At 39.8% G+C, this 72,089-nt stretch overlaps 3 protein-coding genes across 6 annotated transcripts in view; all 3 read left to right on the top strand.

The window, feature by feature from the left end:
• Positions 1-623, top strand: part of LOC128519559 (nuclear factor 7, brain-like) — a 2,623-nt gene extending 2,000 nt beyond the window's left edge. For both annotated transcript variants that reach the window (XM_053493337.1, XM_053493332.1), the window contains exon 6: positions 1-623. This exon is cut by the window's left edge and continues 43 nt beyond it. In XM_053493337.1, coding sequence (XP_053349312.1) covers positions 1-502 — 502 coding nt within the window. In that variant the 3' untranslated portion in view covers positions 503-623.
• Positions 624-23,630: 23,007 nt separating this feature from the next.
• On the top strand, positions 23,631-34,479 carry LOC128519498 (nuclear factor 7, brain-like). Of its 3 annotated transcripts, none has more exons than XM_053493260.1 (6): positions 23,631-24,233; positions 24,327-24,422; positions 24,540-24,773; positions 24,869-25,016; positions 25,199-25,225; positions 25,327-26,219. In XM_053493260.1, the coding sequence occupies exons 1-6, from the start codon at positions 23,652-23,654 to the stop codon at positions 25,869-25,871; spliced, it is 1,632 nt and encodes a 543-aa protein (XP_053349235.1). In that variant the 5' UTR covers positions 23,631-23,651; the 3' UTR covers positions 25,872-26,219. The 3 variants fall into 3 exon arrangements, with proteins under 3 accessions (XP_053349235.1, XP_053349222.1, XP_053349230.1); XM_053493247.1 differs by lacking the exon at positions 25,327-26,219 and adding an exon at positions 33,677-34,479 and having other exon boundaries at positions 23,652-24,233; positions 24,606-24,773; XM_053493255.1 differs by having other exon boundaries at positions 23,652-24,233; positions 24,666-24,773.
• An 11,636-nt stretch (positions 34,480-46,115) lies between these two features.
• Positions 46,116-50,871, top strand: LOC128519516 (zinc finger protein RFP-like). Its single transcript, XM_053493273.1, has 6 exons — positions 46,116-46,712; positions 46,808-46,903; positions 48,601-48,834; positions 48,930-49,077; positions 49,153-49,179; positions 49,281-50,871. Exons 1-6 carry the CDS (start codon positions 46,131-46,133, stop codon positions 49,823-49,825), a joined length of 1,632 nt encoding a protein of 543 aa, XP_053349248.1. The 5' UTR covers positions 46,116-46,130; the 3' UTR covers positions 49,826-50,871.
• The last annotated feature ends 21,218 nt before the right edge of the window (positions 50,872-72,089 follow it).

A 72,089-nucleotide genomic window follows, 5' to 3' on the forward strand; every position in this document is an offset into this window, starting at 1 on the left:
CCTGTCTGATGATGGGAAACAAGTTACACATGGAGACAAGAGACAGAATCTCCCTGATAATCCAGAGAGGTTTAATCGTTGTGTCTGTGTGTTGGGAAAGAAGGGATTCTCCTCAGGGAGATTTTACTATGAGGTGCAGGTCAGAGGGAAGACTAAGTGGGGTTTAGGAGTGGTCAGAGAGTCCATTAACAGGAAAGGGAAGATTACAGTCAGTCCTGAAGATGAAGTCTGGTGTGTGTGGCTGAGAAATGATACTGAATATGTGTCTCTGGACTCTCCTCGTGTCTCCCTCTCCTTAAAACAGGCTCCTCAGAAGGTGGGGGTGTTTGTGGATTATGAGGAGGGTCTGATCTCCTTCTATGATGTTGATGCAAAGTCTCATATCTACTCTTTCACTGGTCAGACTTTCACTGAGAAACTTTATCCAGACTTCAGCCCCTGTTCTAATGATGAAGGTAAAAATTCCGCACCACTGATTATCTGTCCTGTTAGTCAAATATAATATTAATTTTTATTTGAATTTCATTTTCTTTAAATCATTTCAGCATTGTGTAAAGTTGGTTCAGGCTTTAAAGCACGTTTAACCTCAACTGATTCATTGTTTTAATAAATATATACATTTTGCATTATATTGTTTTGAGCATGGTGATTGTCATAAATTGCTAAATTTATTATTTGTTTGTATTGCATTTATAATTTTGTGATAATCTATTGTACATTATCTAGTCCTGTTTATACTGTAGTGAAACAATCACAGAAACAACACAGATAAAAATATATCATAATTATATACACACTGCACAGAACAGTTAGATTAGATTGATGCACAACTCACAGCGTGTATCATCTGTGAGAGAAATCTTAACACTTACATCTTTTTTTATTGAGATTATCAAGCAGCATGTCACAACCAATGGGAGCATGAACCACAGTGTATCAGTGACAAAACCTGGAACATCACTTTACTGTTTAAGGGAAACTGTCTCAAAGTCATCGCCATATCAAATATATACAAACAGCATCAGCAAACAGGAGACACAATCATAAGTCAAAGGTCACAGACAGGGACAGACAGACACTTTTCACTTTACATCAAAGCCTTGGATTGCAAGTAACCTGATCGGAGTGTTTTGCAAGACGAGCAAACATTTTAAATAAATTTTAACTCTGTAAACTAATGAGGTGTTCAAATACGAGCAGTATTGTGGATAATCGTCTCTCATGCTCGGTCTCAATGCGTGTGCGTCACTCATATAGTCATATAGTGTGTGTGCGCCCAAGCTTATGTGAGTGAGAGTTAAGATTCAAGAAAAGCGCTTTATTGGCATGACAAATATAAAATATAAAGCATCAATCACTGTCGGCAAACTGGTATGTGTGTGTGTGTGTTTGTGTGTGTGTGTGTGTGTGTGTGTATGTGGCTAACATGATTGTACTTAAACCATTTGAGGCAAATGCTTTAACTAATTGACAGAAGAAAAATACATTTTTTAAATAGAGTCAACTTAAATTTAAAAAAGTAAAAATGCTATATTTAAACTCATACACTCATTATTTAACTCATTATTTAATTGTGTTAAATAATCAAGAAAAGATTTTTTTTTCTTTAGCTAAGTAGAGTCAACTTAAATGCAAAATACTCAGATATTAATTAATTTACTTCAAATACACTTAATACCATATATGTAATAAAATAATTGGGATAGGAAAATTCCAGATCAGTTTGCATTTTATTTTGTCAATGAACACACAATGCAGTTCTTATTTTCATTTTATTGAAACACAGTGGCGGCCGGTCAATAATGGGCGCAGGGGCGCTGCCCCCTTAAAGTTAATAGCTCACTTCGATCCAAGTTTATCAATACCTGCTGAATGAAGATAAAAGTGTTTATCATGGACTTTGGGTACTTCAAGTGGATTGCATAGGTAAAGTCAAACAAGAGACACATAGCTTGAGGCAGGTTGGTGGGTGAATCCATTACAAGGCTGCCCTCTAGGATGATCCTCACTCTTGTGGGCTTCAGTTGTGGTGATGTAGGGCTTGTGGCTCTGTTGTTCTCATAGCAGAGAATTCCCACTGGAATGTCCAAGGATTCTCCATCGTTAAGATTCTTCATTGTGTGAGAGACAAGACAATAAAGAAGAAGGTCAGGTGAAAACAGATTAGGTAAATTTAGGTAAAACAGGCCCTTTTAATTTTTCCATAATTTATGCAGTAATGTATTACCTCTTGATAACAGAAAAGGCACATTATGTAATGTATGTAAGGGACCGCCCCTAGAGGGCACTGTGTGCATCTTTTACTTTGTTTGTAGTTCTGTTAAAAGACTCAGTTTCCCAGAAGGCACCTCGGTCAGTTGATGATGGAGCCAACCTGAGCCGAGACAGCTAATTAGAGATCATATAAAAAGCTGGTAGCTCTGGGAAACTGGGTCGAGCATTAATACTGTCTAGTAGACATTAGTTTAGTTTTGTTTAAATTTAGATTTGTGTTGAGCTGGCTCTGAAGGCTTGCTTTCTATGTCAAATGTAGTTAAGTGTATCTTTAGTTTACATGTGTTTATGTGAGTATTGTGGAATGTTGTTATAGTCTTCTTGTTCCCAGTCACTCCTGGTTTGTTTCATCCTTATGTCTAGTGTCTTTTTAAGTCGCGAGTTTCTTCCTTGTCTCTAGTGTCTCTCCCTGTGTCTAGTGTCTCTCCCTGTGTCTTGTGTCTCCCCCTGTTTCTAGTGTCTCTCTTTGCCTTTAATCTAAGCTTAAAGCCTGTGTATGCTCTACGCGTGTGAGTGTGCGTGCGTCGCTCGTACAGTAGGAGCGCGCGTGCGTCTCACTATTGCTTTGAATGGGAATCTGTCGCTGACAGACAATGATCACTAGATGGCGCTTCGATGTAAAATGTACACAGTGTACTAAGCTGTTTATAAAGTAGACACAGTTTTATTTTTTTTCATTTTGTAATCTTTTTCGTGTTTACCTTGTACTGTACAATAAATATTATTTTTTTATGAATTACTGTAAAAACCTACATATGCAGTTGATTTACCAGAAAGGACTTTTCAGTTTTTTGTGTGCTAAACTAAACTTCAGGGTCAAGTAATAGCGATGTATAATAATAATAATAATTAGTTTCAGCCAAATCATTAAAACTAACAATAGACTATGGCACTCTCTTGAGAGGGGATTGGAATGTGTTATTCATTTATTTATTCTCTACAAGGGCACTAACCAGGGGCGGACTGGGACCAAAAAGTGGCCCTGGACTTTCTGGTCCATCTCTCATTAATGTAGAGATTAATTTTTTAACACCAGTTACAAGTATAAAAATATAACACAATACAGAAATCAATGCTTTTAAATATATTATTTGAAGTATCACTGAACATATATTGGGTCATATTAGTGAAACAAAGGAAAGAACATCAAGACAAACTAAATATAAATCTATAAAGACAATATTTTTAAAAGAATGGCAATAAAACTGAACAGGTAAGCTGAAATAAAATCAGTATCAGCATTGCCAGGTCATAGTGCAACCTTTCGGGTGGATCCCGCACTTAAATCCAACTAAAAACTACTGAAAAGAAAACAAAACTCAGGCTCTATATCCCAGTTCACATCTCGCGTTCGCGTTCACACACACCAGACCTCATTACCCACAAAAGACTACACTCCCGTAAACAGCTGTCGTAAATTAACCTCTCTCTCCAGCAAGAACACGCCGCACTCATTCATATGAGTAGGACAGAGATGCAATACTATGGTTTCTGTCATTTTATATATATATATATATATATATATTCCCACCAGGAAAACTCCCAGTACTCCAGATGGCCAGTCCACCACTGGCGCTAACTGCACAGACCAAACTGTCATCTTCTTGTTCTGCTATAAAAATTCTAAATATAACCAAACAAAATACAGTTTTTTTACTCAGAGGTAGATCTGATTCATTCAAACCCAATAATAAAGCTTTATATCCCCAGGAGGGGTCATTACATTGTTGCATAGATCTGCTCCATCTAAAGCACTGTCACACTCAAAACGTTATAAAATTAAGTAGAGCTAAATCCCTAAATCTCCTTATAAAATATCGCTGATTATAAATGTGGGAATGTTTGGCGAATTGTCGATATTTCACGGAAGTTTATATATATATATAGCAATCGATTCGGCGTATGCTCCCCGCAACTGTTTTAAACCACTAGCGCCAAAATGCCAGATCAGCAGCCGAGCGCTCTCTCATCGTCTCAGGTACTGTACGTTTTTTGTTTTTTTTCACAGATTCGAAAATGTTTAAGAGAAGTAAAATTTCAGAGATGTTTTAACTATAGTAGCTAAGATTTTAGGAGTTTAAAACGGTGGCGGGACGCATGCGCCGAATCGATTCCTCTTCCCTCGGATAGTAATGCCTGTGCATGTGGCCTTGATGATGTATTTTTGACAGTGGTTTAACACACAGCATTCGTGGGCATAATTTTGCAATCCGTCCGTGTGACAGAGGAGTTGTAAAAACGAGTTTTGTGTCTGTCAACGGTCAGAGTCGTATATTTCAGAGTTGTATTGTAACAAACACACAAAATCTCGTATCTGTAAGCTGTCGTGGCCGTAGATTTTGAAATCCAACTCAGACAAAACAGAGAATTACACACAAATCTTTTTTTTTACACACGAATATTTTTGACAGTAATCTTATTCCATAGTTTTCAAGTGCGACAGAAATTCAGTGCCTCTTCTTGGTTTCATACGGATTACATAAACTGAGAATATTAGTTTTCAATGTGACTTGCATCATTTAAAAGTAGACCCTTTAAGCTTTCTATAGATATATTTCTCAACATATTCAAGTTTTTCAACTTTACTGTCAACTTTGACGCATTTAAAGAAGGGGGGGGGGCAGCGGATTGTGTTTAACAAAAAAACAACATGAGTTGGTTATCTTTAACTTCTCTTTCAACAGTATTCTGGACATGTTTTACATGAGAAAAAAAAAATTTTGTGACCCACAAAAATAGAAGAAAAAATGCACAACCTTGTCCTTAAGGTCAATAATACCAACTAAACATTAGTTAATTTATCATATTAACATACAATTAACATAATTTACCCTATTTTTTGCTATCAAAAACAAACAGCCCCCCTTCCCAAGTTTCTGCAAAGCCTAAATATATTGCATCCAAAACAAAACAAAACATCCAAACATTTTCAATAAGTGCAAAAAAGGCCTTCATGTGGAACTCAACAAACTCAAGTGCTCGATGTTGGTTTACTCATAAAGTTTGTTTTTAAGCATCTGTACCTTTGGTGAAAGTCTGGTAGCATCCAGCTGGGGGAAGATCTTCTGCAGCACCTCAAAGAATGTTTTCAGTTCCTGAGGTTCACTGCATATATTACACCCATTAAGAGCGCACATGCAGTAGCGGTGTCTCCCAAATCCTGAAGCACTTCCACAACTGGAGTAGTCGTGGCATCACCTCCCTCAACATTGATGCTGTAGATGCCAAATACAACATGTTCAAGATCCCTCTCTGCAGCACGGCCATATGTATCCTATTGTTACAGAAAAAAAAGTAAAAATGAAATTACTAGACTAATGCAGTATTCCAAAGAGCCTGTTTGCATTTTCCTTGTAAATGTTGTTTAGTATTTAATCACTAACTTGTGGTCCACACTGATTTCTCACAAACTTAAAAACACTTTCCTAAGTACACCTGTGATCTAATGCCATCTAAGAGCAGCTTTAACTTGTAATTTTTGAAGGCTAAATATTTTGTGGTATTCTGAAGAGCCCAACGATACCGTTACTTCTCCAGTCAATGTAGCTCCAGTCAAAAGAAAAATTATTAGAGATAAAAAACTTGCTCCCTGGTATAACGATCACACGCGCACTTTAAAACAGACCGCTCGGAAATTAGAACGTAAATGGCGTCAAACTAAATTACTAGTATTTCAAATAGCATGGAAGGAGAGCATCCTGAACTATAGAAAAGCTCTTAGTGTAGCTAGATCAACATATCTCTCCACTCTTATAGAAAATAACAAAAATAATCCTAGATTCTTATTTAATGCTGTAGCCAAATTAACCAGAAATAAGACCACTGCAGAAATCTCCACAACAACATCATGCAATAGTGAGGACTTCATGAACTTTTTTAATAATAAAATTGTAAATATTAGGCATAAAATTGAGGTTTTGAAACCGAACAATGTAATTGATGCAGATGTTAATCTAGCCATGTCAGATCAGAACCTAGAATACTTTACTCCCCTTGAAGAGAATGAACTAATTTCACTCATCTCTTCTTCAAATTCATCAACCTGTATATTAGATCCTGTACCGACACATTTTCTTAAACAGATAGTACCAGCAATAATAGAACCCCTGTTGAGAATAATTAATTCTTCACTCAGCATTGGATATGTTCCAAAATCTTTTAAATTAGCAGTTATCAAACCAATAATTAAGAAACCTGATCTCGACCCCTGTCAGCTGTCCAGTTACAGACCAATATCAAACCTCCCCTTTATCTCTAAGATCCTGGAAAAGATAGTAGCGGAGCAGCTATGCTCATATATACATAGAAATGGCATACATGAACTGTATCAGTCAGGATTTAGGCCTCATCACAGTACAGAGACAGCACTCGTTAAAGTAGTAAATGACATTCTATTGGCCTCTGATCAGGGTTGTGTAACTATGCTTGTATTACTTGACCTCAGTGCAGCTTTTGACACCGTTGATCACGCTATTCTTCTTCACAGATTAGAAAATGTAGTGGGAATTAAGGGTACAGCCCTCTCCTGGCTCAGATCCTATCTGACCCATCGTTATCAGTATGTAGACTTAAATGGTAATTATTCTGCATGTTCTCTAGTGGAGTTTGGCGTTCCGCAGGGTTCAGTTTTAGGTCCACTGCTTTTTTCCCTTTACATGCTTCCTCTGGGCAACATAATCCGTAAGCATGGTATTAGTTTTCATTGTTATGCTGACGATACACAGTTATATGTCTCAGCAAAACCTAATGAGATAAACCAGCTTACTAAAGTTGAGCAATGTGTGCAGGACATAAGAAATTGGATGCTAATTAACTTCCTTCTGCTAAATCCGGATAAGACAGAAGTTCTAGTCATAGGACCGCATACAGCTAGGAGTAAAATTTTAGATCACACCGTAACTTTAGATGGCCTTTCTGTTCCATCAAATGCAACAGTGAAAGACCTTGGTGTGATTATTGATTCCAGCCTTTTATTTGAAGCACATGTAGATAATATTACCAGGATAGCATTCTTTCACCTCAGAAATATTGCCAGAATAAGAAATTTATTGTCGCTAAACGACGCAGAAAAACTAGTTCATGCTTTTATCACCTCTAGGTTGGACTATTGTAATGCCTTACTGTCTGGTTGTTCAGCTAGATGCATAAATAAGCTTCAGCTAGTCCAGAATGCAGCAGCGAGAGTCCTCACCAGAACCAGAAGATATGAGCACATCACCCCTATCTTATCTTCACTCCATTGGCTCCCTGTGAAATTTCGCATTGATTTTAAAATACTACTCTTGACATATAAAGCATTAAATGGTCTTGCGCCGCAGTACCTGAGCGAACTGCTAGTGTCTTACGATCCGCCACGCCTACTTCGATCAAAGGATGCAGGCTGCTTGTCAGTACCGCGTATTATAAAAAATACAGCTGGGGGCAGAGCTTTTTCTTACAAAGCCCAAAGTTATGGAATAGTCTTCCAAATAGTGTTCGGGACTCAGACACAGTCTCGGTGTTTAAGTCCAGGCTAAAAACCTATTTATTTAGCCAAGCATTTTTATAAATAGATTTGCCATTGGTAAAGGAGCAGATCTGGGGGACTCATGGACGTAGAGTATTATGGTGAACTGGTATGTTTGGATGCTGTCTTCCTCACTCTCATTGATCACTCAGGTTTGCTGACGGTGAGGTGATTGTTTGCTTTACATGTCAGGAAGCCCTCATGTTTGTGTTTCCTTCTGGCTCTCCCTTTTAGTTATGCTGTCATAGTTAGTCCTGCCGGAGTCTCTGCTTGCACTCTACAGTTAATATACATTCACATTATACATTGTGTGACTGTGACCATACCTAACTGCCATCTCTCCTCTTCTTCTCTTTCCCCCCCTCTTTCTTTTTCCTCTCTTCTCCTGTGCCCCCCTTTCACTCTTTCTCTCTCTCTCTGTCGAGCTCATGTCGTTCCTGAGCTGCCAGTGATCCAGACTCCCTCTGCCCTCCGGACCTGTCTGACCCATCCTGGTGCCCCGCTTCTGGCTGAAGATCTCGTCACATGGATGCCCCGTGTGTCTCTATGGGATGCGTCTGGTGTCTGGGAATGATTCTCTCTACCTAGGAAATGGTTCTGGCCTTGACTGGTGTTGGCAACTGTTTCTCTGGGGACTTGACAGTTCGATAGTTCATGACTGGAACTTCTTTCAAGTCTACCTGGGTCTTCAATAACTACCTGGACTCCATATTAACATCAATTAACATCAGCTATTATAGCTGAACTGCCTCCCACCCTACACACTGTATAAATGCAGATCATTTACTGCTTTCTGTTTCACCCAGATGAGGATGGGTTCCCTGTTGAGTCTGGTTCCTCTCAAGGTTTCTTCCTATTACCATCTCAGGGAGTTTTTCCTTGCCACTGTCGCCCTCGGCTTGCTCACCAGGGACAAACTGACCGTTTTGATTCATACAAATTCACATTTCATACAAACTTAAATAATTCTTTTGACTATGTAAAGCTGCTTTGCGGCAATGAAAATTGCTAAAAGCGCTATACAAATAAAATTGAATTGAATTGAATTGAACTTCTACAGTAATTATTAACATTACCTACCAGGTATTCTTTGAAGAAACTGTCCAGATCTTCATTTAGGTAGACACAAAGATTAATTTAAAGTTAATACTGCAGACATTCAGTTTATTTAAAAAGATATATCTGTATAATTACTGATGTACCACCCAACCCTTTTATCAAGCATCTTATTACAATGTTTTGTTCGAACCACAGATATAAGTAAGGCCTTGTTCACACGGGCGTTAAATTTTTGGATAAACGAACTTGCTCTAAATGTCCTAGACGTTTATGTTGCGTTTTGTAGTGGCGCTTGATTGCGAAAACATGTGAGTCACATGAAACATACTTGATGCAGTAGCCAGACAAATAAACTGGAAATGAGTCAATGGAAAGAAGTGCTTTAAAGAAATGCTCACAAGAAGTTTGTTGATCAGTAAGTATGGAGTAATACCAAAAAGTTACAGTAAGTATTACAATACAGTAGATACCTCTCTTAAACCTATTCACCCTGAATAAAATGTCTGCCCAAGCTATTACTCAAATGCATAGTAAAAATTCTGTCATTAATTTCTCACCCTTGTGTTACATACCCATAAAATATTTTTGATAAAATCCTAAAGCTTTCTGAACCTCTAAAGACAGCACAGGTCCTACCATGATCAAGTCACAGAAACATTGTAAGGACATTGGTTAAACAGTCCATGTCATATCATTGGTGCAACCTGAATTTCATTAAGCTATTAGAATGCGTCATTATTATGGAGCTTATTATTCTGTGGAAGTTAGAGATTTTTTTTTCTTTTTACAGGGGCTGTAAGAAAGAACCAGTCTTCGACCAATGCAGCAGACAATAAGAGAGATTCTTATGCCATCTGTTGGTTCAGTCTTGCCCCTGACTGTGGCGATGGTTGGAAAGAGCGTTAAAGACTCAAAGAGGCATTAACTGGGGTAAATTCAGACACAAGAAGCATAGTGGCAGTTCCTTTCTTTAATTAGCATACCATTGTTAGTCAGCAATAGTGGTTGACTTCATGATAAAAATAAATAAAACTTTTATTTAAGGCAAAAAATGCAAAAAAAACATGAGAATTGAATATAAATTTCAAACATTATTAACGTCAAATAAATAGTCAGTAATAAAGTAACAAATTAGCATTAGTATAAGAACAAAGATGCACGTGAAATAAACAGTTTTTAGGTTTAGGATTCAGGTTCGAATAACTAAACATATTTCTGAAGTATATGAACACACATGGCGTAACAATGTTCAATTCAATTCAATTTTATTTATATAGCGCTTTTAACAATGGTCATTGTCTCAAAGCAGCTTCACAAAGATGAAAGAAATTCACAAAAAAAAATAATAATAATAATAATAATAATAAATTGTGTATGTGTGAGAAAAGTGTCTCTAGATAATAACGAGATGAATGAATGAAATTTCTCTGATGAGCAAGCCAAGGGTGACAGCGACAGTGGCAAGGAAAAACTCCCTGAGATGGTAATAGGAAGAAACCTTGAGAGGAACCAGACTCAACAGGGAACCCATCCTCATTTGGGTGATAACAAATAGAGATGATATAACACCATGTGTGTTATGCAGCTGAGAGTACAATATAAACAGAAATTATTTAAATTAACATGAAGTCCAGTTCAGCATAGGGATGAGTCAGTAGGTGCAGAGGGCAGATGGGGTCTGGATCAGTGGGAGCACAGGAGCAGGATGTGTAGCTCCAATCATAATAAGGCAGAATTCAGCTGGAGCTGGTCCTTCTCTGGATGCCTCAGGATCCTCACAGGGTTGGCCTTTATCTACTGAAGCTGGTACAATCTCCAGATGCCTCGGGATGGGTAGAAAAGTACAAAACAGATGGAGAGAATTAGCGTAGTTGCCATTCAGAATAGATGTACTGGAGTATGAAGTTATGGGATGAGTTACGTGTATGCCAGATTACAGAGATGCGTCTTGAGTCTACTTTTAAACTGGGAAATTGTGTCTGAGCCCCGAACACTGTCTGGAAGGCTATTCCAAAGTTTTGGAGCTAAATATGAAAAAGCCCTACCCCCTTTTGTAGATTTTGAAATTCTGGGAACTACTAGAAGTCCAGAGTTTTGTGATCTTAAGGAGCGTGGCGGATTATAGCCTTTTAGAAGACTGGTTAGGTATGTGGGAGCTAAACCATTTAAAGCCTTGTATGTAAGTAATACTATTTTGTAATTAATTCTAAACTGAACAGGTAGCCAGTGCAGGGATGATAATATTGGGGTTATAAGATCATATTTTCTGGATCTAGTGAGAACCCTGGCGGCTGCATTTTGGACTAACTGTAGCTTGTTTATTGAGATGCAGGACAACCACCTAGTAATGCATTACAATAGTCCAGTCTGGAGGTCATGAATGCATGAACTAGCTTTTCTGCATCAGATACGGATAGGATACTCCTAAGTTTGGCGATATTTCTAAGATGGAAAAAGGCTGTTTTTGTGATATTGGAAATATGATTTTCAAAGGACAAGTTACTGTTTAATATTACGCCCAGGTTTTTTACTGTTGAGCTAGTAGTAACAGTACATCCTTCTTGGAAAAAAATACTTTTGTGTGATTTTATTTTTGTTTTCTTAGTTTTATTTATTTGTTTTTATTTTTCTGCATATCACTACCAATGTGTAAGAAATCGCCACTAGAGTTTGTTGTAGTTTTTGTTTGCAGACTCAGTTTCCCAGAAGACACTTTGGTCAGGTGATGCGGGTGTGTGGAGCTGGTTCGGTTTCGTGAAGTCTTGTGTTTGTCTTAAGGTTATGTAAGTTCTGTTTGCGTCTCTAGTGTTGGTGTAGTCCCTTGCATGTTAGCTCTTGTATGTTTAGCTTCTTCTATGTTTAGGACATTGTATGTTTGGCTATTGGTAAGCTAATTGCCATATCTTTAGCCCTAGTCTTGTCTCTGGTTTCCGTGTCGCTAGTCTGGTCTCTCCGTGCTTAGTTTGTGGGTAATGTCATGTGTATCGTCATTAAGCTTGTGTCACATCAGAGCTTATGTGTACAACGTCTTAGACCCTGTGTTTCACTATAGAGCCTACGCCTTGTATGGACCGCCGTCTCGCCATAGCACCTGTTTCACAATATGCTTTGTGTGATAGTTTAAGTTTGTTTGTTTTTGGTTTTGTCTTATTGTGCTTGGTTTGTTATTGTTTTATTAAAGACACTTTTTTTTTGTTAAAACCCTCTGCACCTATACCCCTGCCCCTTTCTGTCCACGGCAACACCATCAGCCATAACACCCGTTTCATGACACAATGATGTTAATTTGCAGTTCATCCATTGTCTGTCTCATAACACTGCTTTAGTGGAAAAATAACAGCTTTTTTTTTTTTTTTTTTTGCGGATGACCCATGAAAATTAAATCGTTTGACTGCTCTATCTGATTGGGTGTGTTTACAGTTTGTTTGGATAAATTTGTTATTAGTATTTGCTTTTTTTTCTGAGCACACTGTTTGGACTTAGGGGATCAACTCCAGTAGTTTCCATAGTTAAAAGAATTAATGAAGAAATAAATGAAATGACTTACAATGTTCTTATACTGTTTTTAGATACGTTTTTCTTTCATTAGTATAAAATATACTGGCAATTTACTTTAATTTGAAACAGAAAAACAATACTTAAGCATCAGACCAAGAACTGCTAGTGACCACTGACCCAGGACATTTATTGGATGTTATTCCCTATCCTGTCACTCCCCTACCGTCTTTGTTAGTAAAAGCATAACAACAAAACATGGAGAAATGTTTGAGACTAATTGGTAAATAGTATGTAAGCACAGTAAGTATAAAACTGTTAAGTAGAAAGTAAGGTTAAATCTGCTCTGTGTAATTGTGTTTTGTATATTTACAGTGAAGTAGTGACTGTTGTGTTAGAATTAACATTAGATGATCAGAAGGCATTTTAATACTGTAGTTGTTGATGTGTATAAATCAGTACTTGGTTAGAATTTGACAAAAAAGCAGTATCATAAGACAATAAGATATTTAATCATGTATATTTTAGAAAATAAATGTTTAAATATCTAGACAGACAGCAACATAGTCCACATCTGGCCCACATCTATTTTACAATAGATGGAATCTGGACCAGATCCAGAACAGAGCTTGACCAGAACTGGTCCACATTTGGGCCAAATCATCATAAAAGAATCCGCATCAGGGCCGGAGCCTGATGATCAGACATTTAAATACCACTTTAAAACATTTTACATTTTTTTATATATATATATATTTCCCCCCCATATTCCTATATTTTATTTTTGTGATATTTTTACATGCCCTTATTTGTACAGTTGTTAATTTTACTAGTTACATTTTTTTATATATTTTATTTATATTTATTAAATAAATAATAAATATTATTTTGTATTAATATTTATTTCTTATATATAGTTTTTTTTTTTTTTTCTTTTTAAGGTCACCGGCGGTCGTATAAGCATTTCACTGCATATTGTACTGTGTATGACTGTGTATGTGACAAATAAAAATTTGAATTTGAATTTGAAGCTGCCTCAGTGTTGGTCTGAATAAGTAAAATTTGATCTGTGCCGGTAGTGGCCCATTTTGCCAAAAGACACCAGCCCAAGTCAGTTACACGGATCAGTACCACATGATTTTTGCTATCTGGGTTTTCTTTTTTGTTTTCAAATAAATAAATATTGACACAGTTAAAAAAAAAAAGTTATTTGTTGTTTATTTAAGATTTGCCTAATATTAAGGCACGCTATGATCAGATATTTTTTTATGTTTTTACACAAAAACACATAGGATTAAAAGGGGGGTAAAAACTTTTGCACATGACTTTACAAAGCTTATGCACATTTAGTACAAAGTGGGACCATAACGATTTTAACTCTTAATTAATATAAGTGAGAAATATTGTGTTTCAAAAGTGTTTTGTTTATGATAAAAACAGAGAAATGACTCAGTAAGTGTTTTAGTGAACATTTAAAAAGGCTTATTGTATTAATGTGGACATACAAGATGTGTAATGTTTATCTGTAGTTTCTTTGGAGAATGGCTGCCATCTAGTGGCCAAAATGTGTAACTGAGTAATAAATAAATATTCTGGAATCCGGGGGGCGTGGCCTAATGATGTCACTCTGGTGAAACGAAAGTGAAGTGTGAATCCGTTATCTCATCAGTATTCATCAGGTTTCATCAGGACACAATCTCCAGTTTGAAGCTTCTCAGTCTTTCTTCAAGGAACTAAAATCACAGAAGCTAAACTGTAAGTGAGCAGGAAAAGTCATATATATATATATATATATATATATATATATATGTGTGTGTGTGTGTGTGTGTGTTACGGTGAGATATTCCCTATAATTCAATTCAATTCAATTCAATTCAATTTTATTTATATAGCGCTTTTAACAATGGTCATTGTCCCAAAGCAGCTTCACAAGAAAAAAAAATGAAAGATTTTTTTTTTTTTTTTTTTTTTAAGAAAGAAAAGAAAAGAAAATATTTGGAAGTGTGTATGTGTGAGAAAAATGTGTCTAGATAATAATTAAATGAATGAATGATGAATGAAATGTCTCTGATGAGCAAGCCAAGGGTGACGGCGACAGTGGCAAGGAAAAACTCCCTGAGATGGCAATAGGAAGAAACCTTGAGAGGAACCAGACTCAACAGGAAACCCATCCTCATCTGGGTGATAACAGATAGAAATAACATCAAGTGTGTTGTGCAGGTGAAAGTTCAATATATCAGAAGTTGTGTAGATTCAGTTCAGCAGTAGGTGCAGAGGGCAGATGGGGTCAGATCACTGGAAGCACAGGAGCAGGATGTGTAGCTCCAGCCATCATAAAGCAGAATCTAGCTGGAGCAGGTCCTTCTCAAGATGCTTTAGAAACCTCGCAGGGTTGGCCTTTGTCTACTGAAGCTGGCACAATCTCCAGATGTCTCAGGATGGGTAGAAAAATACAGAAAAGATGGAGAGAATTAGCGTAGTTGCCAATCAGGATAAGTGTAATGGAGTATGAGGTTATGGGTTGAGTTACGCATATGCCAGATTAAAGAGATGCGTCTTGAGTCTACTTTTGAATTGGGAAACCGTGTCTGCTCCCCGAACAGTGTCTGGAAGGCTATTCCAAAGCTTTGGAGCCAAATATGAAAATGCCCTGCCCCCTTTTGTAGATTTTAAAATTCTGGGAATTACCAGAAGTCCGGAGTTTTGTGATCTTAAGGGACGTGGTGGATTATAGCGTATCAGAAGACTGGTTAGGTATGAGGGAGCTAAACCATTTAAAGCCTTGTATGTAAGTAGTACTATTTTGTAATTAATTCTAAACTGAACAGGTAGCCAGTGCAGGGATGATAATATAGGTGTTATATGATCATATTTTCTGGATCTAGTGAGAACCCTGGCGGCTGCATTTTGGACTAACTGTAGCTTGTTTATTGAGGATGCAAGACAACCACCTAGTAATGCATTACAATAGTCCAGTCTGGAGGTCATGAATGCATGAACTAGCTTTTCTGCATCAGATACGGATAGGATACTCCTAAGTTTGGCAATATTCCTAAGATGGAAAAAGGCTGTTTTTGTGATATTGGAAATATGATTTTTAAAAGACAAGTTGCTGTCTAATATCACGCCCAGGTCTTTTACTGTTGAGCTAGTAGTAACAGTACATCCTTCTAAACGCAGGCTGAATTGTGAAAGCTGTTGTGTGCTGGTTTTTGGGCCGATGAGCAATATCTCTGTCTTATTTGAATTTAGTAAAAGAAAGTTATTGGTCATCCAATCTTTTATGTCCTGGACACACTCTGTTAATCTAGACAACTTGGGTATTTCATCTGGTTTTGTTGAGATGTATAATTGGGTATCATCAGCATAACAATGGAAACTAATCCCATGCCTTCTAATGATGTTTCCCAGGGGAAGCATGTAAATTGAGAACAGGAGAGGTCCTAAAACTGACCCTTGTGGGACACCATATTTCACTGGCATTACATCAGACGGTACTCCATTTAGATCTACAAAATGGTATCGATCAGACAGGTATGATCTAAACCATTTTAATGCCTGCCCCTGAATACCTATATGATTTTGTAGGCGGTCTATGAGAATATTATGATCTATGGTGTCGAATGCAGCACTTAGATCAAGTAAGACTAATATTGAGATGCAGCCTTGGTCTGAAGCTAAAAACAAGTCGTTTGCAATCTTAACTAGTGCAGTTTCTGTACTATGATGTGGCCTGAAACCTGACTGAAATTCTTCTAGGATGTTGTTTTCCTGCAAGAATGTGCATATTTGAGCTGATACTACTTTTTCTAATATTTTTGATATGAACGGAAGGTTTGAAATCGGTCTATAATTTGTTATTTCATTCGCGTCCAAATTAGATTTTTTAAGAAGTGGCTTAATAACTGCCAGCTTCAAAGGTTTAGGGACGTGACCTAGATATAGTGAAGAATTAATAATGTTTAGAATTGGCTCTCCAACTGTAAGCATCACTTCTTTTAAAAATCTGGTTGGTATTGGGTCTAACAGGCACGTTGTTGATTTAGCTAAGGTGATAAGTTTATACAGCTCTTCTTGTCCTATACCTGTAAAGCACTGAAAATCTAAATGTGAAGCTCTTGGCTGAACTAGATCATGAGATGCTATTAGAGGTTGAACCTCTGTTATTTTCTTCCTTATGCTATCGATTTTTTCATTAAAGAAGTCCATAAAATCTTCACTACTAAAATGTTGTGGAGTACTCTCTGCAGGCATCTTAGGTTTTGTTAGGCAGGCTACTGTACTAAATAAGAACTTGGGATTGTTTTGGTTTCTTGCTATCAGTTGGCTAAGATGCTCGGTCCTAGCGGTTTTTAGAGCCCGTCTATAGCTGCACATACTGTCTTTAAACGCAATTCGAAAAACTTCTAATTTAGTTTTTCTCCATTTTCGCTCAAGGTTACGGGTTGCTCTCTTTAGGGCGCGAGTATGACTATTGTACCAAGGAGCAAGTGTTTTATCTCTGACTTTTTTTAATCTGATGGGAGCAACAGTGTCTAATGTACTGGTAAAAATAGTACCCATGCTGCTGGTCACTTCGTCTAGATCGTCTGCATTTAGGGGTCTAATAAGAATTTGGGACAGATCCGGTAGATTACTTGTGAATCTGTCTTTAGTAGTCGGATTCATATTTCTAACAAATCGATAACGTGGAGAGACACAGCTAATCTGTTCTACGGGTAGAGTATATATCAGGAGGTGATGATCTGTGATATCATCACTTTGAGTTAAAATCTCTATATTAGTGACATCTATACCATGAGATATAATTAAATCTAGTGTATGATTACAGCAGTGAGTTGATCTATTTATATTTTGTTTAACCCCAAAGGAATTTAGTAAGTCCATAAATGCGAGGGCTAAAGTGTCATTAGCATCATCTACATGAATGTTAAAGTCACCTACTATCAACACTTTGTCAGAGTTAACAATTAGGTCTGATAGCAGATGTCCAAATTCTTTTAGAAAATCGGCATATGGCCCTGGGGGTCTGTACACGGTGGCCAGAGTAAAATATAGCGCGGGTTTATTATGTATTTCATTAAGTGCAACATTAATGACGAGCACTTCAAATGAGTTAAACCTGGGCCTTATTTTCTGAGTAACAGTGAGTACATCTTTGTAGATAGTGGCGACACCACCACCGCGACCAATTAGACGGGGCTCGTGCTTATAAAAATATCCTGACGGAGTAGACTCATTTAGACCAATATATTCATTTGGTTTAAGCCAGGTTTCAGTGAGGCAGAGTACGTCAAGGCAATAATCTGATACCATTTCATTAACAATAAGTGCTTTAGGCGTAAGGGATCTAAGGTTGAAAAGTCCAAACTTTAGAGGTAGACTTCGATTACTTATTTGGCCTTTTTCTGGTTTAATGGTTACCAGATTGTTTCGGCTGGATTTAACGAATTTATTCTTTTTTCTCACTAATCGGGGAATAGACACAGTTTCTATAGTACAAGCTATGTGTGTGCGTCTATTAGTATGGTGAGTTGTATTGTGGCTGATATCTAAAGAATCTGAGGTATGACTTACCGCAAGTCAGATGGTTCGTAGTGTCCTGGAGATGTTGTCAGAGAGGACCGCTGCTCCAGCTCTGCTAGGGTGCAGGCCATCTGTGCGGTAGAGCCTAGGACGCTCCCAGAAAACATTCCAGTTATCAACAAAGGGTAATCTCTGTTGTTGACACCAAGATTGTAACCATTCATTGAAGGCAAATAATCTACTGAACCTCTCGATTCCTCTCTGAAATGTCGGAAGTGGTCCAGATACGACGATCTTTGTCGTGGGTGATGTGCTGCGGACCTTCTCAACCAGGCTCCTGAAGTCCTTCTTTAGGATCTCCGTCTGCCTCAGCCTGATGTCGTTGGTGCCAGCATGGAGAACCACAGCTCGAATGTTCTTCCTCAGGGCCGCAGGCACCTGTGCAGCAACATCAAGAACACGTGCACCAGGTAAACAGCGCGTGTACGCCTTACCTTTAGCTGTGGTAGCACGCACGTGCCGGACAATGGAGTCTCCGATGACCAGCGCGTCGTGTGCCGTCTCACGGAGAGGAGCGAAGCGGTTTCGGGTTGAGATCTCGAAGACGGGTGGTGGCGGAGGAGGAGAGGTCCTCGCCCGGGGCTTGGCGCGCGTCTTCCGCTGCTGAAGTTTCCAGGCCTCGTGGTATCCCGGCGCCGGGGTGAAGGAAAGCTGGGCAGGCTGCGTTCTCGGTGCGTTCGACCTGGGCAGAGAAGCACGCGGAGTAGAGGTTGTCGGAGAATTCTCATGCCGAGAATTTACCTGGGACAGGTAAGCGTCGGTCCGCGACGATTCCAGCGTGGCTTTCCGCTGCTGTAGCCGGGCCAGCTTCACCTGTAGGTCGCGGATCAGCTTCTCCACGGCCTCCATCTCCAAGTCCACCGAGTGCAGCTCCAATGTCTCCTCACCTGCACACAGGGGCAGAGACCCAACCGACATGGTGTCTAAAAATAGAAATAACCGGTGCGAAAGAGCGTAAACAAACTTGTGATAGCCGGGCTAACGGGCTAGCGATGCTAATGAAAAGCCGGCTAGAAGCGGTGTGCTGCAAAACTATTAAAACTTATACGATATAAACTTATACGAAAACGATATAACACGCGTTTCGAGTGAATATATTATAAGGTAGTATGAAATACTTATCTGTTATATGTTTACTCCTCGTAAGGGGACGAAAAAGTAGAAAAGACTTTTACATTTATCATTAATAATTTTAAACAAAATAAACTTTAAAAATTTAAAATAAGTTATTTTAACTGCTTTTGATTTAAACACAATTAAATGAAACTAAAGATTAAATTCTTTGTCATTTATTACAATCTGTAATCATTGATACATTTCTGTAGTATGAAGGTAAATAAACACTTTAACACATGATTGTATAGAAAAGAAAGAATCAACTAGTAACTATACTTTTATAATCACATACACCATCCTTGATTATATTCCCATAAAAGCACATCACTGATTATTTTATTCCTTGTTTGGATAATTATATACAGTGGTGTGAAAAACTATTTGCCCCCTTCCTGATTTCCTATTCTTTTGCATGTTTGTCACACAAAATGTTTCTGACCATCAAACACATTAAACTATTAGTCAAAGATAACACAAGTAAACACAAAATGCAGTTTTTAAATGATGGTTTTTATTATTTAGGGAAAAAAAAATCCAAACCTACATGGCCCTGTGTAAAAAAGTAATTGCCCCCTGAACCTAATAACTGGTTGGGCCACCCTTAGCAGCAATAACTGCAATCAAGCATTTGCGATAACTTGCAACGAGTCTTTTACAGCGCTCTGGAGGAATTTTGGCCCACTCATCTTTTCAGAATTCTTGTAATTCAGCTTTATTTGAGGGTTTTCTAGCATGATCCGCCTTTTTAAGGTCATGCCACAACATCTTAATAGGATTCAGGTCAGGACTTTGACTAGGCCACTCCAAAGTCTTCATTTTGTTTTTCTTCAGCCATTCAGAGGTGGATTTGCTGGTGTGTTTTGGGTCATTGTCCTGCTGCAGCACCCAAGATCGCTTCAGCTTGAGTTGACGAACAGATGGCCGGACATTCTCCTTCAGGATTTTTTGGTAGACAGTAGAATTCATGGTTCCATCTATCACAGCAAGCCTTCCAGGTCCTGAAGCAGCAAAACAACCCCAGACCATCACACTACCACCACCATATTTTACTGTTGGTATGATGTTCTTTTTCTGAAGCGCTGTGTTACTTTTACGCCAGATGTAACGGGACACGCACCTTCCAAAAATGTTCAACTTTTGCCTCGTCGGTCCACAAGGTATTCCCCAAAAATGGCTCTCACTGTGGTTTGCTGGAGTCCCAAATCTTTAGAAATGGCTTTATAAGCTTTACCAGACTGATAGATCTCAATTACTTTTGTTCTCATTTGTTCCTGAATTTCTTTGGATCTTGGCATGATGTCTAGCTTTTGAGGTGCTTTTGGTCTACTTCTCTGTGTCAGGTAGCTCCTATTTAAGTGATTTCTTGATTGAAACAGGTGTGGCAGTAATCAGGCCTGGGGGTGACTACAGAAATTGAACTAAGGTGTGATAAACCACAGTTAAGTTATTTTTTAACAAGGGGGGCAATCACTTTTTCACACAGGGCCATGTAGATTTGGAGATTTTTTTCTCCCTTAATAACGTAAACCTTCATTTAAAAACTGCATTTTGTGTTCAATTATGTTATCTTTGACTAATAGTTTTTGATAAGCAGAAACATTTAGGTGTGACAAACATGCAAAAGAATAAGAAATCAGGAAGGGGGCAAATAGTTTTTCACACCACTGTATGTATATATATATATATATATATATATATATACTGTATACACTCAACAAAAATATAAACGCAACACCTTTGTTTCTGTTTCTGCTCCGATTTTTTATGAGATGGACTTAAAGATCTAAAATTCATTCCAGATACACAATATTACCATTTCTCTCAAACACTGTTAACAAATCAGTCTAAATGTGTGATAGTGAGCACTGCTTTGCAGAGATAATCCATGTCAAAATGGTGTGCCACATCAAGATGCTGATCTGACATCATGAGTAGTGGACAGGTGTACCTTATACTGCCCACAATAAAAGGCCACCCTGGAATGTGCAGTTTTTTGCTTTATTGGGGGTCTGGGGACTCAGAACCGGTCAGTATCTGGTGTGACCACCATTTGCCTCATGCAGTGCAACACATCTTCTTCGCATAGAGTTTATCAGATTGTTAATTGTGGCCTGTGGAATGTTGGTCCACTCCTCTTCAATGGCTGTGCGAAGTTGTTGGATATTAGTGGGAACTGGTACACGCTGTCGTATACGCCGGTCAAGCACATCCCAAACATGCTCAATGGGTGACATCTCCGGTGAGTATGCTGGCCATGCAAGAACTGGGACATTTTCAGCTTCCAAGAACTGTGTACAGATCCTTGCAACATGGGGCCGCCGTGCATTATCTTGCTGAAACATGAGGTGATGTTCATGGATGTATGGCACAACAATGGGCCTCAGGATCTCATCACTGTATCTCTGTGCATTCAAAATGCCATCAATAAAATGTACCTGTGTTCTTCATCCATAACAGATGCCTGCTCATACCATAACCCCACCACCACCATGGGCCACTCGATCCACAACATTGACATCAGCAAAGCGCTCACCCACACGACGCCACACACGCTGTCTGCCATCTGCCCTGAACAATGTAAACCGAGATTCATCCGTGAAGAGAACACCTCTCCAACGTGCCAGACGCCATCGAATGTGAGCATTTGCCCACTCAAGTCTGTTACGGCAACGAGCTGGAGTCAGGTCAAGACCCCGATGAGGACGAAGAGCATGCAGTTGAGCTTCCCTGAGACGGTTTCTAACAGTGCAGAAATTGTTTGGTTGTGCAAACTAATTGTTCAGCAGCTGTCTGAGTGGCTCAGACGATCTTGGAGGTGAACCTGCTGGATGTGGAGGTGCTGGGCTGGTGTGGTTACACCTGGTCTGCGGTTGTAAGGCCGGTTGGATGTACTGCCATATTCTCTGAAACGCCTTTGGAGACGGCTTATGGAGGAGAAATGAACATTCAATGCACGAGCAACAGATCTGGTTGACATTCCTGCTGTCAGCATGCCAATTGCAGGCCCCCTAAATGCTTGTGGCATCTGTGGCATTTTGCTGTAAGACAAAACTGCACATTCCAGGGTGGCCTTTCATTTTGGGCAGTATAAGGTACACCTGTGCACTACTCATGATGTCAGATCAGCATCTTGATGTGGCACACCTGTGAGGTGGGATGGATTATCTCAGCAAAGCAGAAGTGCTCACTATCACACATTTAGACTGATTTTAGAACAATGTTTGAGAGAAATGGTAATATTGTGTATCTGAAATGAATTTTAGATCTTTAAGTCCAATCGGAGCAGAAACAAAGGTGTTGCATTTATATTTTTGTTAAGTGTATGTACATACATACACTCACCTAAAGGATTATTAGGAACACCATACTAATACGGTGTTTGACCCCCTTTCGCCTTCAGAACTGCCTTAATTCTATGTGGCATTGATTCAACAAGGTGCTGAAAGCATTCTTTAGAAATGTTGGCCCATATTGACAGAATAACATCTTGCAGTTGATGGAGATTTGTGGGATGCACATCCAGGGCACAAAGCTCCCATTCCACCACATCCCAAAGATGTTCTATTAGGTTGAGATCTGGTGACTGTGGGGGCCATTTTAGTACAGTGAACTCATTGTCATGTTCAAGAAACCAATTTGAAATGATTCGAGCTTTGTGACATGGTGCATTATCCTGCTGGAAGTAGCCATCAGAGGATGGGTACATGGTGGTCATAAAGGGATGGACATGGTCAGAAACAATGCTCAGGTAGCCCGTGGCATTTAAACGATGCCCAATTGGCACTAAGGGGCCTGAAGTGTGCCAAGAAAACATCCCCCACACCATTACACCACCACCACCAGCCTGCACAGTGGTAACAAGGCATGTTGGATCCATGTTCTCATCCTGTTTACGCCAAATTCTGACTCTACCATTTGAATGTCTCAGACCAGGCAACATTTTTCCAGTCTTCAACTGTCCAATTTTGGTGAGCTCGTGCAAATTGTGGCCTCTTTTTTCCTAATTGTAGTGGAGATGAGTGGTACCTGGTGGGGTCTTCTGCTGTTGTAGCCCATCCGCCTCAAGGTTGTGCGTGTTGTGGCTTCACAAATGCTTTGCTGCATACCTCGGTTGTAACGAGTGGTTATTCAGTCAAAGTTGCTCTTCTATCAGCTTGAATCAGTCGGCCCATTCTCCTTTGACCTCGAGCATCAACAAGGCATTTTCGCCCACAGGACTGCCGCATACTGGATGTTTTTCCCTTTTCACACCATTCTTTGTAAACCCTAGAAATGGTTGTTTGTGAACATCCCAGTAACTGAGCAGATTGTGAAATACTCAGACCAGCCCGTCTGGCACCAACAACCATGCCACGCTCAAAATTGCTTAAATCACCTTTCTTTCCCATTCTGACATTCAGTTTGGAGTTCAAGAGATTGTCTTGACCAGGACCACAACCCTAGATGCATTGAAGCAACTGCCATGTGATTGGTTGATTAGATAATTGCATAAATGAGAAATTGAACAGGTGTTCCTAATAATCCTTTAGGTGAGCGTATATACAGTGTGTGTTGTAAGGATTAAAATGTGTACAGTTTTCTAAAATCCACTCTTATCTTGTCTCCTGTGTCAGTCATGGCTTCCTCCAACAGTGTCCTGTGTGAAGATCAGCTCCAGTGCTCCATCTGTCTGGATGTTTTCACTGATCCAGTCTCTACTCCATGTGGACACAACTTCTGTATGATCTGTCTCAAAGAGTTCTGGGACAGCAGTTCACACTGTCAGTGTCCAGTGTGTAAAACATCTTTTGCTAAAAGACCAGAGTTATGTGTGAATACGTTCATCTCTGGACTTGCTGCTCCATTTAAGAAATCAGTTCAGGTGAAATCCAGCAGTACTTCAGAAAAACCCACCCAATGTTTGGTGCTCTGTGAGATCTGCTATGAAAAGAAATGTGCAGCTGTGAAGTCCTGTCTGACCTGTATGACCTCTTACTGCAAGACTCACCTGGAACCTCATGAGAGAGTGTCTTCATTAAAGAAGCACAAACTAATGGAGGCGATGGAGAACCTGGAGAACTACATCTGCCAGAAACATGAGAGACCCCTGGAGCTGTTCTGTAGAGACGACCAGACGTGTGTGTGTCAGTTCTGTACTGAGGGAGACCACAGAACTCACAAAACTGTTCCTATAGAGGAGGAGAGTGCAGAGAAGAAGGTGAGAGACTGAAACTTAATAATGTATAGTAAAAGTTTGCAAACTAATGAAATGCCATGACCAAGGGTTGAACATCATCTATATTTTTCTCAGACTGAGATGGAAAAGACACAAGCAGAAGTTCAGCAGATGATCCAGGAGCGACTGAATAAAATTGAGGAAATCAAACACTCTGTAGAACTCAATAATGTGAGTCTACCTACAAAATATAACCTACAAAATAACTCCTTCATAACAACCACATTAGTGTAGTCCTGATATAATCATATGAAATTAAAGTATTTAGCTTAATTTCTCTCCTGTTAGAAAACCACAGAAAAGGAGGAAGCAGATGTTGTGGAGATCTTCAGTGCTCTGATGTGCTGCATTGAGAGAAGACAGGCTGAGCTGCTTGGGGTGATGGAGGAGAAGCAGAAAGCAGCAGAGAGGCAGGCTGAAGAGTTCATTAAAGATCTGGAGCAGGAAATCACTGAGCTAAAGAGGAGAAACACTGAGCTGGAGCAGCTCTCACACACTGAGGATCACCTCCACCTCCTACAGGTCAGAGTCCCTCTGTTTCTCAATAGCAATGCAGCACATGACAGGACAGCAGTCCCCATGCTGAGGGATTTCTCCTCTCTCCTGCTGTACTGTAGATTTACCCGTCACTGTGCAGCCCTCCACACACCCAGGACTGGACTGATGTCACTATTAACTCTCGTCTGAGTGTGGAGACTGTGAGGAGAGCTCTGTCTCAGATTCAGGAGACTCTCAGTGAGGAAATGGAGAAGCTTGATGAGACTGGTCAGTACTTACTGATCTAAATGCTAAAATTCATAAAGATTCTGATAACAGAAATACCTGTTTTTATCACTGCTTGGTGTGTGTTTTATTGTTAGGGCATTTTGTTGTAATTTACAATAATCATATATTTTATTTCACTTCATAAAAATATGACATCAATAATATTCTTATTTTTCAAACAGAACTGAAGAGAATTAAACAATATGCTGGTTTGTGAGCTCTTATTGATCACATGACTTAATATATATTTCTTTACTGTTACACACTGTGCAAAGATAAAACTGATGTTCGCTGTGTTTCTGTCTCTCAGTGGATGTGACTCTGGATCCTGATACAGCGAATCCTTATCTCATCCTGTCTGATGATGGGAAACAAGTTACACATGGAGTCAAGAGACAGAATCTCCCTGATAACCCAGAGAGGTTTGGAATTTATGGGATTGTGTTGGGAAAGGAGGGATTCTCCTCAGGGAGATTTTACTATGATGTCCAGGTCAGAGGGAAGACTAAGTGGGATTTAGGAGTGGTGAGAGAGTCCATTAACAGGAAAGGGGTGATTAAACTCAGCCCTGAAGATGGAGTCTGGTGTGTGTGGCTGAGGAATAAGACTGAATATGAGACTCTGGACTCTCCTCGTGTCTCCCTCTCTTTAAAACAGGCTCCTCAGAAGGTGGGGGTGTTTGTGGATTATGAGGAGGGTCTGATCTCCTTCTATGATGTTGATGCAAAGTCTCATATCTACTCTTTCACTGGTCAGACTTTCACTGAGAAACTTTATCCATACTTCAACCCCTGTCTTAATGATGGAGGTAAAAATTCCGCACCACTGATTATCTGTCCTGTTAGTCAAATATAATATTACTTTTATTGTTTGTTTATTTGTATTGTATTTAGAATTTTGTGATCATCTATTGTACATTATCTAGTCCTGTTTATACTGTAGTGAAACAATCACAGAAACAGCAACATTAGTTACGTTTTAACTCTGTAAACTAATGAGGTGTTCAAATACGAGCAGTATTGTGGATAATCGTCTCTCATGCTCAGTCTCAATGCGTGTGCGTCACTCATATAGTCAACATCTGTGTACGCTTATACTGTTTACTATAACACTGTTACCATGTGTGTGTGTGCGCATAAAGCATTTTTTCTTCTATGAATGAGAGTCTCTGTCGGCAAACTGGTGTTCGGGCCCATGTGTGTGTGTGTGTGTGTGTGTGTGGGTGTGTGTGTGTGTACACACTGTAAACCCTGCTAAGATGATTGTACTTTAACCATTTGAGGCAACTGCTTTAAAAATTGACAGTAAAAAAAATACATTTGTTTAAGTAGAGTCAACTTAAATGTAAAACAGTCAAAATGCAATATTTAAACTCATACACACTTAATTTATTTATTTTTGGCTAAGTAGAGTCAACTTAAATGCAAAATACTCAGAACTTAATATTTTAATTTAAATGCACTTAATATCATATTTGTACTTAAATAATTGGGATAGGAAAATTCCAGATCAGTTTGCATTTTCTTTTGTCAATGAACACACAATGCAGTTTTTATTTTTATTTTATTAAAACACAGTGCAGGGGCACCGCCCTATAAAATTAGTAGCTCACTTTGATCCGAGTTTTACCAAGTTCCTGAATAAAGATAAAAGTGTTTATCATGGACTTTGGGTACTCCAAGTGGATTGCATAGGTAAAGTCAAACAAGAGACACATAGCTTGAGGCAGGTTGGTGAGTGAATCCATTACAAGACTGCCCTCTAGGATGATCCTCACTCTTGTGGGGTTCAGTTGTGGTGATGTAGGGCTTGTGGCTCTGTTGTTCTCATAGCAGAGAATTCCCACTGGAATGTCCAAGGATTCTCCATCATTAAGATTCTTCACTGTGTGAGAGACAAGACAATAAAGAAGAAATTCTGGTAAACTGCAATCTGTCAATATATGACTATATGCTCTTATGTCCTTTAACTTGCTTTTTATAATTCACTGTGTTTTTTTTTTTTTTTGTGATGTTGTGTAAAACAAACCCTTTGAATTTTTCCATAATTTATGCAACGATCACTACTGGACTAATTTTGCACTAATTCCTCTTGCTGCTGTTTTTAAAGAAAGAATGTTTACGTTTACCCACTACCTCAACACCATATTTTATGTTCTGTAACTGTTACGTTTAACACCATATCTTTATGTTCTGTTATGTCGTGGTTGCGCACTGTCACTTTGTTGTTGCTTTTGTTTGCACATTTGCACGTGCACTTTATGTTGTCTATAAAAATGTTATACTTAGCTAGTTAGTTTTTGTTAATTTATGTTGTAATTTATGTTAGGTCTCTCTGTCCTGTCTCTGCTAGCCAGCTAACTAGGCCTCTTGGTTAGCTAGTTTAGTGTCTCTGTTAATTTATGTTGTAGATTTATGTTGCATGTAGCACCTTGGTCCTGGAGGAACGTTGTTTCGTTTCACTGTGTACTAACTGTATATGGTTGTAATGACAATAAAGCCTACTTGAACTTGAACAGTAATGTATTACCTCTTGATAACAGGAAAGGCACATTAAATTCACATTTTTATTTGTCACATACACAGTCATACACAGTACAATATGCAGTGTAATGCTTATCATTATCAGACAAATCAAGTTAAAATCAACTTAAATTTAACGAAACTTCTTCATAAATGCTAATTGCAATTACCCACCTTCCCAAATAATTTAAAGCATACAGTAAAATGGCAATGTTAAGTAAAAATGTTAAGTAACTAACAATAATAATTAAAATAAAATTACACACAGAGCTGCTCTTAAAGATCATAAATGCATTATCTCCAAAAATGACATCTAATAATAACGATTTCCATCAAGCTCACCAAAAAATTATTCTTTAAGATTTTTTATAACGACTGAAAAATACAAAACAAGCCACATTTTTGCATAAAGGCAAAATTACTCATTACACAAATGAACCTTTTTTAACTTGTTGTACAATTATGTATTTTATGTAAGACAAGAAAAAAAAAGACATTTTCAGAGGAAACATCCACAAGACTGGCTTTCTGTGAAAAGGGCTGGGGGGTGTTGGACTATCTGGCTAATTTTAAGGATTATTTTCAAAGTTAAATCAGTTGTTTAATTCTATAAATTACATTAGCTTCATGGTTTAAAAAAAGTTCAATAAAATATACATTTATTTAAACTACTGTTGCCAACAGTTTTTGTATTAAAACTAAGCTCAAATTTACACATTCAGATGTGCACAGATTTTTTTAACTAGAAATGTTTAAACTGTTTTTAATTTGGAGTAATTGAACATAGAAAACAACTTACCAAGTTCACCAAAAAAAAAAAAAAAACTTAAATTTTACTTTAATGCATTCAACTGTCATTTAAAATAGTCCAAACTTGTGAATAACAGAAAAGCAAATGTATTTTTTTTTAACTTCATGCTGCAGATAAGTTCCAGGTAGAAAACATATTTCTTTAAAGAGAAGATAAATTTCACAAAAGATCAGATTTACTCTGTGATATTAGGAATAAGGTGCAATTTCCTCAATATCCTCCAACATAGAAGCCCAGACTAGCTTTAAATCTTAGTAAAGCCTGTAGAGTCTGTGCTTGATCAGAGTGATGGAAGGACATTTCAGTTCGTTCCAGTTCTACAGTCCTTGCAGCAACTTCTGAGTTGCCAGTCAATACCTGATAATACACATCATTTAAAATCAGTGTATAAAGAAGATGAATCTACATATACATGTTGTTTTATTCACTTAACTTTAAAAGGAATGAACTGCTTTCTGAACCTGCTATCTCTTTAATATTGTATGTTGATGAATTCGAGATGTGCAACCCCCTTGGCATGTCCAAGAAAAAACACAAAGGTTTTGGAGTGTATTGGATATTGGGCAATTTACAAGAAAGATGTCAGTCATCCCTGTCTGCTATAAATTTAGCTGCTTAAACACTTTTTATTGAGATTATCAAGCTAATGTCACAACCAGTGGGATCATGAATCACAGAGTATCAGTGACAAAACCTGGAACGTTTACTGTTTAAAACATTCTTAAGCCATTGCCATGTCAATTATAGACAAACAGCATCAACAAGGAGGGGAGACGATCATAAGACAAAGGACAAAGACAGAGAGCCACCTATTCACTTTAGTTAAAATATTACTTAATGTGCTGCAGTAAAAATTACTATATAATTGAAATTGATAAAAAAAAAAAAAAAAACGTATGGTCTGACTTTCACAAATGCTGGATTTCATGACAAGTTCATACAGTATATCAGTCATCTGCATGTGGAAAGTCATTCATTCCTGACGCGTCCAAAAACATCACTACTAAGCTGATCTAACAAGAGAAGCCTGTGTTAGACAGTGTATTTTGACATTTAATGCAAATTTTAACTGTTTTATATTCTATTTGTAACGATACAGCACATTGCTTGTAGTAAACATTACATTTTGACTTTCAGATCTCTGTTGTTATTCAAAAACACAAAACATTTTTTTTTCATATGTCCAGGTAAGAAAATGGACACATTGTACAGGCTTATTTAATTAGAGTCAAATTCAAGTTCTTTATTGTCACATGTGCAGTAGCTACACAGCTAAATTATGATCTTGTCGGGTCGGATTTTTCAATGTAAACCTGAAATTGGATCAGAGAAATGATTTGGTTAAATCAATCCAGAGTTATTAAGAATAGCTAAGCTAATGCTAGAGTAAAGCTGCGTGCTCATGCTTTAAATCCTGAATGTTTTCTTCCACAATCCAGATCAATATATATATATAAAAGATTTTCCTAGACCAGACCTTATCTCAAGAGACTTGAGGCATGAAACGAGGTGCACCCTGGACAGGGTGCCCATCCATCGCAGGACACACACAGATACACACACACTAACACATACATTATGGGCAATTTGGGAACAACAATTAGTCTAATGCATGTCTTTAGACTGCGGGAGGAACCAGAGTACCTGGAGAAAACGCACCAAGCATGGGGAGAACATGCAAACTCAATGCCCACAGAGACCTGGAAGTGCAAGGCAACAGTCCCTACACAACGGTGCCCCTTAAAAAGTTAATATTCTGATTTAAAAATTCTACATTTTATTCATTAAATACACAGTATGGTATGCACTGAAATGTTTACATGACTGTTTGTGACCTACAGAAATAAGCCAATGGAAAATAATGTAAACCAAAAATCTACAATATGTAGTAATTTTGTTACTTCATAAAATCAATGTAGATAATTGTTTTTTTGAAAACAGAATGAACTGTATAAATAAACTGTATAAAGTATATGTAATGTGCAACAGCATCAGTGTTTCTAGTCCTGAGTTATAAAATGAAATTATGATGTTACTAACGTCATTTTTATTCCTTTATTGTCTTTGTTTCTTTTATGATCTGAATAGTTGGTCGGATGCTGAAGCACCCTTTTCTGCTCATTAGGGTTGTTACAAAAATTACCTGAATTTTTTAGCCAAGCTAAACATGTCTGGTCATTCGGATGGAAGCTGTCAGATGGTATTGTAAGCTGGACATTCTGGGATATTGGCCAATCTGTCTGGTGCTGGTAAATGTGCTGCAGGGCAGGTCAGGGAACTTGATTCAAATGATGTGCTCAGTGATTTCTACACCCTCTGTAGATCTCATCTGTCCTGCATGGGACTGTTCCCAAACCAGGTTGTGATGTTTCCCGTTATGATGCTCTCTATGGTGCAGGAGTAAACATCTCTAAGCACCTCTGAGGACATCTAAAGTCTCTCAGGCATCTGAGGTGGTAGAGACGCTGCCAGGCCTTTCTGACAACGGTGTAGATGTGACAGATCCTGCATGATGTGAATAAACATTATACATTATACATCATTATACATTAATACACATGAATATGAAAAATATTTAGATCAGGTGGATGTTAAAAACAGGATTTGTGTACATGTTCACATTCATGAATGTTTGCCTCCAGTTTCTTTGGTGAATTTCCGCCATCTAGTGGCCAAAATGTGTAACTGTATAATCAGTATATATACTCTAGAACGGGGGGCGTGGCCTAAGGGAGTTTCACAGGTGAAACCAAAGTGAGGAGTGAAGCCGATTCATCATCAGGATTCATCACAATCTCCAGTTTAAAGCTTCTCAGTCTTTCTTCAAGGAACTAAAAGCACAGCAGCTGAACTGTAAGTGAGCAGGAAAAGTCAAACACTTACGAAATTATTTTAAAGTAAACAATAAAGTACTTCTGTAACTGAATACCAGAGTCGGATAAATAACAAGTGTTGTGTCGAAGTTGGTTCCCCCATTGAGATGCGTTTCCTCACCAGGTGCAGGTCGCGCGCGTTCAGAGCAACACACGCCCGTGAGAGGTTGCGCGCGCACCACTGAGATAAAACGTGTTCTAAAAGTGACATTGTTACAGTTTTTAATGTCTGAAGTTAAAGAGACTGAGATTTTGCTTATCATAACATGCGTTGTATTGTTTTAATATTTATAACTAATATTAAATATATTTATATTTATGATTTATTAATGCCGTTATAAAAATTATTCTTCTTTTAACTCTTTGATAGAATATTTTAATTGCATATTTCATTAAATAAATATTTTATACTTAGTTTATTGAGATTAAATGCAAATAATTTAGCATTATTATTATTATTATTATTATTATTATTATTATATTAATTATATAATGATAGTAATAAGTTATTATTTCTTGAGACTGTATCTGATGGGTCTCTATTAAAGCACATATGGTTTTTCTCTACTTATCTTCTACAGTAAAGAGCTTCTCACACCTACTGTATCAGACTGTTGCTGCTGATTTTTTTTCACCACCACATGTGAATAAGCCGAGTTTTATTCTTCACAATCCTTATGTTCATTATAGCCAGGGAAACACATCCCGTTGGATAGAATTGTTACTGTCAGATAATGTTTCCAACCTACTTTCTATGTAAATAAATTCTCACGCGTTAGACTGTTACTGTGGCTCTCTGAGTTTAATCATTCTAAAGTACTGTACAGTATGTGGCAATGACAATTCTAGCCATCAGGATGTGTTTGTGATGCTAAAACAAACAGACTTTGTGTGAGAATGATGAACATCAGCTAATTCACTTGTGGGCTGCAAACATGTCAGTAGTACCAACTTGTCAGCTGTGGACACATCTGTACATGAACAGCAGAAGGGAAACATTATCTGATAGCATTAATTTTAGACATCAGAATGTGTTTCTGATACTGTAATGAACATAGTTACAGTGGTTAATCAATCGGAATGTAGGTCCTACCGTTGCCGCGCTCGGCGGTACCGTTTGGCTTTGTGCGTTTGCTGGCTTTTACCGTTGAGTGGCGCTATATAACTACAGGCTGTCGCCTCATGCCTTAGTTCATTCTCTGCTGGATTAATGAGACACAGAGTTTTAGAACTGCACGTAGTAGCGGATAAAATCAAGTAAAACAAATTTATAATCACAGAACTAAAATGACGATACAAATGTAGAATTTAAATTAAATTAAATCTTATTAGGATCAAATTTAAACAAAATAAATGTTAACACAGTGAGCCTTTAAATTTTATCACGTGTAATTAGAAAAGACGCGTGTAGGGTTTTGTGTCGTCTTATATCTTGTGTTCTTTAAATTTATAGTAAATTAATTAACTAAAATAAATGACCATAAAAATTATAACATTGTCAGGACGTTCTACTGCGTCAGCTGATGTTGGTCATTCAGCCCCGCTTGTGTTTGTGCGTTATTATAAGAATGAAATGCAGTAGACTGTTATGATCTGTAACGGATTCGACCCATGTTGCACGAGCGGCACCATAAAGCACGGACACGAGGCGAGGTCTTAAATTTTACTGTTTATTGTCACATTTACTCGTGGGTGAAAATCAAAAGCTTCTGTTACAGAAGTAACTAATCATCATAATTCAAAATTTATTCAGTTAATTATGAATGATGAATATATTTACAGAAAGTCTTACAGTAAACTATAGTTCAACCCAAATATAAAAAATACATACATAAAAACATAGAAAAACACATTGTAATGGTGTGCTAAAATCTGTTGTTTAAGGCAAGTGCACTCTCAGTAAAAAAACAGTCCCTCTGTTTCTCAATAGCAATGCAGCACATGACAGGACAGCAGTCCCCATGCTGAGGGATTTCTCCTCTCTCCTGCTGTACTGTAGATTTACACTGTGCAGCCCTCCACACACCCAGGACTGGACTGATGTCACTATTAACTCTCGTCTGAGTGTGGAGACTGTGAGGAGAGCTCTGTCTCAGATCCAGGAGACTCTCAGTGAGGAAATGGAGAAGCTTGATGAGACTGGTCAGTACTTACTGATCTAAATGCTAAAATTCATAAAGACTCTGGTAACAGATATATCTGTTTTTATCACTGCTTGTGTGTGTTTTATTGTTACAGCATCAGCAATTTACAATAATCATATATTTTATTTCACCTCATAAAAATAAAATAATATATATCAATAATATTCTTATTTTCCAAACAGAACTGAAGAGAATTAAACAATATGCAGGTTTGTGAGCTCTTATTGATCACATGACTAAATATATATTTCTTCACTGTTACACACTGTACAATGATAAACCTGATGTACGCTGTGTTTCTGTCTCTCAGTGAATGTGACTCTGGATCCTGATACAGCAAATCCTTATCTTATTCTGTCTTATGATGGGAAACAAGTTACATGTGGAGAGACAGAACAGAATCTCCCAGATAACCCAGAGAGGTTTGATTATTGTGCTGATGTCCTGGGAAAGGAGGGATTCTCCTCAGGGAGATTTTACTATGAGGTTCAGGTCAAAGGGAAGACTAAGTGGGAGTTAGGACTGGCCAGAGAGTCCATTAACAGGAAAGGGGTGATTACAGTCAGTCCTGAAGATGGAGTCTGGTGTGTGTTGCTGAGAAATGATACAGAATATGTGGCTCTGGACTCTCCTCGTGTCTCCCTCTCCTTGAAACAGGCTCCTCAGAAGGTGGGGGTGTTTGTGGATTATGAGGAGGGTCTGATCTCCTTCTATGATGTTGATGCAAAGTCTCATATCTACTCTTTCACTGGTCGGACTTTCACTGAGAAACTTTATCCACACTTCAGCCCCTGTCCTAATGATGGAGGTAGAAATTCAGCACCACTGATTATCTGTCCTGTTAGTCAAATATAATATTAATTTATGTTAATGTAATTAATATTAAGTTTGTTTATTTGTATTGCATTTAGAATTTTGTGATCATCTACATTATCTACTCCTGTTTATACTGTAGTGAAACAATTACAGAAACAGCACAGATAAACCTTAATTGACTTTAAAACAAGTAAGTCATAATTATATACACACTGCACAGGACAGTTAGATTAGATTGATGCACAACTTACAGCATGTATCATCTGTGAGAGAAATCTTAATACTTACATCTTTTTTATTGAGATTATCAACAAGCATGTGGACATTAGTTTTGTTTTGTTTAAATTTAGATTTGTGTTGAGCTGGCTCTAAAGGCTTGTTTTCTATGTCAAATGTAGTTAAGTGTATCTTTAGTTTACATGTATTTATGTGAGTATTGTGGAATGTTATTATAGTCTTCTTGTTCCCAGTCCCTCCTGGTTTGTTCGAGAGCAGCGCTGGTCATTATCTCCCAACGTCAGGATGTACAGTAGGGGTACGGCCTTGACACTTCAGCCTGCTGGAGGTATTCCACCATGTTGGTGCCAACCTTAGAAAGAAATGAAAGAAAGTTAAAAATTGGTTGAATAACAAAGATTAAACTGAATAAGACTATCAATTTAATGTGTAATAGGATTTATACTAAATAAAAAAAATTACAAAGCTAGGGTATAGGTAACATGAAACAAAAACATGGAGACAGCTACTACCAAAAATAAAATATGCAAAATAAGCATAGCTTTTGGGATATATGCTATGCTTATATATATATTAGTCAGACTAGTTGATCTTGTGGTCTGCGTTGATTTTAAGCTAATTACCGAGGAGATGCATTGTCATAGCTGGGGTCATACTGGCACATTACAATCACCCAAATATTAATGGATGGATGGGTGGGTCCATCCAGTAGTTATCTGTACAGCTGACTTAAACCTGGTTAGCTTACATGCAGCAGTCATATTTGCATACTTGCCAAAGGGGGAAAGGTGTAAAATGTAAAATATTGTTATAACTCGGGAGAAACGCGGACGAATTTTGACCCCGGAGTAAATTACTAGCTAGTGAAAAACCTCAGACCAGCCTGAAAGTTTAAGTGTAACCTTAACACGGTAACAGTAATAAATCTCACATATAGTAATAATTTATTAGTCATATGTGACTCAGGTGAGTGAACATGTGTATACAGACCTTGTATTTAACGTCATTTTCCCTCAAATGAACCGTCATCAGCGGTGTGGGAGCTCAAGAGAGACACGAAGCTCTGACTGACAACCGCTGAATACACCGGTGAACTTTGGGGGAGGAGCCAATCAAACTTTAACCCAGCAGCTGGGTTACACAAAAACTACCCAACTCTCTGTAAATAACCCAGAAAAATGACCCAACAGCGGCAACCCAGCGCTTGGGTAGAAAAAACAACCCAGCGTTTTTTAGTGTGTATGGTTTCCGTCATTTTATACATTCCCACCAGGAAAACTCCCAGTACTCCAGATGGCCAGTCCACCACTGGCACTAACTGCACAGACCAAACTGTCATCTTCTTGTTCTGCTATAAAAATTCTAAATATAACCAAACAAAATACAGTTTTTTTTTTACTCAAAGGCAGATCTGATTCATTCAAACCCAATAATAAAGCTTTATATCCGCAGGAGGGGTCATTACATTGTTTTAGCATAGATCTGCTCCATCTAAAGCACTGTCACACTAAAACATCCGACAGTTCAGAAGTTTCAAATAGAATGAACGAACTAATGAAATTTCTCAAAACGTTATAAAATTAAGTAGAGCTAAATCCCTAAATTTCCTTATAAAATATCGCTGATTATAAATGTGGGAATGTTTGGCGAATTGTCGATATTTCACGGAAGTTTATATATATAGCAATCGATTCGGCGTATGCTCCCCGCAACTGTTTTAAACCACTGGCGCCAAAATGCCAGATCAGCAGCCGAGCGCTCTTTTATCGTCTCAGGTAATTTTTTTTTTTTTTTTCACAGATTCGGACATGTTTAAGAGAAGTAAAATTTCAGAGATGTTTTAACTATAGTTGCTAAGATTTTAGGAGTTTAAAACGGTGGCGGGACGCATGCGCCGAATCGATTCCTCTTCCCTCGGATAGTAATGCCTGTGCATGTGGCCTTGATGCCGTTTTTTTAACAGTGGTTTAACACACAGCATTCGTGGGCGTAATTTCGCAATTCGTCCGTGTGACAGAGGAGTTGTAAAAACGAGTTTTGTGTCTGTCAACGGTCAGAGTCGTATATTTCAGAGTTGTATTGTAACAAACACACAAAATCTCGTATCTGTAAGCTGTCGGGGCCGTAGATTTTGGAATCCAACTCAGACAAAACAGAAAATTACACACAATCCTTTTTTTTTACACGCGAATATTTTTGACAGTGATCTTATTCCATAGTTTTCAAGTGCGACAGAAATTCAGTGCCTCTTCTTGGTTTCATACAGATTACATAAACTGAGAATATTAGTTTTCAAAGTGACTTGCATCATTTAAAAGTAGACCCTTTAGGCTTTCTATAGATATATTTCTCAACATATTCAAGTTTTTTAACTTTACTGTCAACTTTGACACATTTAAAGAAGGGGGGGGGGGGCAGCGGATTGTGTTTAACAAAAAAACAACATGAGTTGGTTATCTTTAACTTTTCTTTCAACAGTATTCTGGACATGTTTTACATAAGAAAAAAAAATCTTGTGAAAATAAAATGCACAACCTTGTCCTTAGGGTCAATAATACCAACTAAACATTAGTTAATTTACCATATTAACATACAATTAACATAATTTACCCTATTTTTTGCTATCCAAAACAAACAGTCCCCCCTATTAAAAATGCAAATATGCAAATGCAAAGCCTAAATATATTACATCCAAAACAAAACATCCAAACATTTCCAATAAGTGAAAAAAAGGCCTTCATGTGGAACTCAACAAACTCAAGTGCTTGATGTTGGTTTACTCATAAAATTTGTTTTTAAGCATCTGTACCTTTGGTGAAAGTCTGGTAGCATCCAGCTAGAGAAAGATCTTCTGCAGTACCTCAAAGAATATTTTCAGTTCCTGAGGTTCACTGCATATATTCTACCCATTAAGAGCGCACATGCAGTAGCAATGTCTTCCAAATCCTGAAGCACTTCAACAACTGGAGTAGTCGTGGCATCACCTCCCTCAACATTGATGCTGTAAATGCCAAATACAACATGTTCAAGATCCCTCTCTGCAGCACGGCCATTTCTATCCTATTGATGAATACAGAAATACTAATACAGAATTCCAAAGAGCCTGTTTGCATTTTCTTTGTAAATGTTGTTTAGTATTTAATCACTAACTTTTAGTTCACACTGATTTCTCACAAACTTAAAAACACTTTCCTAAGTACACTTGTGATCTGATGCCATCTAATAGCAGCTTTAACTTGTAATTTTTGAAGGCTAAATATTTTTTGGTATTCTGAAGAGCCCAACGATACCGTTACTTCTACAGTAATTATTAGCATTACCTACCAGATATTCTTTGAAGAAACTGTCCAGATCTTCATTTAGGTAGACACAAAGATCAATTTAAAGTTAATACTGCAGAAATTCAGTTTATTTAAAAAGATATATCTGTATAATTACTGATGTACCACCCAACCCTTTTATCAAGCATCTTATTACAATGTTTTGTTCAAACCACAGATATAAGTAAGGCCTTGTTCATACGGGCGTTAAATTTTGGATAAACAAACGTGCTCTGAATGTCCTAGACGTTTATGTTGCGTTTTGTAGTGGCGCTCGACTGATTTCTACACCGGCGTTCGTTTGTCTCTGTCTAACGTCAGCCTGCAGCCCCAACTGTAGTTTGTGTGTTAACCTGTGGGGGCAGTGTGTCGGAAACTGCACATGAAAGCCCGCTGCTACCGGGTTCACTCTCTGACTGCACAACGTCGGATTAAAAAGAACTCCATGTGGTTTATGAAGAAATGCGAAAATTTCCGCGTATGTTTTTCAACAATTTATTTTATTTTATTTTGCCTTTTTCCGCATTTCCCTACACTCTAAAAAACGCTGGGTTGTTTTTCTACCCAAGCGCTGGGTTGCCGCTGTTGGGTAATTTTTCTGGGTTATTTACAGAGAGTTGGGTAGTTTTTGTGTAACCCAGCTGCTGGGTTAAAGTTTGATTGGCTCCTCCCCCAAAGTTCACCGGTGGATTCAGCGGCTGTCAGTCAGAGCTTCGTGTCTCTCTTCAGCTCCCACACCGCTGATGACGGTTCATTTAAGGGAAAATGGCGTTAAATACAAGGTCTGTATACACATGTTCACTCACCTAAGTCACATATGACTGAAAAATTATTACTATACGTAAGATTTATTACTGTTACCGTGTTAAGGTTACACTTAAACTTTCAGGCTGGTCTGAGGTAAGATAATTTAGCTGACAATAGCTGCTATAGTTAGCCACAGAACCCCACCTGTGTGTGAAAGAAACGGATAAGATGTCTGAGCTTTTTATCTTTCTCTGTAGAATGTTTGCAGGGTGAAGAAACTGTAACTGTAGTATTAGCATGACGCTAGCATTTAGTTAACATTAGAACTTTATTAATCTCACTATCTGAGACAATAAAATGCTGGGGTGTTACAAAACACTGAGCCTCTCACAAATATACACACCTGCTAACCCTCACGATTTTCACTAGCTAGTAATTTACTCTGCGGTCAAAAGTCGCCCGCGTTTCTCCCGAGTTATAACAATATTTTACACCTTTCCCCCTTTGGCAAGTAGTATGCAAATATGACTGCTGCATGTAAAATAACCAGGTAGCCCTCTTTAACCAAAGCTGCTTGTGACTTAATTAACCAGGTAGCCCTCTTTAACCAAAGTTGCTTGTGACTCAGACTAAATTAACTATCAGTCAGGTGTACAGATAACTACTAGATGGAAGTATTAATATTTGGGTGATTGTAATGTGCCAGTATGACCCCAGCTATGACAATGCATCTCCTCGGTAATTAGCTTAAAATCAACGCAGACCACAAGATCAACTAGTCTGATAAAGCTCTTATATATGAGCTTTATCCCAAAAGCCATGCTTATTTTGCTTATTTTATTTTTGGTAGTGGCTGTCTCCATGTTTTTGTTTCAGGTTACCTATACCCTAGCTTTGTCATTTTTTTATTTAGTATAAATCCTATTACACATTAAATTGATAGTCTTGTTCAGTTTAATCTTTGTTATTTAACCATTTTTTAACTTTTTTTCATTTCTTTCTAAGGTTGGCACCAACATGGTGGAATACCTCCAGCAGGCTGAAGGGTCAAGGCCGTACCCCTACTGTACATCCTGACGTTGGGAGATGATGACCAGCGCTGCTCTCAGGCATTCGTCATTCTGGTGGGACAGGCTCTGGAGCAATGCACACTACTTGGGCCGGTTGATGTGTGCTTCAAGGCATTTTATATTTTTGACATTAACTATTTAAAGTAGTGTGCACCTGTATAGGACTTTTTGTAATGTTGCTATGAAATAGCGAGGCCTACTTGAAAAGTCATAGACAGTGTTTGTATGTTAAAACGGAACCTGGGCTGTTTAATAGACGTGGGTCTTTTTTTTTTTTTTTTTTTTTTTTTTACAGATTCACTGTAAAACATGAAAATAATAATAACATTTGTGAGGTAGAATTACTGTAACTCAACATTCCAGTTAAAATGAACCAACATCTGGGTAGAACATATAACCAATTTATGTGGTAGAATTAACCCAGCATTATAGTTAAATATGACCCAGCATTTGGGTTGAATATTTAACCCATTTTGCTGGGTTAAAAAAATAACCCATTTTGCTGGGTTAAATTAACCCAGCATTTAGTTAGTCCAATAGTTACCCAGCAGGTGGGTTAAAAACAACCCAGATTGGGTTGTTTTTAACCCAGCATTTTTTAGGGTGTATGTATAGCATAGTGCATAGGGTGTATGTATAGCATATAGTGTTTGTCTAAGGCTGCAAGGGAAGGTCCGCTTCCTCTACTATGTCAGAAAATAAATGCTCATATATGCACTGTCATATTCATATTGGTTTTAATAAAAGTGCGCTAGAACGCGTTCAACTTCATGACTAGCTCGTTCAGATTTAGGTATTTATTGTAGATTGTTTGACGCGATTTTCTTGTCATACATTTCCGTGCAGCACAGCGCATTAAACCCTCCTGTAGCCCAGCTTCACTGGAGCTCTATGGGCACAGAGCTGGACGGTAATTGGATAAATGCACCAAAATCGTCACTTCCAGGGAATTTCAGCTTCTCTGGGAGTGAATGGAGCAGTGGGTGGGCCAGGACGCTGGACTGCTGAATGATGATTAAAGGAGCTGTTTAATGGACGGAACCCCTTTTTTGATTGACAGCATGTCTTAAGTATACATCAGCGCTACAGAGATTTGAGTTTAGTCCCATGCCGATTTGCAGGTGAAGTGGTGTGATGAGCTGCTGCAGTCTGTATTGTTTGCTGGTGATATAAACCATTTTTTGTTTGTACAAATCATTCTTTAAATAATAAAAAAAACATACTATAGCGTTCTTGACTCTGCTTCTTGTTTCAGCATTGCAAGGTTAGTTCGTTCATATAATTAAAGTAGCTCATGGAAGGGGAAACTAAAAAGGAACGGAGGGCAGAATTTACGTACAAATAAGATAATTAATTTTATGATAAAGGTCTAATATGAGCTTCCCCTGTTTCAAAAGCTAGCAGCCACCACTGCTACTTATATACTTGTTGCCATAAAATAATGTAAATATACGCAGTGGACCGACCTGTGACACGCGGCTAAATCCGTTAGCTAACTTCAGTATAAAACACTCGGACTCTCTAAAACTACAGAAGCAGGCCAAAATTAAATACCATATATATTATCACATATAAAAATATGTACTGGCGAAAAAAAACTAATATCTGAGGATAAATCTGCCCTTTTTCGGGTGTTGATTTTCCTCTGTCTAAACAAACAGAACTGCAGGGGGGTAACACGCACGCGCACGGGTGGAGAGTCATTAACTTTCCGCAGATGTAGTTTGATTCGTCTTACTATTCGGTTTCATTAGCTGTTCATGACAGCTGGGGTCTCGCTACTGCCCCCTGCTGTACTGTATGAAATGTTGACAACATGAATGGTTTGTGTCTAGACAAAGTATTGTAGCGTTTTTATGCCGGAAAGAATGCTGGAGAGACGAGTGAGCTGATTTGCTGCCCAATGCAATGGCTGGGAGTACTTTATTAGGCACACAGCAGGTATGGCATGAGCAGCACCTTCACTCAGGAGCCTACATCCAATTCAGCGTCAGCCTGAACTGAAGCACATTTCACACGTCACACCCCCACACACACAAACAGGGCCGAAGCCACTAACCCAAACACCTTTCCCCAATATGGTGAACACACCGACATCCCCGCAAGGCATGCTGGTCGTCAGCCGCCGCCCCGCCCACGCCACAGTATTACATTTACATTTAGGCGTTTCGCAGACAGAGCGACTTACAAAAATGCTTTAAAGTTTACATCACTGGATAGATACTTACACTGGGTTAACTAGGTTAATAACTAGGTTAATAACCCGGGGGGCCAGGGGTAGCTCAGTGGTTAAGGCATTGGACTACGGTTCGGAAGATCCCAGGTTCAAACCCCACAACCACCAAGTTGCCACTGTTGGGCCCTTGAGCGCGGCCCTCAACCCTCAACTGCTCAGATGTATAATGAGATAAAAATGTAAGCCGCTCTGGATGAGTGTCTGCCAAATGCCCAAATGTATGTATATGTAAATGTAAGTACCATTAGTCAAACACAACTGGAAAGATTTTTTTTTTTTTTTGCATAATTCTGTCTGTTTTAAACCATTATATTCTTTATAAGAAAAGGAGGATGATGGAGGATGATGAGAATATTATTATTATTATTATTATTATTGTTATTATTATTATTATTATTATTATTTATGTTGGTGTTTTTATTCCTGATTATGTTCCTGTAGGTCTCAGTCTGTACTTATGCCGTACCTGTGCTTCACACTAGTGGAGATTTTTTTTCCTCAGCCCATAAATACATGGACATTTTAATAAAGCCCATATACCTTTTTATACCTAATATATTTAATATTATTTATATTTAATAATGATAGCTGAACATAGCAAACATGAACACTTGGACTTGTTTTACATCCACAGGACCCTGCAGTCATTAAGTCACACTGGAGTACTCTAGAGGGTAATGTGAGGTTATCTGTCTGACAGCTAAAGCTTGGTCGAAAGTCAGTCATGCAACAGGACAATGATCCAAATCACACAAGTAAATCTACATCAGTATGGCTCAAAATAAAAGAATCAAGGCTTTAGAATGCCCTAAACAAACTACAGGGAAGTAGTGACTGTTGTGTTAGAATTAACATTAGATGATCAGAAGGCATTTAATATTGTAGTTGTTTATGTGTATAAATCAGTACTTGGTTAGAATTTGACAAAAACAATCAATAGCATAAGACAATGAGATATTTAATCATGTATATTTTAGAAAATTTTATCTATTTTAGATATTCCACATTTTTATATATATTTGTTTATATAAAAATGCATTTTGACATTTCCACATTTATTTGTCACTGTATGCTGATAAGGTAGGTGGTCCCAGCCTTAGTCGAAACCGCGATTGAGCCGCAGGTGTCCGCTGTCTTTCCGTCTCTTAGTGGATGTGACTCTGGATCCTGATACAGCTCATCCTTATCTCATTCTGTCTGATGATGGGAAACAAGTTACACGTGGAGAGACAGAACAGAATCTCCCTGATAACCCAGAGAGGTTTGATTATTGTGACTGTGTGTTGGGAAAGGAACGATTCTCCTCAGGGAGATTTTACTATGAGGTGCAGGTAAGATGCATTGTGGACGCCCAACGTCTCCTTTCTCTTTCTGAGTGAGGATATTAAGTTGGGGGACAACTTCTTGGAAGACCGTCAAACACAGTTTGGTTAAGGTCAACATCCATCTCAGCATCAAGCTGAACTAAATCGTCCATTAATCTTTCAACACGATATAAAACGTAGTCATTAGCTGCGAGGTTCTCAATTTCACCGGCTAATGATTTTAACTCATTAGAGGCAGGTTGTAAAAAAAAATACGCCATATTTGCCAGACACAGGTGATTACAAGCTAAGGCATTACTAGTTGAGTCGAAACAATCTTACTTCATTTAACCCTATCATGGTTTCCTACTTTATCAGCATACAGCGACAGATAAATACATGTAGAAATGTGGAAATGTAGAAATAAATATATGTAAAAATGTGGAAAATCTAAAATAGATAAATAAAGAAATGTGACAACACAAAAATAAAGAAAGAAAGAAATGTGAAAATTCAGAAATAAATAAATCTTGAAATATGTTAATAAACAAAAGAAGGAATACACTTAGCATTTTTCCAAGGTATATTGTATGTATGTATTAATTTATTTATATATTTACTTATTTATTCACACATTTATTTATTTATAATTGTCATGTTTTGTCCCCCATACAAGATGAGACAAAATTACATTAACCATAATTGAAGAAAACATTTAAATCAACAAACACGATTATTATGAGTATGCTGTAAGTAATTATATTATGTAAAGTGCACAACCTGCCATTTTTATTTTTTTTGAGTGTAGTACTGCCTGAAGATTTTTTTTATCAAAAATACAGCAACATTTTTTTTTAACATCAGAATGCACATTGGAATCAATGATGATGTATATTTACATATATTTAAAACTATAGGTATTTACCACTCAAAATAAGTTAATTGTGCAGTTGAGTCTAATGAACCATTTAAAAGTTTAAACATTTTCTCTATGTTTATCTCCATTTAGTAAAATTCATAAAGCTCCTGTTAACAAAAGTACCATAGCTGTTTTTCAACTGCTAGTGTGTTTAGATTTTTACACATTTTTTTATGATTTATAATAATTAAATATTTGATTGATGCACAAGTCACCAAATGTATCATCTGTGAGAGAGATCTTAACACATTTTATTGAGATTATCAAGCAGCATGTTTGATGATCTTTTAGTGTTTAAGGGGAGCTGTCTGAAAAGCCATGACCATGTAAAATGAACCCAAAAACTGTGCATCAAAGATTAGGTTTATCCCTCTGAGGATCATTTACCAAAACAAAACATGGGCAAGCATGCTAACTTAATAGTTTCTGTATCAGTAACCTGCATGTGGAACCCTCATCTACATCAGTAAACACCTCATATCAGATCTCTGTGGTGCTGAATAACAACTGTTTTATGTTTTTACTATTAATTTTATTTTTGGTAAAATCCTTGATCATCAGTTATGAAGTAAATATTTGCTATTTAAACCCCTTAGAATGAGAGATATGTCTAGAATTAAATTATATTTTTCATATATGAACCACATTGTCATTCATTTCTGACACGTTACTAATTAAATGATCCACTTATCTTTGTGTGAGCCAGTGTAATTTGACTTTCTGTATGCATACTTTAACTGTATCTTATATAGATTTGCAACAATACACTACTGTGCAGGTATTTATGTTTGAAATTCTAGACAGACAGCAACATAGTCCAGCCCACATCTGGCCCACATCTATTCTACAATACATTTACATTTACATTAAAGCATTTGGCAGATGCTCTTATCCAGAGTGACTTACATTTTTATCTCATTACACATCTGAGCAGTTGAGGGTTAAGGGCCGCGCTCAAGGGCCCAACAGTGGCAACTTGGTGGTTGTGGGGTTTGAACCTGGGATCTTCCGAACCGTAGTCCAATGCCTTAACCACTGAGCTTAAAGTGTTTTCCTCAACCCCAAAAAAAAAAACAGAGAAATGACTCAGTAAGTGTTTTAGTGAACATTTAAAAAGGCTTATTGCATTAATGTGGACAAGATGTGTAATGTTTATCTGTAGTTTCTTTGGAGAATGTGTAACTGCGGAATGAATTAATATTCTAGAATGCGGGGGGCGTGGCCTAATAATGTCACTCAGGTGAAACGAAAGTGAAGTGTGAATCCGTTATCTCATCAGTATTCATCAGGTTTCAGCAGGACACAATCTCCAGTTTGAAGCTTCTCAGTCTTTCTTCAAGGAACCAAAATCACAGCAGCTGAACTGTAAGTGAGCAGGAAAAGTCAAACACTTACAAAATGATTTTAAAGTAAACAATAAAGTACTGCTGTAACTGAATACCAGAGTCAGATAAATAGCGGGCATGTAAAGGTGATTATAAAGTGATTTAATATACAGTGAACAGTGAGACGACTTCCTGTTTCTATCAGTAAATACTGTTTGTTTGGTCATTTACTAACTGCTCAAAGTTCACTGGGTTTGTTACAGTTCAAGTGTTTCCTATGTGTTTATTTAAAGCGCAGTTACCTTAAACAATATTTTATCACCCAATAAAATAGTTTTTCTCTGATTACATGTATGTGTTTTATATATATGTATTTAGGTTGCAGTGAGATTTTCTGGTAATACATTTATCATTAATAATTCTGAACAAAAAAAACTTTAAATGATTAATATTAGTTAATTTAACTGCTTTTGATTTAAAAAAGCAACTAAATGTAACTATAAAGATTAAAATCTGTAAACAAATTTCTCTAATATGAAGGGAAATAAACACTTTAACACATGCTCGTATAGAAAAGAAAGAATCAACTAGTAACTATACTTTTATAATCACATACACCATCCTTGATTATATTCCCATAAAAGCACAACACTGATTATTTTATTCCTTGTTTGGATAATATATATATATATATATATTGTGTATGTATGTGTGTCTCTGTGTGTGTGTGTATTGTAAGGATGTGTAAAGTTCTCTAAATTAAACTCTCATCTTGTCTCCTGTGTCAGTCATGGCTTCCTCCAACAGTGTCCTGTGTGAAGATCAGCTCCAGTGCTCCATCTGTCTGGATGTGTTCACTGATCCAGTCTCTACTCCATGTGGACACAACTACTGTATGATCTGTCTCAAAGAGTTCTGGGACAGCAATTCACACTGTCAGTGTCCAGTGTGTAAGGAGGAATTCCCTAAACGCCCTAAACTACGTGTGAATACATTCATCTCTGGACTGGCTGCTTCATTTAAGAAGTCAGTTCAGGTGAAATCCAGCAGTGCTGCAGAAAAACCCACCCAATCTCTGGTGCTCTGTGAGGCCTGCTGTGAAAAGAAATGTGCAGCTGTGAAGTCATGTCTGACCTGTATGACCTCTTACTGCAAGACTCACCTGGAACCTCATAAGAGAGTGTCTTCATTGAAGAAGCACAAACTGATGGAGCCTGTGGAGAACCTGGGGGACTACATCTGCCAGAAACATGAGAGACCCCTGGAGCTGTTCTGTAGAGACGACCAGATATGTGTCTGTCGGTTCTGTACTGAGGGAGACCACAAAACTCACAACACTGTTCTTATAGAGGAGGAGAGTGCAGAAAAGAAGGTGAGAGACTGAAACTTATTAATGGATAGTAAAACCTTAAAAATTGTTTACATAAACCGTGTCCAACGTTTATACAGGATCTTTATTTTTCTCAGACTGAGATGGAAAAGACACAAGCAGAAGTTCAGCAGATGATCCAGGAGCGACTGAAAAAGATTGAGGAAATTAAACACTCTGTAGATCTCAATAATGTGAGTCTCTCCTTCAAAACAAACACATACAGTGGTGTGAAAAACTATTTGCCCCCTTCCTGATTTCTTATTCTTTTGCATGTTTGTCACACAAAATGTTTCTGATCATCAAACACATTTAACTATTAGTCTAAGATAACACAAGTAAACACAAAATGCAGTTTTTAAATGATGGTTTTTATTATTTAGGGAGAAAAAAAATTCAAACCCACATGGCCCTGTGTGAAAAAGTAATTGCCCCCTGAACCTAATAACTGGTTGGGCCACCCTTAGCAGCAATAACTGCAATCAAGCGTTTGCGATAACTTGAAACGAGTCTTTTACAGCGCTCTGGAGGAATTTTGGCCCACTCATCTTTGCAGAATTGTTGTAATTCAGCTTTATTTGAGGGTTTTCTAGCATGAACCGCCTTTTTAAGGTCATGCCACAACATCTCAATAGGATTCAGGTCAGGACTTTGACTAGGCCACTCCAAAGTCTTCATTTTGTTTTTCTTCAGCCATTCAGAGGTGGATTTGCTGGTGTGTTTTGGGTCATTGTCCTGCTGCAGCACCCAAGATCGCTTCAGCTTGAGTTGATGAACAGATGGCCGGACATTCTCCCTCAGGATTTATTGGTAGACAGTAGAATTCATGGTTCCATCTTTCACAGCAAGCCTTCCAGGTCCTGAAGCAGCAAAACAACCCCAGACCATCACACTAACACCACCATATTTTACTGTTGGTATGATGTTCTTTTTTCTGAAATGCTGTGTTACTTTTACGCCAGATGTAACGGGACACGCACCTTCCAAAAAGTTCAACTTTTGTCTTGTCGGTCCACAAGGTATTTTTCCAAAAGTCTTGGCAATCATTGAGATGTTTTTTAGCAAAATTGAGACGAGCCTTAATGTTCTTTTTGCTTAAAAGTGGTTTGCGCCTTGGAAATCTGCCATGCAGGCCGTTTTTGCCCAGTCTCTTTCTTATGGTGGAGTCGTGAACACTGACCTTAATTGAGGCAAATGAGGCCTGCAGTTCTTTAGATGTTGTCCTGGGGTCTTTTGTGGCCTCTCGGATGAGTTGTCTCTGCGCTCTTGGGGTAATTTTGGTCGGCCGGCCACTCCTGGGAAGGTTCACCACTGTTCCATGGTTTTGCCATTTGTGGATAATGGCTCTCACTGTGGTTCGCTGGAGTCCCAAAGCTTTAGAAATGGCTTTATAACCTTAACCAGACTGATAGATCTCAATTACTTTTGTTCTCATTTGTTCCTGAATTTCTATGGATCTTGGCATGATGTCTAGCTTTTGAGGTGCTTTTGGTCTACTTCTCTGTGTCAGGTAGCTCCTATTTAAGTGATTTCTTGATTGAAACAGGTGTGGCAGTAATCAGGCCTGGGGGTGACTACAGAAATTGAACTCAGGTGTGATAAACCACAGTTAAGTTATTTTTTAACAAGGGGGGCAATCACTTTTTCACACAGGGCCATGTAAATTTGGAGTTTTTTTTTCTCCCTTAATAAGATTTAAAAACTGCATTTTGTGTTCAATTATGTTATCTTTGACTAATAGTTAACGGTTTTTGATGAGCAGAAACATTTAAGTGTGACAAACATGCAAAAGAATAAGAAATCAGGAAGGGGGGAAATAGTTTTTCACACCACTGTAAGTGGAGTCCTGATACAATCATATGAAATAAAATATTTTAGCTTGATTTGTTAGAAAAGTACAGAAAAGGAGAAAGCAGATGTTGTGGAGATCTTCAGTGCTCTGATGCTCTGCATTAAGAGAAGCCAGGCTGAACTGCTTAAGGTGATGGAGAAGAAGCAGAAAGCAGCAGAGAGGCAGGCTGAAGAGTTCATTAAAGATCTGAAGCAGGAAATCACTGAGCTAAAGAGGAGAAACACTGAGCTGGAGCAGCTCTCACACACTGAGGATCACCTCCACCTCCTACAGGTCAGAGTCCCTCTGTTTCTCAATAGCAATGCAGCACATGACAGGACAGCAGTCCCCATGCTGAGGGATTTCTCCTCTCTCCTGCTGTACTGTAGATTTACCCGTCACTGTGCAGCCCTCCACACACCCAGGACTGGACTGATGTCACTATTAACTCTCGTCTAAGTGTGGAGACTGTGAGGAGAGCTCTGTCTCAGATCCAGGAGACTCTCAGTGAGGAAATGGAGAAGCTTGATGAGACTGGTCAGTACTACATTTGCTAAAATTCATAAACATCCTGTTAATAAAAGTACTGTACCTGTCTTATTTTCCCAACAGAACTGAAGAGAATTAAACAATATGCAGGTTTGTGAGCTCTTATTGATCACATGACTAAATATATATTTCTTCACTGTTACAAACTGTGCAATGATAAACCTGATGTTCGCTGTGTTTCTGTCTCTCAGTGGATGTGACTCTGGATCCTGATACAGCGAATCCTTATCTTATCCTGTCTGATGATGGGAAACAAGTTACACATGGAGACACAGAACAGAATCTCCCAGATAACCCAGAGAGGTTTGATTATTGTGCTGATGTCCTGGGAAAGGAGGGATTCTCCTCAGGGAGATTTTACTATGAGGTGCAGGTCAGATGGAGTACTGAGTGGGATTTAGGAGTGGTCAGAGAGTCCATTAACAGGAAAGGGGGGATTACACTCAGTCCTGAAGATGGATTCTGGTGTGTGTTGCTGAGAAATGAGACTGAGTATGGGGCTCTGGACTCGACTCCTGTCTCCCTCTATTTAAAACAGGCTCCTCAGAAGGTGGGGGTGTTTGTGGATTATGAGGAGGGTCTGGTCTCCTTCTATGATGTTGATGCAAAGTCACATATCTACTCTTTCACTGGTCAGACTTTTACAGGGAAACTATTTCCAATATTCAGCCCCTGTACTGATGATGAAGGTGAAAATTCAGCACCACTGATTATCTGTCCTGTTACTCAAATATAAATAGTTCTGATTTTAAATTTTATTTTCATTCAGCCTTGTTAGCATCATATAAAATTGGCTCCTGCTTTAAAGCAAGTTTAATCCCAACTAATTCACTATTTTAATAGTTTTTTTTATTCAAATCTAATATCTAGATATATTTGTCCTGTTAGTCAAAAAGTTATTTGTAAATATGAATATTTCTAATTTTTTTTCTTAATCAGCATTAGGGCATCTGAAATAGGCCATACTGGTGGAATATCACACTTTAACATTCAGCATGTGTCATAATCCCACACTAACCTCATCACTCACTAGCTTTGAACATGATTGTAACACAACTGTTTTTTGTTTTTTTTTTGTTTTTTTTAAATGAATCACTGTGATTTTGGTGTAAAAATAACATTGGTAAGTGGACTTTTAATCGACAATTTCCCGAATTTGGTTCGTGAGCTGATGCTCAAAAATGTAAAATAAGAAAAGTGAAACTGTACAAAAGGTGAGCAGGCCTTTTCATCAATATGGGCATTTCAGTGGTAGTTTACATATATTACATATATTTTAAATTCAAATTCAAATTTTATTTGTCACATACACAGTCACACACAGTACGATATGCAGTGAAATTCTTAGACAACTGCTCGTGACCTAAAAATAAAAGACTATGAATAGGAATAGGAAATACATATGAAAATTAAAATAAAGGGTAAATATATTTAGGAAAGAATAAAATAAAATATATGAAGAATATATGAAGAAATATAGAACAATAAGAGCAGCTGTACGAGTAGGTACATATTTATGTAATTTTTGTGTGGAATGGAGTTAAAATAAACTGTAATAAAAGAATGGTAATGTCCAGGGTTGTGCAATCCACATTTTTAAAGTGACTTATGCAGTACTAATATGCTTAAAGTGATTTATTTAAAGTGACTTGTGATGGAGTGATTTGATGACCATGAAGTGTAGTTGTGCAGTGGCCAATAGTGTAAACGAATGTTCAGAATGTCCAGTGTGTGTGTAAAAACCATATGTGTGGGTCAGTACTGTGTGGTGGTGTGATTGTGATTGAGAGACCGTATTGCCTGCGGGAAGAAGCTCCTCCTCAGTCTCTCTGTGTTGGCCTTCAGGGAGCGGAATCGCTTTCCTAACCTTAACAGAGAGAACAGTCCATTGTTGGGATGGCTGAGGTCCTTCACGATCTTCCTGGCCTTGACCCAGCACCGCCTGCTGTAGATTGAGTGCAGGTCAGGAAACTCGGTGCGGATGGTGCGCTCAGCTGATCCCACAACCCTCTGTAGAGCTCGTCTGTCCTGCATGGTGCTGTTCCCGAACCAGGTTGAGAGTTTCCCATCAAGATGCTCTCTATGGTGCAGGGGTAAAAGTTCCTGAGCACCTTGGAGGGCAGTCGGAAGTCTTTCAAGCGTCTGAGGTGGTAGAGACGCTGTCGGGCCTTTTTCACCACGGTGTTGATGTGACAGGACCATGACAGGTTCTGCGTGATGTGAACGCCGAGGTATTTGAAGCTGTCCACTCTCTCCACTGGGCTCTCGTTGATGACGGGGGTCTGGTAGTTCCTCTCCTGCTTAGTGCTGACGTCCACTATCAACTCCTTTATCTTACTGACGTTTAGAAGGAGGTTGTTCCTCTGGCACCAGTTATCCAGATTCCTAATCTCCTTCAGGTAGGCCGTCTCGTTGTTATCAGAGATCAGGCCCACCACGACGGTGGTGGGCCTGTCAGCAAACTTAATGATGGTGGTGAAGCTGGTAGTGGCCACACAGTCGTATGTGTACAAAGAGTACAGCAGGGGGCTCAGAACACACCCCTAGGGGGCTCCAGTGCTGAGAGTGATGGAGGCTGAGACATGTCCGCCCATCCTTACTGCCTGTGGTCTGCCAGTTATAAAGTTGGAGATCCACTGACACATAAATGAGCTGAGTCCCAGGTGCTCCAGCTTGGTGGTGAGTGTGGAGGGAATTATGGTATTAAATGCAGAGCTGTAGTCGATGAAGAGCATTTTCACATAATTCCCCCTTCTAGTGTCCAAGTGAGAGAGAGATCTATGGAGGAGATGAGAGATGGCATCGTCTATGGAACGATTTGGACGGTAAGCAAACTGTAGAGGGTCCAGTGTGTCGAGTAGAGAAGAAATGATAAAGTCTCTGACCAGGCGTTCAATGCACTTCATCACTACTGAGGTGAGGGCTACAGGGCGATAGTCATTGAGAGAAGCAGGGTGGGGTTTCTTCGGGACAAAAACAATGATGGACTCTTTGAAGCATGTGGGGATCACCGACTGAGATAAAGAGATGTTGAATATCTCAGTGAACACAGGTGCTATCTGGTCTGCGCAGGCTCTGAGGATACAGCCTGAGATGCCATCTGGTCCTGCTGCTTTCCTGGTGTTCACTCTCTTGAAGACGTCATGCTCGGTGATGATGAGCACGTTTCTGGTGCTGGCGGTGTCTGCAGCCGTTAGCGCCGCTAGCATTAGCATCGCTAGCGTCTTTAGCTGCAGCCTCGAAGCGAGCATAAAAAGTGTTCAGCTCGTCTCCCAGAGTCGCGTCCGCGTTCGTCATACCGGTTGTTGGTTCTTTATAGTCCGTAATTGTCCTTAGTCCCTGCCACAGGCTCCTAGAGTCACTCCCGTAGCGCTGCTTCGCCTCTTTTACCGCCTTCTGGACGTTATATGACGCAGCCTTGTACGGGTCCATGTCCCCCGTCGCGAGTCTTGTGTTGTAGGCAGCGGTGCGAGATCTCAGAGCGTCACGCATGGTTTTATCCACCTACGACTTCTGGTTGTAAAAACGTTCTAACAGTCTTTTTCTCCACGGTATCATCTGCTAGTTTCCCGATGAATCCCACAACCGCTTTCGTAAACACACTGACGTCATCATCGGAGCTGTTTTGGAACATGTCCCAGTCTGCGTCATTGAGTGCATCCAGTAACGCGGCCACCGATTGGTCCGCCCAGCACGCGACCTCCCTCTGAACCGAAAATTTCTGTTTCAGCCTTTGTTTGTATTTTGGAATGTGGAAAATGGCGGCATGGTCGGATTTACCAAACGGAGGGCGAGATTGTGCCTTGTAGCCATCCTTGACCATTGTATAGCAGTGGTCAAGTGTCCTGATTATGACCGATGTAAACTCCCTAGGTAGATAAAAAGGACGACACATGATGGACAGTAGTTCCAAATTTGGTTTGCAGGAGCGTGTGAGAAGAACTCACCCCAGGTGACTTCCTTCCTTGACTTCCCCCCAGGTTTTAAAACCTGTTGGCATCTCTCTTATTCCTTTGCCCGAACTGCACACAGCACATGTAGCTGACCTACTATTGTTTTTAAGGTGATTGCCTGTGATGATAATCTTGTGAAAGAGAAATTATTTTCACACATAAACTGGACAGCACAGAGTTCTGACCTCAACCCCTGTCAAAGTCCTCCCAAGGATGGGATGGAGAAGACTTACAGAGCAGCTCAGCTTTCTACTGTAGTTATTGACTGTGATAATAAGATAATGCAATGCACCTCCTTGAATAACTTTTTATTATATTTTCTAAAAAACAACTTACTGACCAAAGGTGCCAATCCATTACATGGCACAAACGTACACTCACACACTCATTCACACACTAGGCTAATGGGCATTCCCAAATTATCTGTAATGTGCATGTCTTTGAACTGTGGAAGGAAACCGGACTACGCGAAGGAAACCTACCCAACACGGAGAGAACATGCAAGCACCAATCAAACAGAGATGGGAATCGAACACACTGGAGATGCAAGGCGACAGAGCTAACCAAACTAGCTTGCACTTAGCTTGTACACATCAAACATCAGATTGTTTTATTTTTTGTTCACTAGATATGTAAAAATTTACGAATTATTATCATTATCTAATCTCAAATTGGCATATAATGATCGAGAGATTACCCAGAAGAGGCACCCTGGCTTAGTGGTTAACATAATCAGCTTGCTAGGTATTTGTCATATCCAAACTCTCAGACATCACTGTCTTATAAAACCTCATTCTTTTGTCAGCTCAAAATCAGAATCAGAATATCTTTACTGTCATTGTAACAAGTACAACAAAATTGTGCAATCCCTGCCTCAGAGAGACATGCAAACAAATAAAAACAAATATATAATAAGGAAGAAAGATAAATAAATAAATACATAAATACATAAAATTAATAAATAAATAAATAAATAAATAAAAGGCTAATATATGTACACTAGTAAAAAAAATGAGTTGTACTCTAAATGAGGTAGGTTGTACACTATAGTATTAAAACTCAATCTGCATAAAACTGCAAAAGATATTATCCAATAGTGGCAACCTGGAGCCATTAGTACTTGACCCAGGAATCTCCTGACCAGCAGTCTAATGCCTTACCACTAAGCCACCCCTGCCCCCATAGTGCATTATAAAGAGCAAAATAAGGCCATAAAGACCCTGTACACTAGAGCAGCTGAAACCTTGCAAAATGGAAAAATAGAGGAAACTCCCACTAGATAAAAGTGGCCACTTGTCTTCAGTGCCCAAATGCTTAAAAATATAAAAAATAAATTGTGATGCTACACTCATTGGTAGTCCTTTAACTGTCCCAACTTTTTCAGAGGATATTGTAACCAGCAGAATTGAATTGAGTGCATATTTTTAACAACCAATTATTTTTTACAAGTTTTTAATATTGTATATAATAAAGAGACTTTACAGATTACTTATTTTTGGTTGAATTCTTTCATACTTTCCAAGGTGTTTTTTTTTTTTTTTTGGATGTTGGATTTCTGATTGAATACTGCAAACCTCCTCATAAGGTAAAAGTATAGTCTCTAATAAAGTCAAAATGTTGCTAATACAAACTATCTGGAATAAAACATTAACAGATAAAATATTATTTTAAAAAGGTAAATATAAGGATTTGTCAGTGGAATGTTTTGGAGATTGTGGCTTCTATGAAAACTCACGTCTGCAGTGGGAGAAATAAAAGTGTTTGCTATTAGAGTGAGGTTCATCCCATCATGGTGACCTGCAGATTGAAACATCAAAACATTTCATTTTAGATCACTAATAAACATTTTGGTGTGTATTGTTGAGAGAAGACTTTAGATATGTTTTATATTAACTAACCTCTGTTTATTTGTTTTGCTTTCATTTTTGTAGTTACACATCGGGCTAAATTGCCTGAAATTTTATTTTAAAACATGGCTTCAAAAATGTATGTTTAAATGTGGTGTAGGAGCCAAAATCGTGTATGTCACTTTGTGTTTTTCTGAGTCACCTCCCTCTAGTGGCTGGGCCTTCAATCTTTAATGGCAGGTGATACTGCCTGGGGGGCGTGGCCGGAGCAGGAAGCTACAGTCTTCGACCGCAAAGGCCCAAGGAGAGGCTGCTCTGTTAAATCCTTCGTTCATCTTTGTGTAGTGGGTTCAGGTAAGTGACAGCAGTATCAGCCTATCAGGGTAGGGCACCTCCCTATTTAAAGCCGGATTGGATGTTACCTGGGTTGCGTCACGCCCGGTTTCCCCTTTGTTTCCGTGTTTGTAGAGGCGGCAGGTAAGCGCGTCGTTTAAACATGGCTGTTAGAAACTGGTTTCATGTGTGTGTGACTTAAAATGTTCATTGTTACTTTTTATAGCGTGTTTTCCGGCGCTGCAGTGGACGTAGTGGCGAGCATTTGCCTTGAAGGTATGTTTGTTCAACCCGGGTGGTTTATTAACTGCCGAAGGAATTAATAATATTAATTCTTGCATATTGATTAGGCTTCCTTGTGCCCTATTGTTATGCTGGGATACAGTTCTGACTAAACCGGTGCCTGTGTGTGTTTTCGCTACAAAGACCTGAATGGTAAGTGGTTTAACTAGCCTTTTACTGAGAGTTAGAAGCGTATATGTTGTTAATGTTTCCTCTCTTGTGTTTGTCATAGGAAACTCCCTCTCGTTGCTATTGTCGTGTTGGCTATTGCTCATTGAGTGGTGCTGCTAGCGCTGTTCGTTTTTAGGGCTGTGAAGATACAGCTGCTAACCGTGTGAGAAGCTAAAGTTGCTAATTGCTAATAGCGGAGACGCTGCCTTTAATCTCGCGCCAGTGTTGCCGTGAATAATGTAGAGAGGGGACTGTTTATCCGTCTGGTGTCGTGTTGCTTTGTCGCCCTGTGTCGAACGTATGGGCTATCCGTTGTTCTTTCTTTTTCTTTTTGTTTCCTTTTGGCTAAGTACTTTAAGTTTTCTTGGCCTATTTAAGTGTTTTTGGTTTATTGTTATTTTGGTTTCTTTTGTAATTGGAATGGACGCATTTCTTGATGGCTGACCTGCTAGGGGCTATTCAGTACATTTAATGTTTTATGATTCTCTTTTGTACTTGTTAGCTTCTGACCCTTATTGTTGTCGGATGTTTTACGAAGTGTTTGTAATATTGTTGGGGTTTTTGTTTGTCTTTTTTTTTCTTTTGTTTATTGTAGGAGCTGAGGTTCGGTGACCGATTGGTTTCCTTCGCTGTGGTGGTGGTTTTTCCCGATTGTGTGCAGTGTTACACCTGGAGTGTTTGAGCGCGCGATCATTGTGCACCGTGGTGTGTGTGGAAGTGTGTTCTGGTAAAAAGACCACGCTACTCTGTCTGGCTCTGGTGAACCTCAGCTCTAAATATTTTGATTTGCGTTTGTCTAACAATATATACATTTCAGTCCGGTCTTTCCAATTAGTTTTCTTTCTTTATATTTTTTGTGTTTACCTGTTTGACCTGGGGTTTCTTGTCTACTGTTTTTAGTGTTTTAAATAATTGTGTCAATAAATTTCTATTTTTCTAAATATCTTATCCACGCCTCCTGCCTGCTGGGAAGTAGTCGAACTTGTGTGCTTGACCTCTAAATTGAGTGGGCTAAATCTTTTTGTCCCTGGGGTGAGTCCCAGGGTGGCGTAATCGGTATAATAACGCTTAGTAAATCTTTCCATGCTGTAGCGACGCGCCACATTCTGGCGTAATCGGCAGGATACTTCTGTTGTAGTGTGGAGACGTGGATTTGGTGTTCTTTTCTTTTTGTTCTCCAGACAACGGCAGTCCCTTTTCGTCTTGAATCGGCATCAGTTTAAGTTTTATTGCATATTGGTGGTAAGAGCCTGTGCATTGGTTGAGATGGAGGACGAATTACGTGAGTTACGAGATTTGGTAGCGCAATTAAAAGCTGATAATGAAAGGCTGCGGCAGGACCACGTATCGGTTGCACAGCCTGGGTCATCTAATACTTTTCTTCCTGTGGTTCCAGATCCCCCACTCGTTGGTACTGGAGTGCCGACTGCAGAGCGGTTTGTTCTCGTTCCAAGAGACCGTAAGTGTCCGAAGTTTAGTGGTCGGGCGGGCATTAGCATCAACGAGTGGGTTGAGGAAGCCCAGTCTTGTATGCGGCTTCGTCACCTATCTACAGCTGATCAGGCATTTTTTCTTTTTGATCACCTGGAGGGGGAGGCACGGGAAGAAATTCGTTATCGGCCTAGCAGCGAGAGGGAGGATCCAGACATGATTATTCAGGTATTGCGTGAATTGTATGGTTGTACAAAGTCGTATGTAGCGTTACAAGAGTCATTCTTTTCCAGGAGACAACAGGATGGAGAGACTCTGGTGGAGTTCTCCTTAGCATTAATGAGTCTCTTGGAAAAGGTTAAAAGTCAATCGCCTCATGGCATGCCTAACGCTGAGCTTTTGCTGCGCGATCAGTTTGTGGAGTATGTTAACGATTGTGGTCTACGGCGTGAACTGAAGCAGTTAGTGCGTCGTCAGCCCACTTCTACACTGTTTGACGTTCGCAGGGAAGCCCTGCGTTGGGAGAGGGAGGGCATGCCTGGGGGGGTACGCGGTCGAAGTCAGTCTGTCCCATCTGCTTATGGCATTCAATATGGGGTGCAAGGAAATCAGCGTGTTAATAGTAGTGTTTCTGTATCTTCAGAAATGAGTGAACTGCGGGATATGCTGCGTAGTCAGCAGCAACAGTTGAATCAGTTAAGCCAAAGTATGGCGCAGCTTCAAAATCCCCAGTCGCACGCGCGGTCATTTAAGTCAAAGCTAATTTGTAGACGGTGTCACCAACCTGGTCATTTTGCTAGGGAGTGTGATGGGGGCCGGTTATCTGCCCATCCACCACTAGCTCGGGCAAACCCAATGGTCATGAGGGGCGAACAGTCACCTGTGCAGCCGCCGGAAAACTAGCTCCCACCGAGATGCAGAGCCACAACTCGGTTGGGGAAATGTTAGGCTCCACACATGAAATGGGTTCTGATTTTATGTCACGGTTTATGTCTACTTGTCCCCAGCTCGTTGTATCCATGGGTGGGGTTTTGGTACCTTGCCTAGTGGACACTGGTTCTATGGTGTCCACCATGACGGAGAGTTGTTTTTTGACAAATTTTGGGTCGTGGGGTCAAGAACAGCTTAAATCGTGTCATTGGCTCCAGCTTCGGGCAGCAAATGGTCTTTCGATTCCTTATGTTGGCTATTTGGAATTAGATGTAGAGCTCTGTGGACGGGTTGTGTCCGGCTGTGGTGTGTTGGTGGTCAGAGACCCTCCTGGTGGTGTGCGTGTAGAAGTTCCTGGAGTGTTGGGTATGAACATCCTGAGCCGCTGCTACCAGGGGCTCTTTGGCCAACATGGCACTGCTCTGTTTGACTTACCAGTGGTGTTAGAGGCCCCTACTTCTGTTTTTCATGCTTTACAGCATTGTCATCGGGTGGATACCCAGCCAGTTTCTGTTGGGGAGGGCCGAGTTAAGGTACGTGGGCGTAGGGCGTGGCGCATCCCAGGTGGCACCCTGAAGTGGGTTGCTGCAACTTGTTCGGCTCAGTATTCAGGCGGGACAGTACTGTTCGAGCCACCTACTTTTGGTTTACCGGCAGGGCTGTTGGTTTCTCCTGCTCTTTTACGAGTGGATAGTGGTACGGTCTACGTGCCTATAGTGAATGTTGGAACTGTAGACGTAGTGCTGTATGTTCGTACTGTTATTGGTACTGTGAAGAAGGTTGATGTAATTAGTTTGCCTTCGGGGGTCACAGAACTTAAAACTGTTACTGCGACAGTAAAGGCACAGTGTGTGCAAGTTTCTCTTACAGTACCAGAACAGATAGCTAGGCTGGATTTATCTGTGTTATCAGAAGAAGACCAGGGGAAGGTGAGGTCGCTGTTGGAGAAATACATGTCTGTGTTTTCTGCAAGTGATGGAGACTTAGGCTGCACTAGTCTGATATCGCACGATATACCTTTGGTGGATGAAATTCCTGTTAGGCAGCGGTTTAGACGTATTCCTCCGTCTGAGTATGAGGTGGTAAAAGCCCATATTAATCAACTGCTGGACACTCAGGTAATCCGAGAAAGCTGTAGTCCTTACGCCTCACCCATAGTGCTCGTTAAAAAGAAGGACGGTAGTCTGCGCATGTGTGTGGACTACCGTCGCTTAAACGTGAAGACGAGGAAGGATGCGTTTCCTCTGCCACGCATTGAGGAGACTTTGGACTCGCTGGCTGGGGCCCAGTGGTTTTCTACCCTGGACCTGGCCAGTGGGTATAATCAGGTACCTGTAACAGAGAGGGATAAGCCAAAAACTGCTTTTTGCACTCCTTTTGGCCTATTTGAGTGGAATAGGATGCCTTTTGGGTTGTGCAATGCTCCAAGTACCTTCCAGCGATTGATGGAACGATTGTTTGGTGATCAGCAGTACCAGTCCCTTCTGTTGTATCTTGATGATATTATTGTGTTCTCCTCTTCAGTGAACCAACACCTTGCTCGGATGGAGGTGGTTTTAAGTCGATTACAGACTGAAGGTTTGAAAGCCAAATTGTCGAAGTGTGCCTTTTTCAAAAAGGAGGTGCATTATTTAGGGCATGTCATCTCTGCAGCAGGGGTTTCGACTGACCCACATAAAGTGGAGGCAGTTGCACAGTGGCCTCGTCCCAAAAGTGTTGCAGAGTTGCGTTCATTTTTGGGATTCGCTAGCTACTACCGGCGCTTTGTGGAGGGGTTTGCCAAGTTGGCTGCTCCTCTTCATAGGTTGGTAGCTCAGCTGGCAAACTCCAAACGTCTGAGGCAAAATGGTCGAGATTTTGCTGAAGCCTGGTCTGCAGACTGTCAGTGTAGCTTCGAGGGGTTAAAAGTTAAATTAACTACAGCCCCAGTGCTCGCCTATGCAGACTTTTCACTACCATTTATTCTAGAGGTCGATGCTAGTCATGGAGGGTTAGGAGCAGTCCTGTCCCAGGAGCAACAAGGTAGGGTGCGGCCAATTGCTTATGGTAGTCGTAGTCTTAGGCCCACTGAGCGTAATCCAACCAACTACAGTTCCATGAAACTGGAATTGTTGGGGCTTAAGTGGGCCATGACCGAGAAATTTCGGGAGTATCTGTTGGGCCATAAGTGTGTTGTCTTTACGGACAATAATCCCCTCAGCTACCTGACATCTGCAAAGTTGGGTGCCATGGAGCAGCGTTGGGCCGCTCAATTGGCATCATTTGATTTTGAAATCAAATATAGGTCTGGAAGAAGCAACCGTAATGCGGATGCCTTGTCACGTCAAAACTTTTCTGGTACAGAGGGAGTGCGTGAGTTGTGTCCAGGTATGGCCGTTCCAGTGGCGTTGCAGCAAGCTGCTCAAGGTGGATTGGTGACCTCGGTTAACCAGGTTACGTCCTTTCCGTGTGTCCCACTTGATGACCTGGGTGTTCAGCAGGGTGTAGACCCAGTGATAGGTGAAGTGCTAGTCTTTTGGAAGCGTAAAAGTCTTCCATCTTCAGAAGAACGTAAGAAGCTTTCCAGACAGGCAATCATCTTGCTTCGACAATGGGACCGTTTGCAAGAAGTAAACGGGGTAATTTATCGGCGTGTGTTTCGCTCAGATGGTGGCGAGGAAATTCTTCAGGTGTTATTGCCGGCTGCTATGAGACATGATGTGCTAACCCAGCTTCATCAACAGCATGGGCATCAAGGGGTAGAGCGCACTTCTCAACTGGTGCGCCAGCGTTGTTATTGGCCAGGCATGTCTGTGGACATCGCACGTTGGTGTCAGGAGTGTGAGCGTTGTCAGTGCGCTAAAAGTGTTCCCTCTGCTCCAGGTAGTTTTATGGGGCATCTGTTGGCTGCTCGACCTAACGAGATTTTGGCTTTAGACTTCACAGTCCTAGAACCATCAAGATCTGGTATGGAGAATGTGTTAGTTATGACCGACATTTTTACGAAATACACGTTAGCGATACCCACTAGAGACCAACGGGCGGAGACTGTTGCTCAGGTTCTGGTTGTGGAGTGGTTTTGTAAGTTCGGGGTGCCGGGTCGGATTCATTCCGACCAAGGCCGAAATTTCGAGTCTGTTCTCATTCAGCAGCTTTGTTCTCTGTATGGGGTGGCGAAATCACGCACCACCCCATACCACCCAGCGGGAAATGGCCAGTGTGAACGGTTCAACAGAACTTTGCATGATCTGTTGCGCACTTTGCCACTGTCCAAGAAGAGCGAATGGCCGCTTTGTCTTCCTCAGGTACTCTTTGCATACAACACAACCCCTCATCAGGCAACTGGGGAGTCCCCATATTTCTTAATGTTTGGACAGGAGCCTAGACTGCCTGTTGACTTTGCACTTGGCAGAGTACCAGAACCATCATCTGGCAGCGTTCATAGGTGGATTCTGGAGCAGCAGGATCGATTGCACATTGCCTTTGAGAGTGCCCGTGAGCGGTTGGGTGCGGCAGCCGCTTCACGGAAGGCCCGGTACGATTCGCAGGTAAGGGAGGCACCACTGAAGGAGGGTCAGTTGGTATACCTCCGTGACCATAGTGTGCGGGGTAGATGCAAAATTCAGGACCTGTGGAGCTCAGTGGTGTACCAGGTTATCAAGGCACCTAGGGAAGGGGGGGCAGTGTATACTATTGCTCCCACCACAGATCTAAGTAAGGTCAAACATGTGCATCGATCCTTGCTGAAACTTCAGATCTGCCAGGATTTGCCTCTTGCGTTGGCAGAGAGCCCAGTGCGCGAATCAGTGCAGCCCTCAGAAGAGGAGCCTAATGAGGAGGATCTGTTGGTTGTGGTGCCGGAGACCCCTCACGTGAGGTGGCGGCTAGGGCCACAGGTTAGTGTTTCTTCTGTTTCTCAGCCATCTGGTGACTTGCGGGTGGTGGAAGCCGGCAATGCGGCAGGGGGTTCAGAAGTTGAGGAAGACAGGCAGTCAGTGGTAGTGCCTTCTAATTTAGAGATGGGTGAAGTCGCGGTAAGAAGAACAGGTAGGAGTACTGCAGGTCAGCACTCTAACCGATACCATCTCCCACGAGCCGTAGGTTTGGGTTCAGTATCTAGCATAGTGGGTGGTACAGTTGGTACCCTATTCCGGCCTTGGGATTAAGATTTTCTTCTGTTTTGGTTCACCGTCGGGGCGACGTTGCAGAAACTGGGGGTGGAATGTAGTGGGTTCAGGTAAGTGACAGCAGTATCAGCCTATCAGGGTAGGGCACCTCCCTATTTAAAGCCGGATTGGATGTTACCTGGGTTGCGTCACGCCCGGTTTCCCCTTTGTTTCCGTGTTTGTAGAGGCGGCAGGTAAGCGCGTCGTTTAAACATGGCTGTTAGAAACTGGTTTCATGTGTGTGTGACTTAAAATGTTCATTGTTACTTTTTATAGCGTGTTTTCCGGCGCTGCAGTGGACGTAGTGGCGAGCATTTGCCTTGAAGGTATGTTTGTTCAACCCGGGTGGTTTATTAACTGCCGAAGGAATTAATAATATTAATTCTTGCATATTGATTAGGCTTCCTTGTGCCCTATTGTTATGCTGGGATACAGTTCTGACTAAACCGGTGCCTGTGTGTGTTTTCGCTACAAAGACCTGAATGGTAAGTGGTTTAACTAGCCTTTTACTGAGAGTTAGAAGCGTATATGTTGTTAATGTTTCCTCTCTTGTGTTTGTCATAGGAAACTCCCTCTCGTTGCTATTGTCGTGTTGGCTATTGCTCATTGAGTGGTGCTGCTAGCGCTGTTCGTTTTTAGGGCTGTGAAGATACAGCTGCTAACCGTGTGAGAAGCTAAAGTTGCTAATTGCTAATAGCGGAGACGCTGCCTTTAATCTCGCGCCAGTGTTGCCGTGAATAATGTAGAGAGGGGACTGTTTATCCGTCTGGTGTCGTGTTGCTTTGTCGCCCTGTGTCGAACGTATGGGTTATCCGTTGTTCTTTCTTTTTCTTTTTGTTTCCTTTTGGCTAAGTACTTTAAGTTTTCTTGGCCTATTTAAGTGTTTTTGGTTTATTGTTATTTTGGTTTCTTTTGTAATTGGAATGGACGCATTTCTTGATGGCTGACCTGCTAGGGGCTATTCAGTACATTTAATGTTTTATGATTCTCTTTTGTACTTGTTAGCTTCTGACCCTTATTGTTGTCGGATGTTTTACGAAGTGTTTGTAATATTGTTGGAGTTTTTGTTTGTCTTTTTTTTTCTTTTGTTTATTGTAGGAGCTGAGGTTCGGTGACCGATTGGTTTCCTTCGCTGTGGTGGTGGTTTTTCCCGATTGTGTGCAGTGTTACACCTGGAGTGTTTGAGCGCGCGATCATTGTGCACCGTGGTGTGTGTGGAAGTGTGTTCTGGTAAAAAGACCACGCTACTCTGTCTGGCTCTGGTGAACCTCAGCTCTAAATATTTTGATTTGCGTTTGTCTAACAATATATACATTTCAGTCCGGTCTTTCCAATTAGTTTTCTTTCTTTATATTTTTTGTGTTTACCTGTTTGACCTGGGGTTTCTTGTCTACTGTTTTTAGTGTTTTAAATAATTGTGTCAATAAATTTCTATTTTTCTAAATATCTTATCCACGCCTCCTGCCTGCTGGGAAGTAGTCGAACTTGTGTGCTTGACCTCTAAATTGAGTGGGCTAAATCTTTTTGTCCCTGGGGTGAGTCCCAGGGTGGCGTAATCGGTATAATAACGCTTAGTAAATCTTTCCATGCTGTAGCGACGCGCCACATTCGCAATCCTTATTTTGATTAACTTTAAGAACCAATGAGCTTTATATTTTTATTTGTTTGTAATAAACCTTTCCTTATTTTTGGACATCAAAACACTTGTGGACGTGGATTATTCTCCTTGGACAAGTGGGTCAGACACTCTAGCTCAGCCACCATAGTGGTTAATAGGACAAAGAAAGAAAAACCACTACAAAGTCGAAGACTTCTTCCAACAAACAAGAGAAGAACTGGAAATGGAAAGCTGGATGGATGCCGATTAAGGACACATGGTCTGATTGTTTGAGAGCACGGTACGTCACCTCAATGCATTTCAAAAATTGTGCTTGATATTTATAGCTGAAGACTAAAGTTAAAGGAGTCAGTGAAGAAGCCATAGGAGTGGTTTATTGCATTGTTTGGAAAACTTGATCATTAGTTTATAAACAAGCATGGCTGATGTAATTGAAGATAGGGGAATCAAGTCTAGTGCCTCAAACACAGATACAGGGATGGAAGATAGTGAACATGCATCCAAATTAAAAAGGGCCAGAAAAGGAAAACTTGCACAATTAACTAAAAGGAAGAATGTAATGATTCATCTTATGGAAGATGTGTCAAGTGCGCAGGAAGTTAAAGAAAATCTTCATAAGTATACACAATTGTTGGAAGAGTTTAAATCCATACACAGAGCTTATCAAGAGCTGTTAACACAGGATAAAGTGAACAAGGATGAATGTGAATGGTTTGAACCTAAGATCAAAGAAATTAATGCTTTTAATTCTTCTGTCTCTGAGTGGCTATCTGGAGCAACGAAGGCTGCTGAGCCCCAAGTAGTGGAAGTTGGCCCAAAAGACAGTGTGTCACAAGTCTCCAGTCACGGGTCTAAATCGAGAGCTTCTTCTGTTGCTTCTGCAAGGATATGTGCTGAAGCGGAGAGAGCCGCCATCATGACCAAGGTTGCTGCGCTAAAAGAAAAGCATGACTTAGAAGAGCAAGAGAATGTGCTGCAAAAGGACATACAAGTATTAAAGCAAAAAAGGGAAGCCTTGGAGTTGAGAACACAATTGGCAGTCTCATCAACAAAAATCGCAGTCCTCATGTCATCTGAAGAAGGATCTATGGTATCCAAGACAACAGCTAAGCAACTATCTCTGCATCAGCCAGAGCCAGCAGCAGACACACAAGTCAAGCAATCTGATGAGAACCTACCAAGTGATGGTAAAGATGCAATGAATGCTTACTTGGCTGAGATGTCCATGAAAAGTGATGCTACAGAGAGTGGGTTTCTTTCATTAGAAACGGTCGCTAAAGCCTTTTCAATGATGCAAACGCCTAGTGTTCGCCCCAAGGATGGAGTCCACTTTGAGTCCATCTTAGAGAGAGAAGACGTAGGCATTAAGAAAACCAGCTCAGTGCAGACATTAAGTCCTTTTAATTCTTGTAGAAAGGATGGTCCATCTAAAACAAGCGTACCAGAAAAGGCCACTGAGCACCTTTTGATGACTCCCAAGGACAGTTTAAGTCATGATGGACTAACAAACATCCTACAGCGTCAAAACGATATAGCATCCATTCTTGCAAGGCAGCAACAACTCTCTTATCTTCCACCTAGATAAATTCCAGTCTTCAGTGGAGATGTTTTGTCATACAGACCTTTCATCAGAGCTTTCAAATACTCAATTGAGCTTAAGACTGATAGTAGTGCAGATAGGCTGTACTTCCTGGATCAGTACACCACTGGCCTCCCCAGAGACCTTGTAAGAAGTTGTCTCCACATGAGTCCAGATAGAGGTTATGAAAGGGCAAAAACTTTGCTGCAGGAATATTTTGGAGATGAATTTAAAATCTGTTCTGCTTATATGAAAAAGGCAGTAGAATGGCCTGTCATTAAAGCTGAAGATTTAAAGGCATTACAGGTCTTCGCAATATTCTTGAGGAGTTGCTGTAATGCAATGGAAGAAATGAGTTACTCACATGAAATCAACTTGTCTTCAAACATGAAAATCTTGATCATGAAACTCCCCTACAAACTCAGAGAAAAATGGCGATCTTTTGTTTGTGAATTTCAGGAGAGACAGAATAGAAGACCCCAATTCTCTAATCTTGTTGCATTCCTTGAAAGGCAAGTGAGGGTAGCTTCTGACCCAGTATATGGGGACATTCAGGATAGGCTGCCTACCAGAGCTACAGAAAAGCTACCCATCAAAGCTAAGTCCAAGCCCAGTGGAAGCAGCTTTGCAACCAGTGTTTTCACTTCTGCCTCGTCTCCCACTCAACAATCAAATGACAAGGATTTATGCACATCTTGCTCCCTATGCAACAGCAATCACACATTAGAGTGCTGTAGTGCATTTAGGAGAAAGAAATGCCGAGACAAAATTGACTTTTTAAAAGAAAAGGGAATCTGCTTTGGCTGTCTACATCAAGGCCACATCAGCAAACACTGTAGACAAAGGCTTACCTGCACAGTGTGTTCCAAACAGCACCCCAGTGTCCTCCATATTGAGAAGATGGAACAAAAATCAATGCAACAACAAAAAGATATTACATCAGAAGCAGTAAACACTGTAGATCGGCTCCCCAAAGCATGTGGGCACATTGGGGCCGGTACTGGGGCCGGTAACGTGCTTTCTGTACTTTCTGTGAAGGTCAAAGCTAGTAAAGGTGAAAAGATCATCACAGTTTATGCTTTCATAGACCCAGGTAGCTCAGCTACCTTTTGTACAGAACGCCTCATGTCTCAGCTGAATATGAAAGGCAGAAGAACGAACATCTTGTTGCAAACAATGAGCCATGAGAAGTTAGTACCAACATATGTGGTCTCAGGCATAGAAATTGCTGGCCTTGATGGAAACAATTTCATACAGCTACCAGATGTGTTTACACAGAAGGAGATGCCAATTACTGCAGACAATATCCCTACAAAGCAGGATCTTGCTAAATGGCCCTACCTGCACAAAGTCAATATTCCAGAAATAGACAGCAACATCGAACTGCTGGTAGGAACCAATGCATCAAAGATCATAGAACCCTGGGAGATCATAAACAGTCAAGACGAGGGACCATATGAAGTAAAGACTCTAGTGGGATGGGTAGTCAATGGGCCCTTAAGAAGTGGAAAGTCTACTGCCTCCAATGACTGTCAGTCTACCACAGTGAACAGGATCTCTGTTGCAAATCTGGAGAAGTTGCTGATTATTCAGTACAATCACGACTTTAATGAAAGAGCATCAGAGGAAAAGCGTGAACTTTCAATCGAAGATAAAAAGTTCCTTGATATTGCAAATAAGTCAGTCTCATTAACAGATGGTCACTATACACTTAACTTACCCTTCAGGAAAGAAGATATGCAAATGCCTAACAATCGTCATATTGCCATGCAGCGTCTCCAAAGCCTAAAAAGAAAGCTAAAAAGAAATGAATCTTTCCACAGCGACTATGCAGCCTTTCTGAATGGTGTCATATCTCAAGGATATGCAGAGGTGGTTCCGCAGCAAGAGATGAAAGGAGCTGATGGAACAACCTGGTATATTCCACATCACGGAGTATACCACCCTAAGAAGAACACACTCAGAGTGGTGTTTGACTGTAGTGCAGTATATCAGGGTGTTTCCCTGAACTCTGAGCTTTTGCAAGGCCCCGATCTCACCAACTCACTAATTGGAGTCTTACTCAGGTTTAGACGTGAACCCATAGCTCTCATGGCAGACATTAGATCTATGTTCCATCAAGTAAGGGTGTCCAAGTCTGACATAGATTTTCTGCGCTTTCTGTGGTGGCCAGAAGGGGACATTGAAAAAGATCCAATAGACCATCGTATGCTGGTACACTTATTTGGAGCTGTTTCCTCACCAAGTTGCGCCAGTTTTCCCGTGCGAAGAACGGCTGAAGATCATCCCAGACCACAGGTCACAGACACCATAATAAATAATTTCTATGTGGATGACTGCTTAGCATCTTTGCCCACTGTACAGGATGCAGTGCAGCTAACAGCAGACTTAGGGGAGGTCTGCAGTAAAGGAGGATTTCAACTTACCAAATGGGTGAGCAACAACAGAGCTGTGCTATCAACCATAAAGGAGGAAGAAAGAGGAAAAGACATCAGATCCTTGGACCTAGATAAAGACCAATTACCAACTGACCGCGCTCTTGGACTTCAGTGGAGTGTGGAAGATGACACCTTCAGGTTTGACATCATAGTTCCTGAAAAACCACACACACAGAGAGGAATTCTGTCAATGGTAAGCTCCGTGTATGATCCACTTGGTATATTAGCACCTCTTACCCTCCCAGCCAAGCAACTATTACAGCAGTTTTGTAAGCAGGGCTATGGATGGGATGAGCCAATACCCAGACATCAGTTTAAGCAGTGGAGTAGTTAGATTCAGGATCTTTCAAAATTGGCAGACTTTAGTGTTTCACGCTGTATTAAACCCATTGACTTCGGAAACCCACAATCCTTTCAACTGCACCATTTCGCTGATGCCAGCAAGGTTGGATACGGAACAGTAAGTTATCTTAGGATGACTAATGACTTGGGTAAGATACATGTGTGTTTTATGATGGGAAAAGCAAGAGTTGCCCCTTTAAAGCAAATGACGATTCCAAGACTAGAGTTGGCAGCTGCAGTGTTGTCTGTTAAGGTAGACAAGCTTCTCAAGGCTGAATTGCATCTCATCCTCCAAAGTTCACAGTTTTGGATAGACAGTCAGGCTGTATTAAAGTATATAGCCAATGACAGCGCAAGATTTCATACCTTTGTCGCAAATAGAGTTTCCTTTATAAGAGAGAACAATAATGTTCAACAATGGAAGTTCATCAACAGCAAGAACAATCCGGCAGACGACGCCTCTAGAGGGCTGAGTGTGCAGAAATTCCTGGACAACCAAAGATGGATTTATGGCCCTGAATTTCTGTGGAAACGAAAGCACACCTGGCCAGCAGACGGCACCGAAGCAGTCTCTCTGTCACAAGATGACCCAGAGGTCAAACATTGCCCTGTTGTGTGTAATGTAATTCAAGATGCTTCAAGTCCTACTCATAAACTTCTCACTTTTTTCTCAAACTGGACCAAGTTGGTGAAAGCCATCGCCTGGTATCAAAGGCTTGGAGACAGCCTGTTACTTCTGGCGAACAAAAGAAAACAACTTTTGACAGACATCACCACTCGTTCTCGTCATCAGAATGTGATGTCTAATCTGCAAGCCTTCAAGGTAAAACTAGGTAGTCGGTGCATATCCCTGAATGATCTTGAAAGAGCGGAGAGAGCAATTCTATCATTTATTCAAAGGCAGGCTTTCCCTATTGAGTATGAAAGGTTAGGAACGACGCCACCTAGTGGTGTTCCTAAAAGGAGCAAGATTTACAAGCTGGATCCTGTGCTGAAAGACGGGTTGCTCAGAGTAGAAGGACGGTTATCAAGGGCGGCTATGTCTGAGACCATGAAGTATCCCATCATCCTTCCAAAACAGTCTCACATATCCAGCCTGTTACTTAGCCATATCCATGAAAGGTATGGGCACTGTGGCAGAAATTACATCCTTAGCCAATTACGGAAAAAGTACTGGATCGTCAGTGGAAATAGCGCAGCAAGAAGTGTAATCTCAAAATGTGTGCCCTGCAGACGATTAAAAAACAAGACAGGAGAACAAAAGATGGCAAATTTGCCATACGAAAGAACACAGCCAGATCTTCCACCATTCACCAATGGGGCATGGACTATTTTGGTCCCATAGAAACCAGAAGAGGGAGAAATTTGGTAAAAAGATATGGCGTCCTCTTTACATGTTTGTCTTGCAGAGCTGTCCACCTGGAGATTTCATACTCGCTTGAAACCGACTCCTGCATCCATGCCATCAGGAGATTCGTATGTAGACGAGGCCAGGTACAGCACATCTGGTCCGACAATGGCACCAACCTAGTCGGTGCTAAAAAGGAGTTGAAAAAGGCTTTGTCCAGCTTTAACAACTATAAGATCCAAAGTGCCATGTTAGACAAAAAAATACAGTGGACCTTTAATCCACCAGGGGCATCTCACCAAGGTGGGGTGTGGGAGAGACTGATCAGATCAGCAAGATGGGTCCTGAACTCTCTTTTACACGAACAAACACTAACTGACGAAAATCTTCAGACACTATTTTGTGAGGTTGAGGCCATTCTTAACAACCGCCCAATCACCACTACATCCTCTGATCCTTTTGATTTGGAACCCCTTACCCCAAACCACATTCTCCTACTAAAATCCCAACCTATACTCCCTCCCGGTGAGTTTTCCAAAGCTGACTTGTACACCAGGCGCCGGTGGAAACAAGTACAGTATTTGGCAGACTTATTCTGGAAACGATGGGCACAAGAATATCTGACTTTAATGCAAGAACGACAGAAGTGGTCCAAGGTGAGACAAAACATCAACATTGGGGACATCGTGGTGATTGTTACCCCACCTCCCCTAGGTCGTCATGGCCTCTGGCAAGAGTCCTGGAGACAAAGCCCGATTCCGGTGGATTGGTCCGATCAGTAAAACTTAAAACCAAGACAGGCATCCTAGATCGTCCAATTACTAAACTGTGCCTGCTGTTAGAAGAGCCACATTAATGACCAGATCAAAGGGCCATAAATGTAATGTATGTCTTTCTTTCTTTATAGTTTATAAACAGTATATTGGCTCCTTTATTATTAAAGATAGTAATTGTTTTATGTTAAGCCTAAAACATTTAGGGGCCGGATGTGTAGGAGCCAAAATCGTGTATGTAACTTTGTGTTTTTCTGAGTCACCTCCCTCTAGTGGCTGGGCCTTCTGTTAAATCCTTCGTTCATCTTTGCAATCCTTATTTTGATTAACTTTAAGAACCAATGAGCTTTATATTTCTATTTGTTTGTAATAAACCTTTTCTTATTTTTGGACATCAAAACACTTGTGGACGTGGATTATTCTCCTTGGACAAGTGGGTCAGACACTCTAGCTCAGCCACCATAGTGGTTAATAGGACAAAGAAAGAAAAACCACTACATGTGGTCTTACAGAAAAGTTAGGATGGGAAAACATAAAAGATATTATCAGATTGTAGGTCTAAGTATTAAGGAAAACCAACTTCAGACAAACATTTCTTTTTTTTTTCTTCGCCATTGTTTATTTAATAATTAGAGCTGTGCTTAAGCAAACTGTTGTCCAGGGGTGTTGATTTATGATTGTTTAACATCCACAGGACCTGGACACCTTACAGTTACTGAGCTGACCTTGAGCTCCTTTGTATACCAGAGTATTCTTAAGATTTGTTTCAGTGTTGGACACACACACACGCACACACACACACACACACACACACACACACACACACACACACACACACACACATTTTAAAGGCTTATAATTATGTACTGAAACAGAAAATGAAAATAAAAAGAAGACATAACACGTGCCTGAGCCTGTGTTTTTTCACTTGGTGTGCAATTTTAAACAATATTATGTATTAATTCCCTAGATAAATAAAATTGTGTGAAAAGTGTGACAATATGCCCCAGTCTCCTGTAACTGCTCAAAGTGCACTGGGTTTGTCAAAGATCACGTGCTCTGTGTTTACTCACACTGCGAGTACATTCACTTTAAAGAACAGATATTAGCATACATTTAAATGATTTTATATGTGTCTTTATATGATCTTTTATAATATTTTATGCATAGAGCTGTGCATAAGCTCTATGCATTTAGCATCAATAATTCTAAACACATTTAACTTTAAATTGTGAAAGATTAGTGACTTCTGTAACAACTGGTTTTACAGATGTCGCCATTAAAAACGCACGTTTCAAGAAAAGGGATCCCGTGACTTGCCGCGGCATTGTGCGGCTGCGCACGGCAAGCTGTGAAAACGCCCTTCATTACCTGTAGGGAGCAGTCGTGTTTCAGTCTGAAGTATTGTGTGTCTACTGAAGCCGAAAATGTGTTCTGTCTCTTAGGCACCCATTGACAGCAAGCGACGGAGCTCATAAACGTGTCGAGCTCAAACTGTAAATACTAATATGTATTTATTCTTCATTTTCTTCTCTCTTTCAATGATAATACTTCTTCGACTGCGCTTTCTTCATTAAGTATGATAATTATTTTTAGTAGCAGTGCTCCGAATTTATTATTGTTTTTATTCTTATTATTATTGTAACGCACCCGCGTGTGTGTGCAAAAAGACTAAAATGATGTATGATATGTTAGCCTAAAACAACTGTTTTATTGTTTTTATGTGCTTTAAATAAATATACAATCTTGTGCAAAGTGAAAGTGAGTTGCATGTCGGCTTTTTGATCAAAAGGCTGATAAACGCGTGCGC

This window comes from Clarias gariepinus, chromosome 1, assembly GCF_024256425.1.
Source record: "Clarias gariepinus isolate MV-2021 ecotype Netherlands chromosome 1, CGAR_prim_01v2, whole genome shotgun sequence".
NCBI classification, from domain to species: domain Eukaryota; kingdom Metazoa; phylum Chordata; class Actinopteri; order Siluriformes; family Clariidae; genus Clarias; species Clarias gariepinus.

Coding starts and splice junctions, on each gene's coding strand:
- LOC128519516 (XM_053493273.1), top strand. CDS start 46,131: ATGGCTTCCTCCAACAGTGTCCTGTGTGAAGATCAGCTCCAGTGCTCC. Junction 46,713..46,807: donor AGGAGAGTGCAGAAAAGAAG/GTGAGAGACTGA, acceptor TATTTTTCTCAG/ACTGAGATGGAAAAGACACA. Junction 49,078..49,152: donor GGAGAAGCTTGATGAGACTG/GTCAGTACTACA, acceptor TTTTCCCAACAG/AACTGAAGAGAATTAAACAA.
- LOC128519498 (XM_053493260.1), top strand. CDS start 23,652: ATGGCTTCCTCCAACAGTGTCCTGTGTGAAGATCAGCTCCAGTGCTCC. Junction 24,234..24,326: donor AGGAGAGTGCAGAGAAGAAG/GTGAGAGACTGA, acceptor TATTTTTCTCAG/ACTGAGATGGAAAAGACACA. Junction 24,423..24,539: donor ACTCTGTAGAACTCAATAAT/GTGAGTCTACCT, acceptor CTCTCCTGTTAG/AAAACCACAGAAAAGGAGGA.